Source organism: Gallinula chloropus (assembly GCF_964237585.1).
Source record: "Gallinula chloropus genome assembly, chromosome: 6".
Lineage (NCBI taxonomy): Eukaryota > Metazoa > Chordata > Aves > Gruiformes > Rallidae > Gallinula > Gallinula chloropus.
The window spans coordinates 15,639,581-15,710,297 of record NC_140091.1 but is presented as its reverse complement, the minus strand read 5'-3'; the positions used below and the strand labels follow the sequence as shown (position 1 = coordinate 15,710,297).

General features: G+C 45.8%; 4 protein-coding genes across 4 annotated transcripts in view; all 4 read left to right on the top strand.

The window, feature by feature from the left end:
* Positions 1–7,592, top strand: part of DDAH1 (dimethylarginine dimethylaminohydrolase 1) — a gene marked incomplete at both ends in the record, with an annotated part of 55,968 nt that extends 48,376 nt beyond the window's left edge. Inside the window, 2 exons of the mRNA XM_084266381.1 lie at positions 6,917–7,060; positions 7,476–7,592. Coding sequence (XP_084122507.1) covers positions 6,917–7,060; positions 7,476–7,592 — 261 coding nt within the window. The remainder of the gene's footprint in view (positions 1–6,916; positions 7,061–7,475) is intronic.
* A 7,894-nt stretch (positions 7,593–15,486) lies between these two features.
* Positions 15,487–21,138, top strand: BCL10 (BCL10 immune signaling adaptor; the record flags this gene model as incomplete). Its single annotated transcript, XM_084266264.1, has 3 exons — positions 15,487–15,570; positions 19,416–19,704; positions 20,771–21,138. The coding sequence occupies 3 exons, from the start codon at positions 15,487–15,489 to the stop codon at positions 21,136–21,138; spliced, it is 741 nt and encodes a 246-aa protein (XP_084122390.1).
* A 3,250-nt stretch (positions 21,139–24,388) lies between these two features.
* LOC311193407 (UPF0690 protein C1orf52 homolog B) lies at positions 24,389–26,661 on the top strand (the record flags this gene model as incomplete). Its single annotated transcript, XM_084266222.1, has 3 exons — positions 24,389–24,649; positions 24,800–25,007; positions 26,152–26,661. 3 exons carry the CDS (start codon positions 24,389–24,391, stop codon positions 26,232–26,234), a joined length of 552 nt encoding a protein of 183 aa, XP_084122348.1. The 3' UTR covers positions 26,235–26,661.
* A 17,014-nt stretch (positions 26,662–43,675) lies between these two features.
* Positions 43,676–70,027, top strand: SYDE2 (synapse defective Rho GTPase homolog 2; the record flags this gene model as incomplete). Its single annotated transcript, XM_084266076.1, has 7 exons — positions 43,676–43,787; positions 47,208–47,939; positions 55,408–56,507; positions 58,374–58,500; positions 63,809–63,990; positions 64,835–65,066; positions 69,448–70,027. The coding sequence occupies 7 exons, from the start codon at positions 43,676–43,678 to the stop codon at positions 69,948–69,950; spliced, it is 2,988 nt and encodes a 995-aa protein (XP_084122202.1). The 3' UTR covers positions 69,951–70,027.
* Between the last annotated feature and the right edge of the window lie 690 nt (positions 70,028–70,717).

The following is a 70,717-nucleotide window of genomic DNA, read 5'->3' as shown; positions in this document are numbered from 1 at the left end:
GGTCTGTATCCAGAGCTGTGATCAGAGCAGTGCTTTTAAAGACTTGGGCACAAGGAGTTGTCCTAGCATTGGCAGTTGCCCCCATTCCTGTGATTAAATGCTTTTTGTTTTTATTCTGTTGTACAGCTGAAGTCTCTGCAGTGTGCCAGCTTTAGAAAGCAGAGTAGTTTCCCTGCATGAGAGAAGCTCTTGCCTACATAAAAGCTAAGGGGTTCCCAGCTCTGCTGCAGCCACATCTCCGGAGCACGGGCTCTGAAGGGAAAGCTGCATCTGTCCCGTGTTCTTAGAAAGCAGCCCATACCCTGGGCAGCACGAAATACCTCACCTAAGCCTGCTCTTCCCATTGTCTGTGTAGTGTCTGTCTCTTCTACTAATACACGAGTTTCCATGAAAACATTCTCCTCTTCCTTAAGAATTCATCACTTGTGCCTCTGCTTATTCCCCACATGAAGTCATAATCCTCTATTTACGATATCACAATGGGTTGCTGTGGAAATGATTACTAATATTAATAACCCAAGGAGGATGACATCAGGTGGGGAATTAGCAGAAAGTGCAGATGAATGCTGGCTTTCCTCAGTGCAGCGACAAAGAAAGGTTAGGGACATCCAGAGAACAATTGACAACTTGCCTCTAAAAATGGAAATTAAAATATGAGACGTTGCTGCTCGCAACCGTATAGAGAGAAAGATTAGTCAATTTATACAATTCTGCACACTTTCCCTTAGCTCATATTTGCTTGCCCCAGGTCAGATCCTATGAGATACTGCATACTTTCAGCTCCTGATTTTCCATTACTTTATGAATTGTGGGTGTACAGCATCTCAGAGGACAGAGGTCTTAACTGAGTACCAGATGAATTGCTACTATAAAAAGGCAACTACTTGTGTTTTTCTTTAATTAAAAGTTAGATGTTGTAATAAACATACTGTGTTTAACCGAGTGCTGGTGCTGTTCAGTTTGCATATATGTGGGAGAATCTAGTCTTACAAAAGACTCAAAAATACATATTTATAGAATACAGACTGTTATATTTATACAATATATATCATGTTTTTGTAAGGGCAACAAAAACAAGCCTTTCAGAATCTCTTTGTCATCACCAGTAAGGCTGTCAGCCACAGGAGCTGCATCAGAGGCTGGCTGGGAAGAGGTCATTCAACTTGCGTAAATGGGGACTCATGTTTCTATTCCTTTGCTGCTTTTTTTTCTTTGACTGTTCTCTCCCTGGGTTCCTGTTCTAAAAGGCAGGATGTTCGTCCTCTTGCCTTTTGACAACAACAAACATAAGCTGCTTCCTTTCCCCCTACGCAGGTCGTGGTTTCCCTTTGTAGCGGTCCTTGGGCAGGGCTGGCAGGCAGGTGGCAGCGTGGCTGTGACGCAGGGTGGTTCAGGGGGCAGGTGTGCCTGTGAATGGCACCTGGTACCCGTCACATCTGCCGTGATGCAAAAGGTGTCCTGCGCCAGGAAAAGACAAGGAGTGGGGTGGGAGAGGTTGCTTGAAGAACTCTGCCTCCTGGAAAACATGACAGAGAGGGTGCAGCAGGGAGGAGAAGCCCAAAGCCCAGCTGCTGAGAGCATGGGTGGTAGGTAGAAATTAAAGTAATGCTCTGGCTGTGTATGAGCTAAGAAACTTGGCATAGCAACCATGGCAGACTGGGGCATTGCTGGTGTGGAATAGATGTGCAGTGCAGTTGTTCTGTTGTACTTGTGGGATCCTGTGTTTGCATCTGTAGGCTCTGGTCTGGTCTGTCCTACCCTGTATCTCTGGCAGGCTTTTCAATACCAAGAAACCTTAGATCATTCTCCTGTGCTTTGTGCTGCTCAAAGTAGCTGCCTTGTCCACTTCCCACTGAGCCTATCCGCTGTCATCTCTCCCGCCTGTCAGGGATGTCAAGAGAGATCTTGACATTCAAGCAAGATCACTGGCTTTTCCAGCTCTGCTCTTCTGTCCCCTCTGGCCAGTCTGGCCAGCTCTTTACAGTTTCTGTTGGAACTGCAGCATTTCAAGGAAACTCTGAGATGCTGTCAAGTAGTGTGCCTTGTGTGGCAGGCTGTGTCCCAGCATCCCAGTATGTAGCACCAAGGTGGAGCTCTCCAGCTCCACTCTGTCCTGCGTTTTCTTGTGCTGAACCCTAAGGCTGTTGCTTTTTTCTATTCAGTGCCACTTGTTTCTCCAAATACGAAGAAAACAAGGAAGGAACTTTACAGACAGAGGCAGGGCAATAAAGCAATGAATGAAATTCAGCATAGATCAGTGTAAAGCAGGGACAGGGAGAATGACGATGTGAACATCACATACAAAATAATGTGCTCTGACTGATCATTACCACAGAAATAAGATCCCAGGCTTGTTGAAATTGCCTGCTCAGCTGAAAACCAAATGGAGAACATCATCCTGTTGCTGATTAAAACTGGGGTGCATCTGCACGTTGGCTGTTGTGTGCACCTTGCATGCATGATCCCTTTATTCCAGAAAAAGAGTAGAAGAGGAAAGATTCAGAGAAGTGTGGTAAGGATGGATGCGTATACAGGACAGCTTGCCAACGGAGATAAACTAAAGCTATGACTAGCCTGAAAAAGAGACATCTAAGGTGGGATGAGAGATGCCTATAAAACCAGAAATTATGTAGAAAAGGCAACTGGGGATCAGCTGTTTGGTGCCTCTTCCAGCTCAGGAACGAGAGGAGCTATGAAGGTGAGGGACAAGTCCAAAAGGGCAAGGAAAAAAAATGCTACTTCATACAGTATGTGTCTCAACTCTGAAGCTACCTTGCTAGAGGTTGAAAAACTAACTGGACAGACTCCTAGAGCAGTGCCGTAGGTGGTATTGCTCTCTATGACAGCTGATGAGTTGAGGTTCCCGGGAGCCACATATCAAAACTCAGTTGCCTCCAATCCCTGTCTTAGGATCCAAAAGTGGAATGTTGTCATCTCTGATATGGGGCTGAGGACCACAGCACTGAAAAAAGTCCCTTCCGGGTTCTGCAAGGATTAAAAAATGGCAGGTTTGGTAATTGGCAGTGTTTTCAGTGTAGCAAGCAATAAATGACCTTTCTCAGTCCTCCCTCCAGGTGGCAACTAACTGGCCAGGTGCCTGTCCTCATCTTTTGCTTTAAGTGTGTAAGGGCATAAGCCTGCTGTTTTTCCCAGACAAGTCGTCCTTCCTCCAAGCAGACGAGGTATGCATTGTCCTCCAAGCTCCCAGCCAACCTGGGAAGATGTGACTGCATATTCCTGTGTTCCTCATCGGTGTTAGTTGCCCTGCACTACAAAAGACTTAATTTTCGTTGTTTTCAGGCAAAGTCTTGATATAGCTTAATCTTTTAACTGTCAATCTCTTGGATTAAAATCTTCCCATTTGCTGCGTACTCCAGGGCAAATGTTAATCATCATTGTAAAACAGGCCAAACTTTAATGTGCTTGGAAAGAAGGAAAGGGATGGGATGGAAAAATAATAGCTTAAATAGTTTTAAGTAGATAATTTTCATAATACTGAGATGTGAAGAATTTAGGACAAGGTAGCTGAAATCTGGTGAGGGAATGATCCTGTGGGTGAAGGATTAATGAATACATTTGACTTGGATTTAGGTTTGTTTTTTTCTCATAAATACTGGGGGGCTAGAGGAGCAGGGTCTAATCGAAACAAGAATCAGACCTGACAATCTGTGCTACTGCTGCTCTGTCAACGTGACGTGGGTGTTTCTCGGTGCAGCCCTCATTGCCCTGTTAGCACAGGGAACATCCAGTGTATGTCTGGCTTTGCTTCTGGGGTGTTGGGGAGACAAAGGCGCATCTCAGGTGCGGTGGGTGTGCTCCAGTCTGTCCCGCAGCAGTCTGGATGTCGGTAGGGCCCAGATGCCAACAGGGCTCAGACCGCAGCCTTCCTGATGGAGGCAGGAGATCTGTAACTAGGCTTGGCCTGTTTGAGGTGCATGTAGTCATCTTAACCCTGTCAGTGATAACAGACCCTAAACACACACGCATTTTTCCTCCATGCATAATGCTGCTTCATATTTAGGATTATTTAGCTTATCCATTACCTCAGTTGTCTGAGGACACACTGTAAAAAACTATAGGGAAGGCATTTTAGGCTATGTGAATGACTTCAACATAAGGAAAGCATGACTAAGGGCTGAGAGAATGTGCAATGAAAATTACCCTTTCCAGGCTGAAGAAAATTCCCAGAAAAGCTAGGCATGCGGGAAATGCCTGGCTTTGAACGTAGCTGTTCATATGTTTGTGGGCAGAAAGCCAGCCCTCCGCAAACACATTGTGCGAGTCCTATAGTCTTTGGAAACTTGTTATTTCCCAGAAAAACCCATATTTTTGGTGTGTGTCTGATAGAAAATACAATCAAAAGACCTTGCTTTTATCTCTTTTTCTGCCCTGGAGTCCTGTCTGGCCAGGCACGTCTCCCGAATGACTTTACATAATAGAAATATGGAAAATCCCATGGGTCCTTAAAATAACCTGATTGTGTCGTATTGGTGCATCTCTGCTGTACCCAGAGCCTCCCTGTGCAGCAGGTTTGGGGGGTTATTTCCTGAGTGCTCTCAAGAAAGTGGGTTTGAAATTTTATTTCAAAATATAGGCACAGTTGTAACAGCAATGAAAGCTTGCAAATATGATTTCCTCCTTATCTTAAGAGCTAAGGAAGAGAGTAATCTTGTATTGCCAGACCTCCAGGTACTAATAAATGCTTTCTTGCAGTGTTGAAGCTAGCTGAGATCCTGTTCCCTCTGTCGCAGCTGTGTACTCAAACCTTTGTGCTTTCCCGGTCATTTTTCTCATTTGTTTCTGAATTAATTCAGCCACCACTTGTGGTTTTTAATCTTGGAAACAGTCTTCCTAATGTGCCCTCACCATCATCTCCCAGGCTTCCCGAAGGTGGTTTGTGCTTGGTGACAGCACAGCTAGAGCCCTGCCACTTCTTCATTTCTGGTTGCTGCTGCTCGTTTTGCAGAAGCGAATGGATGGGGTATGTGTCTGTACCCTTCTGCTTAAGAACTCATTTGTATTTTCATATGGAAATGTTTCACAGTGATTCACAATGTATTTCTGATGAATGAGAACAGAATATCTTCAGTATTGGGATTTGGTTTCCTACAAGGACTGGAAAAAGCACAACTGTTTGGGAGCTGAGCAGAAGTCAAGCGTCGTGGCTCTTTCTCTAGTGATACCTGTATTTTACTGTAGTTTTAATAAATGCTTCCTTAATCCGGACTTAAAAAGATTATGTAGGGAAGAAAAGAGAAGCTGCAGGTAGAGGACAAGTCTGCTGGCTCTGGTTACCAGGGGGAAGAGTTGCACTAGACTCAAGCATGTCACCTGCTGCTAGATGTCTGCAAGATCAAGGAAGGCGTAATAAAATACATCTTGGCACTGTAACAGGAACGAAATTGTAAATAGGAAAGTCAGCCATGGTAAGCACAGTAATAAAAACACATCCGGTGGAGTAAAGGTGCAAGGATTCTTCTACAGAAAAACACATTAGCCTTTTATGGAGGTAGATGTGACCTTGGGAACTCAGAAGAGTTTAATAACTTCAGAAGAAACAAGAAATGACAATCTGATAATGCTTCCTCAAGAATGCATGGCATTCTTTGTCGTGAGTTTCATGTTCTCCACAGGATGTGGCTGACTCAGGCTGCAAACTGAATAATGTATCCAGACCTATAAGGGAATTATGTACTGTAGGTGTGTTGGAGCCTGAGTTGCTTTGTTGCTTCCCAGTGTTGTAAATGTTTGTCATAATTCAGTTCTCTACAGTATTGTTAATGAATGAGAAGTGATACAAATGAACGACCTTGCAAATAATGTAATGACGAACTCAACTGTGCCTAAAATCAAAGTCTGCTCTCTGCTATGCAATATAGATCTGTGGGTTTCTCTGAGAAGGGAATTTAGTTGAAAAATTTTGTTTAGAGAATATCGGTTTATTAAGATAATATTAGTGTGAGTGTTTTCAAGCTGAACAAAAGCCTTTTCTTTCTGTGTGCAACTTTGCAATCCGTGGGGACTGGGAGAGAAACCAGAACACTTGCATTCGCTTAGGCTTTCCGTGGGTCCAGTCTTTGATTTAGAGCCTTTTTCACTTCAGTGTTATTCTTGATCTCTGTCAGGGTGAAGCCAACAAAACTGGAACAGTACAATGGGGAGTCAGGCGTGTTGTCTCCAGGCTTTCCCCACTTTTATTAAAGTGTTGATCCTGATCCAAAATACTGGATCCTGGGCTTCTCGTGTGCTGAGAGTCTCTGTAATTCCAACCAGGATCCACATTTGTGTAAGAGCCCTATATTTATAACCCAAACCTCTGAAACCCACCAGCTCTACTGTTGAGAGGAGGTTATTGTGTTGTCCCCTTGGGAACGAGGATTAGCGCGGACGTGCCTTCTGGCTCCCCAGCACAGGTGCTTGGTGAAAGAGTAACTGCTTGGGAAGCAGAAAGGGTTCCTTGAAAAGAATTAACACTGGGCTGATACACAGGCTGGGAACGGTTCCTGTCCTGTTGCTGTTAATTCACGCTTATTTTGTAAATATTGAATGACGGCTGCTTTTTTTGAAGGTGCTGAACACCTATAGTTTCCATCAATGGAAGGGGGAGTTTTGCATACTCAATGTGCATTCCTTATGGAAAAGGCCTCATGGACAATGCATCCTGAAGGCCCTTCTTAATCCCACCAGTTGCAGGAGCCGTTTTACAAAAGTTTTTACTGCTCATTTCAGTTAGGGTGGATAGAGTCTTCCTTGAAGGGCAGAAGATGAAAAGAGATCCCTTTACTTGCTGTAGAAAAATGGCTCTTGGCTAACTTGGCAATCACTCTTAGCTATTTTATGAAGGCTCTGTGCTCCCATTTGTTTGGGGCTGCTAATGTGTTTGGCCTAAATAGCTGTGCTTTGTGTCTCCCTGCAGACCATGCAACAGATGAGCGACCACCGCTACGACAAGCTGACAGTGCCCGATGATGCTGCAGCAAACTGCATCTACCTAAACATTCCCAGCAAAGGCCATGTCCTGCTGCACCGAGCTCCTGAGGAGTACCCGGAGAGCGCGAAGGTGAGAGCTGTGCTTGGGACACCCCTGGCACCTCAGCCTTGCTGGGAAGTCAGTGGGAATTGGAGTCAGGTGCTGTCCAGAATGGGCTGGTGCATCCCATCATGAAATACCAGATGGTGGAAGGCCTGGGCTCTCTTCTCATCTCCATTGCTGAGTTAATTCCTCTCTTCTGCCCTTGGTGTGCTGCTTTGGCATCACTGGAAGTAGCACCAGTTCCCTTCCCCGCAGCAGTGATGTGCACAAGTCCTACATCCAGAAGGCCATGTAAACTGTAAATATTACTGTTGATCACAAGTGATCAGGCAGCTTCACACCTGCTGGTAAATCCATGCATGTTTGTTCTGTAAGTACTGAGAGAAAAGGGAAAACAGCCGTAAAATGTAATGATTTCTGTTCTGTTTTCTTTCCTAAACAGGTTTTTGAAAAACTGAAGGACCACATGCTGATCCCAATAGCCAACACAGAGCTGGAGAAAGTAGATGGGGCACTCACCTGTTGCTCTGTGCTTATTAACAAAAATTCAGAATTATGAGTTTACAGAGTCCCTCCCTTGTAACTGGCAATAATGTTACACACAAGGTAGACGAATCTGTATCCACACTTTTATTGTTTTTATTGACAATCTACTGTACCACTGTGCTACTAACCCTTGTTTACAAACTTTTTGCTTTGTGTATTTTTATTATGTCCTTGTAGATGGTATTTAAGGTGGATGTACGGTTTGTTGGGGGGCACATAACTCTAAACTATGCTAGTCCCATGGGCTAGCAGAAGACAATTACAATGGCTAACCCCTAGCTTTAGTGACTTAACATATCTGTGTGGAAATTTTACGAAAACCAACTAATTCTTAACATTTCGAGCACCTCTGTTGTATTTACACTTTTCCCTTCTGTCATTTTTCTCTTCCTTGCTCTGCCTCTTCTTATTTCCTTCCTTGATCCACTTTACTTTCAGTGATACAAGTTACTGGGGAGACTGAAGAAAACTCAGTGGCCTCATGAACTTGGTATCTTGTGTGTTAGGGAAGCTTTCCATATGCCTGCTGGAACAACAGGCAACGGACTGTCTCACTGCCCTGGCCGTATCGCGATGCTGGCACTGGGCAGAGTTCTGGCTGGAGTCAGTTTCAGGCACCAGGTAGCAACTACAGAAAAAACTTCCTCTGACGGGGAGAGCTCAAAGAGCACTGTCTGACAGCAAAAGGGATAGTAGCACAGCCACACAAGATACGTCCTGACAGTTCAGGTCCTGGTTTGCTGCTTAATGCCGTGACTTTTGATTTGGTGAGAATGGAAGAGGAGTTTTTTAAAAATCCAGATCCCAGGGAGCACCCAGGCTACAAAAATGAAAGGCTGAGAGTCTTTTGGGAAGTTAAGCTGACAAAAGTAATCTAAAATATGGGAGGGGTTAATTCTCTTGGTTTACTGTTTATTTATTTCTGTCTCTGTTTTCTCCTTTTTTGGAGGCCACTTATAGCAAAATTTAAAAGAAAAGGGTGACAGGAGGAGTTGAAGGACAGCTATTCCTGGATTATGCTCATGAATAAGGGAAGCTATTTTTTCCTGAAAGATTGGCATTTGTACTTTATCTGCCCTTGGAGCAGTTTTTCTTGGAACCATAACCATCTTATTTTCATTAATTGCATGAATATTTACTGTGGTATTCAGTTAAAACAAATACAATTTCTGTAGCGAATTCCACGGCATGTTTACCCGCTGAGTCATACTTCTTTTTCACCACAGTAAAGTGAAGCATACCCCCTTGTATTCTCATGCTGCTTCTTAAATCATTTGTAAACTAAAGCTAGAGAAATTCCCAAACAGAGGCAATGGTGGGAACTCTCCAGAGGCTGACACATAGTCTGAACATGTTATCAGCTTCCTAGACATCCCCTCCACCTTTCCTGAACCACTTGTGGCACATTGCCGAGGTACAGTGGGAAGCGAGCAGGGGGCACTCAGGCAGTGTGGTCTGCAGGAAAGCAATCAGCATTAACCAAGCACATGCTTGGATATCCTCTGGAAACCTGCATGCTTTGTTGTGCAGTCATAAGGGAGGAAACACAAGTACTCGTATCCGTAGGTACTCCTCAGTGTATCTCTCACTTCATCTCAGTGGCTAATGAGGAGGAAACCTCCTGGCAGCTACCAGAATACATCTGATGCTTTGTGGGCACACTGTATGTTATGATGACACGAGGCATCATGAGAGAGAGTGCAGAGAGTGCACTGCTAAGTGAATATAATGTATCTGAAGAGAGAGCATGTCCCAAAGGAAGTCTTTAGCCAGCCAAACAGCAGGTGCTGGTTTTATGACATCATGCTGTCCCAAAGGGTTCTCCTCATGTCGCCTCCATTCCTGTGCACCACCATTTAAGTCTGACTCAGGTGATCAGACTCTATGGATGTAAACATTGCAGTGGGGAATCCCTTTTCCCACCTTCCCTTGGTGCTTTTTAAATACCTGACAAAGCATCTTGGATTTTAAAATGACTTGACATTAAACAAAGATTCTGTGCCAAAAAGTGACCCTGTAGTATTTAACTTTTAGAGGCAGGCCATACTCTGTTAAAAACCTGTACAGCCATGGGAGCTGTCATACAAAGCCAGAACAGAATCCCTCTGACCTGTCCGTGCATCTCCTGCCATATCCTTCAGTCCCACTTTCCCCACTCTCGTTGGGAGCCAGAGCACCCAGCTACACTGGGACAGTGTTAGGCTGTGGGAGTTCTATTAAATTTCTCGGTCTTTCTGTGGGGTTTGTTTTTTCCTTCCACCCTCTCACCTTTCATCTGTCTCTCTCTTCTGCAGACTCATTTCTAATTTAAGGCATGATGAGCACTTTTCTCTTTTAACCCCCTTTCTGTTGCTTCAGTTCTACTTTATTCTTCTCTTTCTGCACTCTTCCCTCTCTGTTGTCACTCCAAAGTATCCCTAAACCCATTCCTTCCCTGAGTAGGTGCCAGGAGGGAGGAGAAACTGGGGGGGGGGGGGGGGGTATGCTTTGGCTCTGAGCAGCTTCCTTGGAGCTGGAAGGATGACTGTCAACAGGAGCTACAGAGCCAGAGTGAGGAAGGTGACTCCTCTTCTTTAGGATCACTCCAGAAAAGAGAAGTATTTGTGGTGGACATTTCTGACATCTTGTGTCCCTGAAAGCAATAGAAAGGTGACACTGAATTCCCCTGGCTCCCTAAAGGAGGAAGAGGGGCAATCACATCTCTGTGGACACAGGAGTTGGGTTTTTACCTATTGCCATTAGACTTCCTTGCCTTCAGGGCAGTGTTGTGGTATACTGAAAGCCAGGGAATGGCTGAGGGACCTGGGCTCCCTCAGGGGATGATTTCAAGTTGTGTTCCAACTTCAGGCACAGAATTTAGGTGCTCTTAATCTCACTTGCTTTGTCTCTGTAGGTGTCATAGTCTCCTAGCATAGATGCTCAAAATTACATTTTAGCCCAATGCCAAAAGTTACCTAAGCTGGTCAGTGAGATTGCTCTCACCTCTCTCTGCTTCTAGAATTACTCTTTATTGTGGCATTATAAAGCAAAAACATTAAGGGCACTTCAGTTTGTGCATTTGCAGTATGGTACTAAGACATAAAGTCATGCCAAATGCTTCTTGTTCCTGCTGTTTGCTATTTTTTTCTGTTGCCCAAATGAAGAATTCAGTTGTGAGGACATTGCTGCTGTGATACGTATGCATCTAACGGCATCCTGTACATCTTGTCACCAGAACGTTCCTCAGATGCCTGGTATAAATCATCATCCTTGACTAATATAAATAATAAAATGAAATCCCAAGCCAAAAAAAGGAGATGAGACACTGAGCACTAATAGCTGCCCACATAAAGCACTTGTCACACAGCCTGACAGTTGTTATCATCGCAGGCCAGTGCAGTTCTTGTGGTTAACAGCTCAGCAGTGGGGCTTGAATTACTCATCAAGCAGGTTGCTTTGTTTGCTTGGGCTTTTTTCCTGTGAGCAATCAGTTTAGCCTGGCTCAAATGAAAGAGATACAGTGTGTGTTATAGACCTTTCACGGATGTTCTCTTTGCCAAGAGTTTAGGAAGAGCTGTGATCCGTGGGTTTCTCTCTTCACCAGAATGTGAATGCAGTGTCTCTCTCTGCAATGAAAATGTGAATGCATACTGTAACTTATAAGCTAAACTTGAATTCTTCCATTCCTGTGTTGTCTTTTCCATGCTATACACTGCTTGTCAGTCTTGGATAGATGCCGTGGTATGAAGCTATGCTCTGATTTTCCTGGTGATTTCCATGTGATAGGTACAGAGCTCATAAGCAACACTATGTCCAGTTTTAAAAACAAAAAGTCAGTGCACAGGATGCTGTTTGTCTGCAGCAAATCGAGGATGAGTTACGGAAAAACGTGAGCTTTATTTCACTCAGCTTCTTAGATGCTATATCAGTGAAGTCAGAGCCAAATTACTCTGATATAAAACATCAACATTCACATGGAACCATTTGGGGAAAATAATTTACTAATTAAGATTCTCTATTTTTGCTTTTATCAATAAGGAAGCTGAACAGATAAGACCGATTAAAGAACGGTATTTGTGAAGTGATTGTGAACATGTATTTTCAGAAAAGTTCTAACTGGACGTATGATGTAACTTGTATAGAGTTGCATGTGAATCGTGTTAGTCACTGTTTTACATTGTATTGTTCTGCAGTGCACAAATATGACTACTGAACACAGAAGCGTTACATTTCATTAAACTTAAAATCTCAACGCAGTATGTAGTGCCCCACTTTTTGTGCCAAAACCATCAATACATTCCATAATCTAATAGAGGTTTGCACTTTGATTTATTTCTTTTGTGACTCTTGCAATTTCAATACTACATATCCCCATCATGAAGGAATAAAGTGTCAGTTGTACTGTGCACCCTGTAGTTTTTGCCTCTTGTTTTGAAACTGAAAGCGTATGCGTTTGATGTGGTGCTGTTTCACACTACCTTTTCATTTGGGAGCTTGTTAAGTGCCTAGAAATAAAGCCAGTTACAGACACTAGTGCTCAAGCCTTTAAGCCTGTTAGAGGAAATCTTGACTCTTTAGAAGCAAATCGTGATTTTAGACTCTCCATTTAAGAATAATGTATAGAAAGAATGATGTATAGAAAGGGGGTATTGCCTCAGTGTTCTAGACACTACATTTATGTGACCACATTTTTTTGCTGTCCAAGATACCTAAACTGATGTCAACATAGTATAGTAATTTCTTTGTAGCTCCTGTGTTTACTGTAAGTTCCAAGCGGTGAAGCTACAAAGGTTTAGTGGTGTGACCGACGTGGCTGAGTTACTCAGGTAGCTCTTGTGCCTCTCCTCCCCCAGATGCCGAGAGGTGACTGCATTGCAGACGTCCCTTTGTGGTAACGTGACAGGTGGTCGCATGTTTTACATCTAAATGCTGCTTGGCGTGTGCTACAAAAGGTGCGTGTGGGGCTGAGCCCAGCTTGCACCCTCGTGCTGTATTATCAGTAGGTTATGATACTCGGATTAGCGACCTCGGCAGACAAAGCAAACTGCTCCAGGCTCGGTGGACACATCTTAAGTGCTCGTGGGCTTTCAGTGCCACCTGGTGGCAACCCAGCTTCCAGTTCTTCAAGGCCTCAATATTGCTCCAACGTTTTAAGTCCAGCATCAATTATCAGTACTGTAGTATAAAAACCCCAAACCGCATTATACCATCCCTTCCAAACTGTCCAGTTTCTCTAGTAATAGGACTTTAACTAAACCCTATTCCAGTGCTGGTCTTGCTGAAGAAACAGGAAAGCTTTCACTAGGGCTGATTAGTACAGACCTTGTACTAATTGAACTACACTGGTTAAAAGCATCATTTTGTACTGTTATAGCTGAATCAGTGCTATGTCTAATGTAGATATATTTAGCTTAGTGCAACTAATACAGTGAACAGCTGCATTCACATGCATCTTTGTCTCCTGTGGATATGGCTACACAGTTGGTACCAATTTACTTGGATTTGTTTCTACATGGCAGTAATTAAAAATAACAAAAGCTACACAAGCCACCCCCACTGCCACATTAAGAAGTTCCTCACAGAATAGCAGAAGCTTCAAAAGCAAAAGCATAACAGTCATTTAAAAAGGAGTGCCCTCTGCAAAACGTAGCTGTAGGGTAGAGGCCCCTGCCCTGCAGTAAGGACAGGCTGCCTGAAGAGGGGTTTCCATGCAGGAGGAGGGAGGAAGAGGAGACAACCTGGAGCCAGTCACAGCTCTGAAAAGTGGACTGACCTCTTCTGACAAACTGTGACTGTTCTATTTTCTAGGACCAATATTGTGAAAGATTTGAACAGTGCTAGGTTATAAGTAGTTTCCCAAAATTCTTTGGCTCAGAAATCTATTCTAGAGGGATACTACATATGTACAGCCTCATAAAACCAATGCAGTGTCCAAAATCTCCCCAGCGCCCTTAAAGAAATTATCTCTAACTCATTCATCATTGAGGCTGACTTCTTAATGCTGAACTGATGCTAACCTCCTGAAATGAATTTCACACTGAAAATAGCCTTCTTCCAGCCGCCTGGACCATTAAGTCCTGTTAGGGTTTGTTGGTATTAAGTCTGCTAAAATATATTCTATTCTTGTATTCTGTAACCACAAGCAACCTAGTCTGGTGGAGGGTGTCCCTGCCTATGGCAGGGGGTTGGAACTAGATGGTCTTTGAAGGTCCCTTCCGACCCAAACCGTTCTGTGATTCTATGCTCTTTTCCTAATTGCTGAAGTTAATTAATTACAGTTTGTCTCATACATGGCTCAGGAGTCCAGAAGCCTAACCCTCCAGGCATTGCATGGCTTTATTTTCACCTTTCACTGAGAAAGTTTATTAACAAATACTCTAAATCCAGAATACACGATAGCTGTTTTTGTCAGTGTTATTGTACAGAGCCAGTGAAGTTTACAATATAATTTGCCTCGAAGAGGAAGACTTAAAAGGCATTTGGTTTAATGAACAAGGGTGGGAGCCAGGAACTGTGGAGATGCCTGGCTCTGTCTCAGAAGTGCCACATCAGCTCACTGGAAGCACCAGAGGATCTAAAACCTTTCAACCTATTTGGGTGCCTAGGACCTAACTAGGTAGGTACTACTAGGGAGCAACATAGGCACTTGGACTTGAAAAAAAGACTACAGCAAAGGTAGGCTTCTTGCGGTGGGAGTTTAGGTTCTGACCTGTGTGCTGCCAAATTACCCGCGATCGGGCTGCAGGACTGGACGTTGAGGGCAGATGGGAAGTTTTCACTGGGCAGCAGCATCCTTCCCAGCAGTGGCCGGGAGCAGAGCTGGCTAGGCGTTTCCTGGCAACCAGTCTGGGGACTGGCTGTGATTTTAACACCCAGGAAATCAGCCCAGATAAGCACAGTGACTGCTCCTTTATTTTTTACATGCTGTCCCACGCGTTTGTTGAGAAGCTGGGAGCGCTAGCACCGTACAGAGGTATCGCTGCGGTTCACGTTTGGAGTACATGGCAGTAGCGTGGCACACCAGGCAGAGGGACTTCGCAGGGTATTTGCAGAACCGGGAGTTTTCCTGCCTGAGAGCCAGACCCGGCATTGATTGCTTCCGCTTCCATACGCTTTCCTCTTCAACTGCTGGAAGCCAAGTCTTCAAGACGGCAGCGATAACCCGAAGCTGAACTTGGACAAGGGAAAAAATTACGTTTCGTCTTCGGTGCTTTAAGTGGCCCCGCGGGCGAGACCGGGACCGGGACCGGGGCGTCTCCCGGCGAGGCAGCAGCACCGGTGGGGCTGCGCGGGGTCACACGGGAGCTACGGGCTGCTCCGTTGCCTACCGCCTGGCGCGTTCCCGGGCCGCAGCACCCCGGAAGAGAGCCCTTTACAGCAGAGGGGTCCGACCGCTGCCAGCGCCCGAGCCTCGCTGGGAACCCCGCCGTCCTCGGCGGTACGAGCCGCCCGCCCCGCTGCACCCCGCCAGCCGCTGCTCTCGGAGCCGCTGCGCAAGCGGGGCGCGCCCCGGGGAAGCCGCAGGCTCCTACCCCCGAGCGCTCCCCAAGCCCCGTTCCAGCGGGAGCGCTCAGTGACCCGCGGGCTGCTGGCACGGAGGACAGGCGCAGCGGACCGCCGTTCCGGGCAAGGGCAGGGCCTAATCTGCGACGGGAGCCGCTCTCCGCACCTCTGCGCGGCAGGCGGGACCCCGCTGCCAGCCCCAGCGGTTCGCCGCGGGCCGGACCCCCGCCCGCCCTGGCCCAGGGCGGCTCCCGGCCCCGCAGCTGAAGCTGCCGTCGGAGCGAGGTGCACGCGCGCAGCCCGAGGGCCCGGTGGGAGCGGGGCGGGAGCGGGGCGGGGCCGGGCCTGCGCGGGCGGGACCCGGGCCGGAAACGCTGCCCGGAGCGGGTTTTCCCAGCGGCGGCGCCGGTGGAGGGCTTCCCGCTATGGAGGGCCCGGGTTCGGCCCCAAGCTTGGGGTTTGTGGGGCGGCTGCTGACGGAGGACGAGATGGCTGAGGTGAAGAAGGATGTAAGTGGTGGGGGGGCTAAGAGGCCGGGCTGCCCGGGGCGCGCAGCGGCGGGGTGGGGCTCGGGCCCGGGCGGGGGAAGCGGAAGCCCTGTCGGAGCGGCCGTCCGAGGGGCGAAGACCGGTGGGAGGGCAGCAGCGGCCGGCCGGGCTGCGGCCCCGCAGTGCCGCCCGGAATTTCTCGCCGCCTTCTCGGAGGACACCGGCGGGGGCGGGCGGGTGGCGCGCGGCGAGGCGGGGGCGGCGGGCCCGGCCCCGGGGTCCGCGAACGGGGCTGCGCCCCGGGACGTCCCGCTCGCCGGTAGCGGCAGCCCGCGGCTCGGGCCTCCGGAGGGCCCCCGCTCCCCCCCCCCTCGGTATATGGCGGGTAACGGCCCGACGGAGCTTAACCACGGGCCGGGCGTTCACCTGCGAGTTCCGTTTTTCCTCTCGCCCTCCCCGAAGCCGCCCACTGCTCTGCCGCCTGTGAGCAGCCGGGGTTTGGCGTTCATCCTGCCCGCGCTGCCGCAGCGAGCGAGCGGAGCCGGGGCGCGGGCGGTGAGTGACGGCAGCCGGGGTGAGCCGCCGATGCGTGTGCGTCTCCCGGTGTCGGCGGGGCTCTGGCACAGCGTGAATACTTCGCTGCAGCGCTGACTTTTCTTGAGGCTTTTCGTTCTGTAGCTCCCTGATTATTTCCCCCACCCCGCATTCGCTGATGGCTGGAATCTGAGGAAAGACTTCATCCGGATTCACTCTGGTTTTACTGATCTCTTTGCTAGACTGGGAAGCCAGAGATATGCAAAGTCAGCCTCAAAGCAATATTGGCTAATTGAAAAACAAAATCGCAGTTCATCAGTTATTAATTAGCCACCTATGCTTCTGATTGTAATTTACAGTGTCTTGTGTTTGACTTATTTGGGGGGTTATGTGCCTTCAGAGTGCAATAAAGGATGTTTGGAGTTGGGTTTTGGATTCTTACTAGCTTTATGCGTACATTGTTTTCTTTAAAGGCTTTGTCATTGTTTTGTGAGGCACATCTTCTGAGGTATTACTTCTCTGGAACCAAAGGGTGATACCACAGCTAGCGTCCGCTGGTTACACCAAAAAAAAAAAGCTAAGAGCTATTTATACCAGTGCATGTGTGTGGCAAGATATCTGTGTTAATCTGTGTTGGTGACTGAGTTCGTCACAGAACTGCATGTGTGTAGCTTCAGCCATTAACCTTTTAGGATCTCCCATAGTAACTGGAGGGCTTGATGGAAACCTGGTGTATGGGAAGAAATAGCGTTAGTTTTATCATCTAAATGCAGTCGAATAAATCTGACTTCAGAGCTTCGTCTCTCAGATTTTAAACGTTGCTGCCTCACGATACAGAGTGCTGGTTCAGTGTAAACTCCCTGAGCTGTTTCAAAGCTGTTTGAAGAACTTTGATAGGATCACTTCAGAGGAAGGTGCTGCCTTCCCAGAAGCTCTGTGTGTGTTATGTCACACAATACCTCAGAAAGCTAACTTGCAAGGATGATTTTGTCTGGGCAAACTTGTCCTGAGGCAGAATTATAAAGAGGTCATGTCCAAGAGTTGGGAAGGAGGCAGTGAACTGTCCAAAATTATAAATGTAGTCAAAACCATATTTAAAGCATCCATTTAGTGCCTTTACTCTTTCTGTCCCAAATAAACTGAGGATAATGCAGAGGGGAAACAGGGACTGATACACTTTGTACAGGGAAAGACTTATTCCGGGAAGATGGTAGTCAAAACACAGTGGTCTTTCTATTCAGTAACACGGGGTCTTCTGGTGTTGCAATGCTGACGGACACGTTTCAGAGCTTGTTGATTGATCCTCCGGGTGGGAGGATGAGATTTCCATGAGAACTGAAGAAATATGTGTTGCCCACTGCGCTCATACCATTCAGGTGTGAGCTTGTTGCCACGGGACACTTGAGACGTGTTCCTAAAGTGATGGAACCTGTGCTGGTGCCCTGTTCTGCTCTTACAGTAGTTACTGCGCTGCCAGTAGTGTCAGCACTGCTGCACATTAAATTGGACCAGCATTTTGCTGCTTGAAATAATATGTCCTACAGCACAGAAATCTAACTTTTCCTTTGCTTCTATTTACTAAGCCAGTAAGTGGCTGTAAGGCAAACAGTTTCAGATTGTCAAGTGCTGCTATTATGGAAACTAAATGAAAAAAGCAGGAGGATGTTTTAAAACTTTCTTCAGGAAGGAAGTTTTGTTTCTTTCCAACTCTTCAGATGCCTTTTATGTAAAGCTAGTTTTCCTTCTGTCTCTTTTGTCTTTTTCTTTTCTCTTTATTTTTGAATTGAATGTGACCGGGGGCGGTAGTTTTTTCACATCAGTAATATTCAGCTGGTAGGTGTCTGACTTGTGTAATTCTGCACACTGAAAAATGAAGGCGGAAGAAACTGCCTATTTTGCAGCATTACATAAAAACGAGAGCTTGTTTTTCAGGCACAGGGGTGTCATTTGTGGCTCTCATTCATAGAGTAGTAGATACTGAAACCAGAGAGTTGTGCATTAATTCTGTTTTGCTGTTGGTATCGGGCAGGCTTGTTAATGTGCAGACTGAAATAAGATCAATATTGTTTACATGTTGGTGCTGTCTGTGCCTGTATGTACCCTCTGAGCGAGGTGGAGAAAGATTGTTCGGGGCGTTTTTTGATGACTATAAAAATAGGACACTTGATCTTCTAAGGAGGAAATCGAAGTGGTGACACAGCAGTCTTTAGTTCTGACATTGCTCCTATAAAATTACCTCCGAAATGAATTGGTAGTTGGGTTAGAATTAAATAGGGTTACAAAAGAGAGCATGTTTCCCCAGAAAGATGACCTGTAATGAAAAGTGATGCGATACTCGGCTTTATAGCTACCAAAGACACAAAGTGGCACTGCTGCTGAAGTGCTTGAGGCAGATGTGTCTGCTTCATCATAACTGATGTTAGTTGAGCCTGTGTTAGGCTCTTTAGAGGATGATGGATCCCATGGGCAGATTATTCCACCTCTCTGCTGGTTATACAGGAGATGTAAGCAACCAGTTTACACCTGAAAGCCGAAGTTATGCAGCAGAGGGTAGGGTCATTTTGCATTTGCCAAAGTCATCAGAGTTGCACTAATATTCGGTGGTCTCTGCAGCATGAGGTGCGCAGGTTGCTTCAGGTGTTTAATGTAAAATCTTAAACCAAAAAAAGGCAGTCTGATGAAGAGGAAAACCAGCTAGTAAAGTTGTCGAGAGTAGGTACATCTGTGGAGCAAAGTTAATGTATTTTGGGTGTCAGTACTTTGTTGAACTGTTGTAAATAGTGGTGTTTACTCAACAAACCTTTCAAACAGTGAGTATATTCATGCCATTGCTCTGAGACTGCTTTTATTCAGTGTGCAATTTCAGTATTTTGGCGTTGTGCCTTGTGGACACACATAGTATGGAAAAGTGGCAATTGGGTAGTCAGTGAGAATGAGTGTGTCTGCAGACAAAGTGAGAGGTGCTGTTGTGTTTTGTTGGAATAATTTCTTTTCTGAATAATCACCGAGTAAGCATAAAATGTGATAATCACAGACTTGATGTAATTAATGTTTTCAATAAACATTCACCTTGTTACTAAATGTGCTAAAACTTCAGAGTTCACATAAAGAAAACTAACAAAAGAGATAAGTAAATCAGATAATGTTTTTTAAAAATCTATTTTTTTTTATTCCAAGAAAAAAATAATCTTTGCTAGGTAATGCAGTGGCAGCTTTAAAAATTGCTTTGTTAACCTGCTTCGTTAAATTGCTTCATTCATATAGGTTTCAAATGCAGGCTTCTAAATAAACTGAAAGATTGGCTAATATTTGTTTGTTTGGGTTTTTTTTAGGCTATAGAAAGGATGCGTCCTTACCTGTGTGATAAAATCATAGCTGAGAGACACTTCGATTACCTGCGTTCAAAGAAAATACTCACCAGAGAGGACACGGAAGAAATTTCTTCTCGGTCTTCCAGCAGGAAAAAAACTGGGAAGCTATTGGACTACTTAGCAGAAAACCCAAAGGGACTAGATGCTTTGATTGAGTCTATCCGACGTGAAAGAACACAAAACTTCCTGTTACAAAAGATAACTGACGTAGTGCTGAAAGTCAAAAATGAAAAGCTCGAAGCTCTCAAAGGTAAGAACTTTTTCTAAGGCATAAGTTTTATTTTGAGGGTCTGCAAAATTGAAGTCTCAGCTACTCTTTAAATCATGTTTCTTAGTACAGGGGTTTTTTTTGTGGTTTATTGGGTGGGTTGTGGTGGTGGTGTTGTCCCTCTGGTGTTTGGAACAATGTTCTTGGAAATGTTACCTAGCATGTTTGTATCCTGGCTTTGCCTTTTGACTTAAGTGATCACATCAATCATAAGTTGCAAACGGACCCATTGTGTGTTGTTATCATGGATAAGTCTGTCTTCACAGTTCAGCTTTGCTTTTGTGGCATTCTACTTCAGAACTCAAAATAGGTGGTTATCTTCCATCTTGCATTTCTCTTGCAGCTGTTTGCTGCTGTGGCAGGATGCTCAGATTTTGTTAAACTTTGCATCTCAGCAGAACATAAGCCAGAAAATGCAGCCGGAGTGGAATTCTCCTGTGTGCTTTTGATACCAAAACTTAAAATTAGACTCTGTAAACATACGCGTGTGTTGCATCATACAGGTAGAGTGTTTTTGTTGGCACACAGAGCCTGAAGTGACAATATTTTAAGGAAGATAAAGTATAAACTTTCTAAACCAACAACCTTGGTTCCCCTTCCACACCCATCAAAGAGAAATGAAGAAGTACATTTTAACCCTAGAGATGAAAGGCCTGAAGTTTTCTCTGGCTTCGTATAACACAGCCTTCAAATGCAGTCCCCTTCGGAGTGGAACCGTATAGCTGAAGCTTTCAAAATTGTGAAGAACACTGTGAAAATCTGCCAAAGGAAAGCTCAAAGGGCTGAACTGACTTCTCAAATGCATCTTAAATTATGGTACATCTTTTGTCAAATAGTAGCTGATACAAAGAAATCATTCATGTTGTCCTCGATAACCTGCATGTATTTCTTAATTTGTCGTGAATGTTGGGATGTCACAGGTGAGATGAAGGGGTTAGTCTGTTAGAAATATACTTGATCTTTGATGATCTTACTGGTATTAAATCAGAGCGTGGTTTTAAGAGTGGATCATAGTGTAATTAAATCTAATCTCTGTTTTTTGTTTTAGGTCTAAGCTGCAGCACCTGTATGACCTCACTGTATGGAGGAACAAATAATCTTTCTAGATCATTTTCTGATGAATCTAATTTTTTTGATAAAATGAAAGACAAAGAATCTACTCAGATACATCATCCAGAGGAAGATTATAGCACGGCCCCATTTGTGTCTGCTGTCTCTCTTCATTCAATGAATTTACCAATTGCAGAGATGGGAAATACAGAGTATGCGGTTTTCTCAGCCTCTCTTCCAGGGCCTGGAGACCCTGGTGCGCCCCCCCTCCCTGCAGAGCTCCAGGCAGAGGGGCAAGAACCGTGTACTAGCTCAAGTGACAATTGCTTTTTGCCTTTGAGGTCACGTTCCCTTCACCCCCAGTGAACGCTGTTAATCCAAATGGTACTGAAACTTTGTGATGTCTTTACAAAAAGGTAAAAAAGGGGTTTTCCAAAATGCAAAATCAGAGGAAACTATGCTAGTCTCTGTTTTTAAGGATTTATTTTTTGGTGACTGGGTGACTGGAGCTGCTTGATTTTGTTCTTCAGGGAGCTTTTTTCAGAAGATTGTGGTATTACACTGTCAAAGGTTTGGTTTTCAAACCAGCGTATTTAAGATTTCACACTTAGTTGCAGATACTGAAGTTGCAGAACAAATGTGGGTTTCTTTCTACCTACAGAAACTAACAAATCTGTTTTCTTAAAGTTTCTGTGATGAGTGAATTGGGAAAGATGGTTAGGAAAAGTATTGAGTATTGAAAAATAACTTCCTGCACTAAAAGCTTAAACTCACTTACCGAAAAGCTTAAACATGTTTACCAAATTAAGTGCTTCTCTGTAAGATAAATTATGCCCTCGGTATATGTGTGTGCAGATCCATTTGAAAAGGAAAAAAAAAAAAAAGGAATGTGGCCAAATCTGTAGCTACACTTACTTGCAGCAAGTTTTTAATCCTTTGAACTTTGGTCTCTGTTCTACCAGTAAATCAAAAGGCACTCAGTACCCCCATGATTTGCATTAACAAATATACTTCCACAAGTCTTAGCATATTGGTCTTGTATATTTGTTAGAGGGTTCTTGATTTGAGATGCACTTTAAATAGATATTCTCATTAGTATTGGAAAAGGAATGTAAACTGCTGTAGCTGCATCCTGTGGGCTGGATGAAAAGTGTTACTGTATAATGCTGTTTTGGAGCAAAGTTTGTATGTTTTGTCCCAGTAGGTAAGTAGAGGAGGAGTCCTGTAGCAAGAAAGTAACCATAACTGCAGGACTCTGATATGTTGCACTTCAGATACCTGTCTGGCTGTTCTGAAGAGTGGGTGTACATTTTGAATTGTTCAGAGTCAAATACATTTAAAACTAGTTCAACATGGGAAGGTTCTCATTTCTTGATGCAATGTAACATGCTCTGTTTCTCTTGTTCTCTACTCTTGAGTTGTAATCTACCTTTTACCAAGTTGGCCTATAATGACTTTAAAATTACTAGGCAAAGACAGACTTACTTGGAAATGCGTGCAGTTTTATCTGTAGTACTACACTTTAAAGCAATGTGCTGTTTTCAGTATATCAAAGGGTAGCTTTGTATTTAAGGCTTTAAATTATTTTGGCTCTCGTGCAGTGCTGTAGCCATGTAATTCCATTCAAGTCCAAACCCAGGTAATAACCCTAAACTCTGTTCTCCTTTTGTGGAGACAGGCTGTCAGCAGGACCTCAGTAGAGTCCCTAAATCTTTTTCATGCTTACTCTGGTTTTGGAAGTAGGTTTAAATAAACTGCAATGTTCAACTACACTCCATACTTGATATATGAATAGCCCCCATTCAATAAAGATGGGGGATTCTCCTTAGGGTTTGTAAAACCCCTTGGTTTTCTTGTGTACATCGTGATCATAGACTGCCAGGACAGTGCCAATGCTTTTCAACAAACCTGGGTGGTTCATAAGACACTCTAGAAGTTTAGTGCCTAAATATGGTAGCAAGATTTTGTGCTCTAACATGAAATTAAGAGTAGTTGTCAATCCTTCTCTCCCATTAACTGGAACAATAGTTGGATGGACTCGGGATGTCTCAATACCAATGTGTCTGAATGCCCACTGTAACCACCCAAAGAGCTGTGTTTAGGTTTGGGTCCCTTCTTGGACGCCTGTAAATGGAGGAGAGCGAGCAAGCTTGGTCTGAATGGAGGAAGAGCATCAGCTGTGAGAGAAGACAGCCTTGCAGTCTCCAATCTGAAGGCGTGAGGTGTCCTGCCTGCCCCAGAGCTCCACACAGCGTGCAGGAAGGCTGCCTCTGCAGGATCACTGCTGCAGCGGAGCCTCTTAACCTGAGACTTCACATGAATGTATTATCTTACCAAATGTTTATAACGTGCTTTTTTTTTTGTAATTTGGAATGTTTTTATCACAACTTTTGGAATAAATTCTTTTGTATAATTGCCTGTTTTCCTGCCCACCTCTCTCCTTACTAAAATGTAAGGTTGTAAGAGCAGCTCGTGGATGCGTAGTTTTGGTTTTGTGTGTGTAGGAGGCTTTTGTTCTCGTGTTACAGAGGTTTGTCTCTGGTGGAAAGACTGACAGTGTGAAACACCTGTGCCTGTAGGATTGTGTTCAAGAGTAACGTTTAGGGAGAATGTGCATGTGAAATTAAGTCCTTGTCTGCTTAACCACAGCTTCTGTGGTTCATGAATAGGATTGCTAACCTCATTCTTGGGTTTGGTGGGGTTGGTTTTTTATATGACTCAATCTTAAAGATGTGCGAAGTCTTGCTTCCAGCCATGCATATATTGACTTTGTTCTTAAATTGAGATTTTTATTAATAGCAAGGGAGAAACCAAACCTTTGAGTGCTGAGGAGCATGACTCAAAAAAGGATCTGCAAGTGTTGTAGGGGCGGTGGAGGGGCAATGCAGCGTTTGTTTTCGTCATGCTTTGTGTATAGGGCTTCTTTCAAAATAACAATTACAGTATTGATTATGGGAGATAAGCTGGACACGGGTTACTATCCTTACAGTAAAGGAATTGATTGTATTAAAACTAAATCCCCTTCCTTGGACCATATCCTGCTTCTGTGGCAATAGAAGTATCCTGAGCAGCCCAGGTATTTAGCTGATGCTGAAACAGATCCGTGGGCCTTGTTGCTAAGGGCAGTGTGGCACAAGCTTTTCCCAACAGCTCTGGGCAGTTATCTTGGTGCAGATCGCTGAAGTTGACTGGGCCAGGCTGTGCTCGAAGCTTTATCTGCCCCGTGTTAGCGTGAACATTAAGGAAAACCTGTTTTGTCTCTGCTTAGGCCTGCAGGTGTGAAAAAGGAGAAATGGAGGTCGCCTTGGTTTCACGGCTGCTTCTCTGTCTGTCTGTGGGCACCGAGAGGGGAAACAGCCCCCAGTTCCTGGGGTGATCCGGACAGCTCTGCCGCCCCCTCTATCCCCGTGCTGCTGCACCCCCTTCACCATGGACAAACTGGGCCCGCACCCCCACGGACACAGCGGTGGGGTTCGCCTCCCGAGGGCCGGCGGCAGCAGAGGCTGCCGCGGCGCGGCTCCGGCGGCTTCTGGCTCCCGCGAGTGCGGCGGCGAGCCGGAACCCTCGGCGCGGGCCCGGTTTCCGTGCGGGCGGTGTCGCGGCGGCAGGCCCCGCCATGGCGGCGGAGGGAGAGGACCCGCTGGGCTATTTCGCGGCCTACGGCAGCTCCAGCTCCGACTCGGAGGCCGATGAGCCCCAGCCCGACGAGCGCCAGGCGGGGGGCGGCGTGGCGGCGGGGGACAGCCCGGGACGGCGGCCGCGGCTGCCGCCGCCCGATGAGCTCTTCCGTAGGGTGTCGCAGCCGCCCGCCTTCCTCTACAACCCGCTCAACAAGCAGATCGACTGGGAGAGCCGCGTCCTACGGGCGCCCGAGGAGGTGCGGGGGCTGGCGGGGCAGGGAGCCTGGCGTGGGCAGGAGGGGGGGCATGGAGCAGTCCGGGGCGGTCGGGTGGGGCCGGGCCGCGCCGCGCTGCGGTGCCGCGGGCACTGAGGCCCGGTGTGACGGGTGTCCTGCTCTCGCCTGCAGCCCCCTAGGGAGTTCAAGGTGTGGAAGACCAACGCCGTGCCGCCGCCGGAGAGCTACAGCCCGCCCGAGAAGAAGCCCCCGCCGCTCCCTGCTGTCGACATGGCCATAAAGTGGTCCAACATCTACGAGGATAACGGCGACGACGCGCCCCGGCAGGCCGGCAAGGCCAAGTTCCTGCCCGAGGAGGAGCAGGAGCCCGTGGAGTCAGGTGAGGGACTGGCGCTCTGCACGGGCCCGGGTTCGTGCGGGCAGGCGGGGGGGTGCCGGGGGGTCTGTGTCCGCAACCCGCCCTGCCCGGAGACTGCAGGAAGCCGCCAGCCTCAGCGTGGCTGCAGGCCCGGTCGGGCTGAGGTGCCGTGCCCGGGGGTAGCCGGCGCTCGCCAGCAGTCCCTCGCCCCTGCCGTGCCTCTAAGTGGCGGCAGGGGGTGATTAACGAGCCCGTCGTGCTACAGCCATACGAAACCAATCGGGCACGGTACTGCTGAAGGGGAGTGGGAGGTCTGACCTAAGCATCTCTCGGTGCTGCTGGCCTGAGCTAGGTAGGTGTAGGTCAGATTGGTCTTGTAATGCTTGCAAACCTGGGGGCTGAGGGGGGCCTTAAATAAAATGTCCATGTGACAGTACTGAGGAACATGCTGACTGTCCTCTTGGCTTCTAATCAGGGTGCAAGCTGTAATGGCAGCCTGAAGTAAAGAATCAGTTGGCAGAAGGGAGGAATTTCCAATTTTTTCTTTTTTTAAGTGCTGAAGAAAGAGAATAGCCAGTTACAACCAAGAGAACCAAACCAGAAGAAATTCTGGGCTGTTAGAACATATGACAATGTTTTGGTTAACCAGTAAAGCTGTCAAGCAAACCTTTTCCAAAAGACAGTGTTTTGTGCTGTCTTGCTTCTTCCCCAGTGGCAGTTTTTCTGTCTCTGCCTTGCTCCATTTCTCCCATGTGCTTTTTTTTTATAACCTCTACACATTCCTCTTAAGTCAGCCTTCATCCAAAGACTGAGAAGATAAACTGTTAATTGACTTTGATATGTCCTGCTTATAAAATGTGACTTTTCTGGCTTCTTGTCTTATCTATTCAAATAATTATTATTTTCTTTTAGAACAAGCACTGTGCAGTAGCATAAAAAGACCTCTTCTTAGTTATCTTCAGTGGTCTGTGGTAGTTACAACGAGCAATCATTCCTCTTCTATTCACCGTATTGTCCGCATCCCAAAAATGAGGTTGTTAGTTAATAGTACTGTCTTTTTTCTGGGCATCTCAGGTGTGGTTCAGTCAGCTCTGAGATGAGGATAGTGTTTAAGACAAAGATACCCTCTTTGCTGACTTTGATTAACTCGGTGTTTTATTTAAAGATGATGAAAAAGATGACGAACCAGCTTCTGCTAAGAAACGTAAACGAGACTCTGGGGAGCAGACAAAGAAGAAGAAGTCGTAAGCAGGGCGTGCTGGATTTAACCATAATGAGAATTTCAATGGACTTGGATTCCTTTGCTGGAATGGGAAACAAATCTATGTTTACTGAATTTCTCTCTCCTGTTGGGTAGGGAATTTTATTTCTGTAGTATGCTTGCCTTTTGGAAAGCACAAATTTAAGTGGACAGTGTCGTGATAGAAACTCGTCTACTGAACAAAATCTGAACCTGTTTATTTAAAAGAGCATTTTAGGAGAAGGATCCGTTGTGGTGGATACTGGTGCTCATGCAGGTTACGGGGCTTCATGGTATTTTGCTTATCAAGGAACCTGGTAACGTGAGCTTCTCTGGACTGACTTTTCCATTGTGTCAAAACCTTTTATAAAGGAGTACATACTAAAGTTTCTTTAAATGCTGTCCTGTGATATGTTTGCATAATGTTGTTTTGAAATGTACGTAAAGACTGCAAATAGGTCACTGGAATAAAGCTACATTTGAAAACATCTGCGGTATGGTACTGATTGCATTGCATGCTTGGTGAATAGGAGGGATGAATTCCGTACTGTGTGCTTTTCAGTGGTGTGTTTCTTATGACACAACAGATTCCTCAGGGATTTGTTTGTAATAAATACATGGCTGCAAACTCAGACCTAATAATCAAGTTTAATGTCTGATACTTGGTTTTGATGTTGTGTGATCTGCATCAGAGAAACATGAGACCAATTGATGCAGGAAGACCTGAAGCATTTAACATGTCTCTCCTAAAACTGAAAATAGAATCCATGTGGAAAAAACTACAGCAAAGCTGTGATAGTCTCTTTACTGCCAAATTGTAATTGTTTCTGTACAAACAGCTGATAATCCTTTCCAAGTGCTTGTCAGTGTGTATCGGGTTTGTGATACACTGCTGCATGGGTTTGCGGGTCTGTATATGAAAACACACCAGCAAACTGAGTTGGAGGGAAAGTCTCTCTAGGTTTGCTTTCAGACAAAGTTTCTGTGCCTGTGGGAGATTAGCCCCACTAGTAGAAGTTTATACAGTTAAACTATTAATGGAAACATTCATAATTTTTATTTTCCTTCTGTCTTGGACCAGCTTTAATTTGGCAGAACAGGTTCTGTGTGCACTAATATGTTAATATTTTTTAAAGTGATTTAAAATAAAAGAAAAGTAACCTCAATATATATAAAGCTACATTCATTGTGAGTGGGGATGTGAAGTTAGCAAGGAGTTATGCAGTTCCACCCATGGCAGTATGATAATGCTCTCTCTGGATCTTTTCTACCTGCAGACTCAGTGGCTGCTCCTTGGCAGTTTCACAGGCTGTCGGGCCAAATCCATGATACATTCTACCCCTTCTGTGCTGCAGAAACAGTCCAGTCTGGGAACGATTCAAAACTGGAACTCGTACACAGCTGAGGGCTCCCCGTGCCCCCGCTGCCCTGGCACAAACCCAGATGAATACCCGATGCTGTCGCAGCAGGCTCTGAGGTGAGGGATGGTGTCGGAGGCAAAGCTCAGGAAGCACTGGATCTGTGTGTGGTCCATCTTGGGCTGCGATGGCTGGGCTGGAGCAGGGAGCAGAGCAGACCCGGCCTCCCTCCTGTGCCCTTGATGATGACCCTGTGGAGTTCCTGCTGGGATGGAGAGCCCTGTGCAGCAGGCAAACACAACTGCTTGCTGAGATGAAGCTCTTGCTAGGTGGACAGCCAGTGGAGCGTGAGCATCCACAGTTGGTGAGTTGAGTGGCTGTAACTGCCTGTACTTTCTTTGTTTAGAATGCTGATGTAAATTCTCCCTCATTGTCGTAATAGTGTGTGAAACTTCCACTAAAAGTTACCATCTCATGCAGCACGGTTCTCTTGCAGGACCAGCTGTCTCCGTGCAGGCAACGCAGCCTTACGTCATCTGCTTCAGGCAGTGGGTTGTCACTGCTGCTGGGGTGGCAGGTCTCTACGTCCTGGTCCCCAGAGATCAAAGGTCTCAGTGTGCCTTGCTTACAAAGCAACGAAGGATGGTTTTCTTAAGGCACTGAATGTGAAGTGTGAATGGAAAGGCTCACTCTGACCTGGTGGGGTTTCTTTCTGGATCTGCTGTCCTAATGTAGCCAGGTTAAAGGTGCTAATCTGAAAGACTGCTTATGGTCCTTTTTTAACAGGGTAGGATAGGAATTCTGTACAGGTAGGAAAGTGAGATGTTGGGGCAGTTTCCCAAAGGTCAGTTTGTGTCAGAGCAGTGCGCTGCAGATCGCAGCATCTCTAGCAAGACGCTTGGTCAGAAATCTGCCTCAGCTGACCTGCGTGTAGAGAATGTACTCCAGGGTTAAGTGGGATGAGTGGTGGTGTTTCTTGAAATTTGAAGGATTTTACAGTTCAATGGACTGCCTAATTCTCAAGTCTTAAAATCATTCTGCTTGCCTCTGAAGGCTCCTTGAAGGGTGTTACAGCTGAAGGCCAATGTCACCAACTCTGAAGTAGGACGTGTTCCCACAGCTGCTGTGACCATGGAGGCTTTTGAACTTGTGCTGTTTGCTTTGCCAGTGGAGGGGGCAGCTCAGGAAGTTACCACACTAATCACTCCTTTGGTTTCCAGATCATATTATATATTAATTTCCAGTTGTCTTGGAGTTAACACTGTCTCATACTCGGTTTCCAAGGAGAAACCCAGCATCTGGGAGAAGGATTAATTGTAATATTTACAGGTTGAGGAAATCTTCATTGTAAGCAGCTTGTCTATTCAGGAGAAATGGCCAAAGCTACTGATGCTTCTTTTTTCTTGAGTAAGATATCCAAAACAAGGCTGTGAGGGCCTGTCCAAAGCCAAGTTATATGGGTGTACTGATTCTGCTGCTGGAAGTTTTCTTGGTAGAGCTGCTTCATTTTCAGGAGAGGCTGATGAGAACAGTGCTTTTGAAGCAGCTTGAGATGTCTTGGTAAGACTTGCAACTACAGGAGCATAGCCAGCAGTCCCCAAAAGGGGATTCAAAACTCCATCTCTTTTTTGCATGATTAGAAGTGACACAGATTGTACAAACCAAGAGAGAACGATAATGCTGCAGTGCTCAAAGGAAGCATATCAGGTTAGTGTCAAGAAATCAGTAGTAAGATTTTCTTAATTGTTTTGAAAGTAGAATGAGGAAAGACTGAAGAAGCTGAAGGACAGAGCTCGATGGAACAAGAAACAGACTGGCACGTTTCCCTCAGGTTTGGGCAGCTAACAACAAAAAATTGGCTGCTCTGTGCATCAGGACCTGTAGAATGCATGAGTGAACACTTGCTAAACTTAACCTGATAGCTCAGATGTTCACAAAAATCTCCAACTGGAGAACAGTTTATCCTGGAGTGTCTTTCAAAAGGAGATAATGACAGTGAACATACACCCCCGCTGACAAATGGGGAAGATTGGCTCAGAAAATTAGTCCTCTATTAACTCATCATGGCACTGTTTTTGTGATGAGTCAAATGTGATGATGATAATTATGTGTAGCAGGGAGAAAAGGCAGCAAAAACAAATACAAGTTTGATTTGAGAAAATTCTCTCAAAAATTTGTTGAGAAGAGTGGTGGCTGGGAGGTGGTTAATTTGCAGTGAACACACTGTGTGGCACAATAGCGGTCTGTTTCTTGTTCCATCGAGCTCTGACCTTCAGCTGCTTCAGTCTTTCCTTGGTCCACTTTCAAAACAACTAAGAAAATAGTTCCTGGGATTTCCAAGAGAGGCAGGATGATCTGGAAAAGAAGAATTCAGGTCAGCATAGATGTAGAGCTGCAGGGGGTAATGGCCTTCACAGCATGCAGGCTTGCTCCCAGCAGGGCTAAGCGGAAGGCATCCCTCCCTTAGTCCCTGTCCCTGTGCGATGGCTGGATGCACCCTAATGCCACTGGAGATCTGCTCCACTTACAAACGGGTTGTGATAAGCTTTGGGCCGCCAGTCTGAAAGCGAATTCAAGGGAAACGCAGAGTAATTTATGGGTAACCCAGAGAAAGAATTTTTGATCGCCAGGGAGAAGCAGAAGCCGGGCTGTGCTGGCTGACTCCGGGGGCAGGACAGCTCACCTGCCGGCTTGCTAACCTGGCAAGGGTCTGGGTGGAAAGATGCAGTGCTTCCAGTCACCAGCAGGATACAACCCGGGTTTTCTGGCTTTAAAGGCCCTTGTGCCTGTCTCCGTCTCAGCCTGCTGATTGCTTCCAACCCCCCTTGCCTGCTCTTCACAGATGTTTGTGCTTTTCCTTTGCGTTAAATGCGAGAGCAGCGCAGGACTGTCTTAAAAGCGTGGAAGCCGGTCACAGCTGACGTGTAGGGGTAGATGGCTGTACTGGTTGAAAAGGACCCTGGCAATGCCTGCAGCTGAGCAGCATTTGCTTTCCAGAGAAAATGCTTGAAGGACACCCTCAATTGCTTGTTAGACTGGAAAAATCCGAAAGGTTCACTTCCACATGGCTGGAAAAATCCCTGTGCCCTGCAGCCTGGGCACAGGTGCGGCTGTAGCGGTGCCCTGCGGAGCTGAGCTTGCCGACGGGCTCCCTGCTCTAGCAGGACAGAGTGGACGTGGCCGCCCAGGCTGCTCAGGGGAGATGCTGACTCCTCTCTCTGTACTTCACAGGAGGGCAAATGGTACAGAGGAACAAAACTTCCCCAAAAGAATGCTTGCGTGGGATGTGTCTAGAAAGCCCTTGAGAAAACGAGGCACCTTGCTAAGAAATGCGATGCCATGGCTGCCAAAGGCGTTTTCTGACCAATGTGACGTTTGAAGAAGGATGCAGCAAAACAGAGTGGTTTCATTGAGCAGAAGGCTTCTTGTGGGACATGGGAATCTCAGGGAATGACTCTGTTCCTGAGGCAAGCATGTAGGTAGCTTTCTGAAGGTGGACTGCTTTCTAAAGCTTTACAAGCCATGTAACTGGAAACCAAGAAGGGACAAAGATTCCCATGAACCATTTATTCAAATGCAGAGTATCACAGGGTAAAGGGAGCAACATTGTCCTCAGAGGAGCCCACAGGATTTGTGTCGCTGATAGAAGTGTGCAAAGATCAGTTGGACCTGGGAGGCAGAATCGCACCAGAGGCTGGAATGGGTATGTGCTGCTCGTCCCTTTGAACTGTTTTCTTCAGGGCACTTCTGAAAAAAGCAGGAATTTTCAGGGAAGCCAGGACCTGTGGAGCTGGATTGACAGAAGAATGCAATGAATTCAATGAATGGAGATAAGCATTTTTGGTCCTTATCAAATAATTTTATCAGTGTTCTTCATTTAGAAGATTAAGTGCACTTCATCTTGAGAATGCTTTTGTCCTGGTAGCTTCAAAAATTAAATCACATCTTTGCATTGCTATAGCTGTGAGCAGCAACACAAGGACCCAGTGTTTTGTTGTCTTCAGACAAGGACAATTTAACTCTCTGGAGCACTGTTGACTTCTCACTCCTTTGCTGAACTTCTCCCACCATCTGTTTCTTTCTGTAGGTGGACTGATACGAAAACAAATCCAGGATTAATACAGGGTAACACCAGAAAAATGTAATGGGCAGTTAAACCTAAACCACGGTACTTCTCAGGAGAAGATTAACATATTCTCCTCAAACCAATCCAACCAACCAAACACCACCATCACCACCACCACCACCAGCAGGCTCCCAGTAAAAGTAATTGGGGAGCCTTTCTGTCAGGAAGAAGAACCAGGTCCTCACAGGGTCAGGCCAGAATTTGTTTGCTGCTGGCTCTCGAGCAGTCAAGGACACCTGAGTTTAGATAGTTACAGTCTGTGTCAGGTAAGTCTCCCTCTTTCATCAGCATTGGAATCACTTGATTGTGATTAACTGTTTTGAAGCTAAATGACAAAATTATAGCAAAAGACATAATTTCCAAGGGTCACAAAATTTGTTGGGTCACAAAATTTGTTGGGTCACAAAACCTGCTCCAGGGCACCGTGTCCGAATTTCCTTGGAGCAGAGTTCTGCTGGGGATTACGTTGCTGCTGTGTCGGGGTAGGTCCAGAAAGGATTTAACAGACAGGCCCTGCAGTTTACTCAGAAGTTAAATTAACCTTTAAAACCAACTTTTTCCTCAAGACTCTTCAGAAGGACTGGAAAGAAACTACCATTGCATAAGAAATGGAGGTCCTAAAGATGGAACTGACCCGTTGTATGGGTTTAGACTTTACACTGAAAGAGCTCATTTAATCTTTCATAGGCTTTTGGCAACGTATAAAACTGGAAGTTAATGGTCTTGTTCACTGTGGAAATATCTAATGTGACTTGCTTAAAGGGCAAACGTCACCCGGGGCTGAATATGCTCCGTGGTAGATGGAAATCTCACTTGATGTCCGCTTTGTCAACAGTGGAACAGTAACGCTGGGGCTATGCAGTTGACTTCGAGTGCTCTGAAACTCAGACTTTAGTAAGTGATGTGAAGGGGCTTAAATGAATCAGTCATTTCATGTTGGAAATATTTTGCAGACCCTGATTTTTGTTTTTCCTTCTCATTCTAATAAAGTCCCATCGTTTTTAATAGCATTTCCCAGAACTTACCCTGCAAAATCATCACGGTTGGTATCAGCACTACTTCTCGGGGGAACTCTGCAGGATTTTCTGACAGAGCTGTGTTTATGTCCCTGACATACTTGAGCATTAAGAACCAGAAATAAAAATGTTTGGAAAATTGGCTTTCCTGGTACTTGGGAAATAATCCACTTCAGGAGGCCAGCTCCATCTTGAACATTTGTTTGTTTTATCTCAATTATATTGCGTATGGCTTTTGTTCATTAAATATAGAGGTCTTCTGATTCTATAAGCATAAGTAGGTTTATTGACTTTCCCTGTTAATGCTATAGGGTTGTTGAGAAGCTTTATGTGATATAACCACTGCAGTTCTATTTCTGGTATCATGCTGAAGGATGCTTTTTAATCTGTGGCTGCGTTTACATTGGTGAGCCCAATGTGAACTGGTCTGTGCTGTGGGCCAGCTCTGCTTTGCTCCCGTAGCTCAGTGCCAAGTGCATTAAATGCACTCCTGGAGTCATCCTCTGGTTTGAGTCTCACCTGGTGCCCTCTCAAAACCAGTCTGCTGGGCTGGTAGGGAGAGTTGCTTCAGAAGGAGCCTCTGGGTCCACAATGAACCGCTTCTGCAGTCTCACCCTGTCTCTGCGAGGAGCACTGCATGCACAGACAGGAGTGTCTCTGGGACATGCCTCTTGCCCAAAATATGCTGAGCTGGGAAAAACACAACTATATGCAACCTGGCTTTGAGGTCTCTTGGTAGCATGCCAATATTGCCTTCTAAACTTAGCTTTCCCCTTGTCTTAGATTTTTTTTTTCTATTAATTGATTCTCTTGCTTTTATCTTAAGTACAGCACGTGGTGGTGAATGAGAGCAGGAACAAATGGCAGCACTGATCCTGGCTTATCCACTGCTCCCAGACATGTGATGTTTCTCCTTGAAGATGCTGCATTCATTCCTGCAAGAATCTGTACGTGTGTACAAAGCTCAGCTACAGGCAGCAGAAAGTCTGTGGTATGTGAAGCTGACTGTACATATGAGTTACACTGCCAGGGGCCATCGCATTGAGCCTCTGATTCTTGATGGGGGATGAAGCCCAGAGCAACACAGTAAGGAAAGGGATTTGTGGATTTTTAGTCTTACAAAGAATGGATCTCTTTACCCTCCATATGCTTTCTTCTCAGGAAAACCTACTAGCATCTGCAAGCTTACAAAAACATTTTTCTCTTTTTCCTTCTCCCTCTCCAGCTCCTTCTCCTTCTCCAGCTCCCTCTCCATCTCCATCTCCTTCTCCAGCTCCCTCTGCTTTTTTTCTTTCCATTTCAGTGTAGTTGTCTTAACAGATTAATTTCTCCCTGAGGACATTTGGGCAAGGTGGAGAGAAAGAGATTGATCATTTCCAGATGCTCTTTGTTGACAGGCAAAGAAAAATTTTGCTTCAGGTTAACATTTGTGAATATATATCTTAAAAATATATATTTTTATATGTAAATCTGACACAGAGAGTGCAAGCCAGTATGACAAGCATCTCAAAAGTGCCTGAGATGCAGAGATTTGCATTGTCACAGCTACATTAATAAGCTAGGGCTTGCCCCTGCTGACTGCGCAAAAAGCCCTTGGAGTATCCTTCTCTGTATCCCCCATGAACAAACAGAGGAGACAGATGTATTTTTCAGACAGAAAGAGAGAGGCCATGTTCAACATGCTTCACTGCAGGCAAATAACTCAGCACTGCTTGCTTTGGAGTCGGACAGATTAAAAACACATCATTCACCTCTTATTTGATGCTTTGGGTCCGTTTCCTGATGGGATTCCTCAACATTGCACACTGAGTGCTGGCATGGCATGGCACAGTGGACCAGAACTGGCTTGAATTTGGGTTTCTGGAGAGGACTCTGAATTAGAGAAGCAGGGAGAGCTGATGTCTTATGTGTTGTCTGAGAACAGAGCCAGATGAAGAGAGCGATCCAGCATTCACATCCTGCTCACCATGTGCTCCATCTCAGTTCCCCACAGAACACAAGCAGGACTCCAGTATTGGCAGCTATGGCCACAAGCAATTGATGAGTTACTTTGATCTTGGCTCCTGCCTGGCAGTAGTCTCTAATGACTACGATATGAGGACTTCTCAGTGGTGAAAGCTGAGCATCAACCAGTTCCATATGAGACACTGATACCTGGAAAGAGCAGATTCCTCTTCATTTGCTGCTGATCTCTAAGGTAACAGCAGCTGCTGAGCACATGGAGTAACACAGCTCACGCCTGCCAGCAGCAGAGGAAATGCCTCCTTGGGAAGTGCCCTTCTGAACGACCACTTGTAACTGCTGTTGTCCTTCGCAAATGATGTGTGGAAACAGAAATGCCACTGGGGACCAGGAGTCTTTTGTGAGTCACAGGCTGGTTTCCACAGGGTGTGCAGAGAAGGTGGGGGAAGCCATTTGGACCAGATGCCCATGTTCCCTGTCTGTGCACCTTCCTTTATAGAAAGGAAAAAAGTTGCTGGTCTGGAGCATTAATTAATTTATTGTGTTTCAGAAACAGGCAAAGCAGAGAGGGAAGATGCCTCCAAGCCAAATTTCCAGAGTTTCCTATGGAAGCGGGGGGTTGGTAGGAGGAAGGGGCAGGACTGGAGAAGAAAATTATTACAGGGTTTTGTCCTTAGAGAAAAAAAGTAGGGCACTGGATCCTAAGACAAGGCACCAACAGTTTCTAGGTGTCCAAGCTGGAATATTAACAATGCAGCAGCTTCACTGCCGGGAAATGAACTGTCAGGTTTGGGGCTGTTTGCAGAGCAGCACAGGGCCAGGACCAGGATCTGCTGTTTGCTCGAGGCTGGGGTTTTGTCCCCTGAACACTCGTTAGTGAGCACATGTGAGGATCTGAGGAAACATGCTCCCTGTGTCCCCCGGAGGTGTTCCTCACGCAGCTCGCGGGCTTTGAGCTGCCACTATTTGTGCAGGAAGGGTTCTGCCTGTCACAGCCGCGTGCAACGCGTCAGCTCGGAAGGCTGCAAGCCTGTAACGGGGTCTTAGAGCATAATTAAGCCTGTGATACCTGATGAAATATATGTCTAATGAGAATGTGCTATCTGGGGGACACATCTTCCAACGGGATGGTAAAATGGGCAGCTTTGCAATTCAGCTTGATTTTCCTTTGATCTTGGTCTTAAATATAGGAGCAGCTACATAGTTAAAATCTGTTTTGTTGTGTTTGGTCCGTTGAGTTTTATTTTGAGGAGGAGGGGAATAATTTTAGCTCTTCAGAACTAAAAAATAGATCAAAATCCTGGTGACTGTTCAAGATAAATGAGCAGCCTGGCAATAAAGGGGTTTCTGTCACCTTGGAAACACGGCTTCAAAAAGCCAGCTGGAATAATTTTAGTTTCAGACTTCCTTTTGCCCTTGTCCCTCCCATGCAAATTCTGGTTTTATACTCAGTATATCCTGTGTAGCTATGTTTCTTTTCTATGTAGACAACAGGGGAATTTCCAGACAAAAAGTGGAAGAACACTGAAAATGACCTTGTGTGTGACGTCTCAGAGCCTGAAACCAGAGTTTGGAGAGAGAGAAAGTTAAACCCACCCAAAAATAGATTTTTAAAAACTAGTCATTTTAGATCTTGCAGATAAAAGTTTGATTTTTAATACTTGGGTTTTACATGCTGTTGTGCCTTTTTATGCTGAAGAAGAATATGGCATTTAGCAAACACATTTTATCAAGGAGAAGGAAGGTTTGGCAGGTTAAACTAGGAATAATCTATTTTGAAATATGGATGTAGCCTAGTAAATGTACATGGGCTATCAGAATCCCCACCTTTGCAATATCTGTCTGAACCGTGCTGTGTTGAAGTGCTGCAGGTCTTTGTTGTGGACATTACACAGATTATGCCCTGGCTCGGCTGGAAACTCAAGTAATTAGAGAAGAGATTAGGCTAAAGTAGTGCTTCTATCCACTAAAGAATGTAAATATTTTGAATATTTTCAATAGCTCACACTTCTTAATGACAGATCTCACCTCAAGAGTGCCCTTACTGTGAGGGTTCACTAGAAATAGCCCGAAGCTTTTGTAGCTTTTCCCTATCCTCTTGAAATCAGCTAAGATACATGGACTTCACATTCCCACTCCAAATATGTATTTCAAAGAGAAAAGTAAATTGATTTTCTATTATTTGAAAGGTTAAATTGCATTTAAATATCTATTTTGTTGTCCAAGTAGTAGTACTGGAAACTCACGGGAACCCATACAGGGGTGGCTGACAGGCCTCGTGCCAGTGTCTGCCATCACCTCTGCCTGCTGGGGTGCTACCAGCTGTGTGGTGTGGTGGGCTGGGTGGGAAGAGATGCCCCTGCACCATGCGCTGTAGCCTGGGCAGCCACAGGAGTCTAGCAGGACATTACATTAATACGTCACATGAGGTGTGGTTAGATGGAATAGTTGGCTAACACTTGGGTTAAATACTTGGAAAACCTTCCTAACCACGCAAGTGTTTTGACTGTTGGGATACTAGTAGGACAGGTAATGTGAGGCATTTGAAATGAGATTGGTCTGAACATGAGTGGATGTGGAGGTGTGTGATTAACGGAGCACAAATAGGATCATAAATCTCTATTTTCACCTCTGTTTTCTTGGAGTCTGATGTTTCTCCCAAGGGTTGAATGAATGTTATGAAAGATATTAAAATCAGAAGTTTGACGGTGCCACCTTCCCATCAGCTGCTGCACTCTCCTCATGCCTTGTTATCTGTCACAGGAGCAAGTGCGTGCTGGGAGCGAACATCAGCAGAGGCAGGCAGCAGGTTTGCAAACGAGCGACTTTCCCTGCCAGAGCCAGCAGGATCAAGTACTAGTCTTCTCCTTGCTGCTTTGTTCCTTATGCATCATGAAAGCTCATTGGGTAAAAACATGTGCTCCATAGTGCCTGGCCTAACAGGAAAACTTTTCTCCTGTGAAATAGTTTTATTTCGTTCTACTTGACAGGTGCGCTCCAGAAGATGCAAAAAACCTTCAGGGTTCACCTATGCAGCTTTCACCTATGCAGCTTTCCAGGAATCTTCTGCCTTTCAGTCACTGCTCTGAAGTGGTACTGCTGGGACTTTACAAGCAAGCAAGGTGTGAGCACGCTGAGGCCTGCGTGGACTTTGTTGCTGTAGGTTCTCACTATGAACTGCTCTGATCGCTCCCTTTGGCGCACACGCAATGCAGAGAAAGAGGAGGATGTTTCACAGATGGAACTGCACAGACCTCTCAGCAGCCTGAGGTGATGTGCTGGGTTTCTCTGGCTTTCCTTTATTTCCCTCATTCTTTTGGCTCTGTAACATGCAGGATCACTGTCATGAGATGATCATATATGCACCTGTATAAAGTTGCTTGAGGAATAAAAATAATTAGCTTACATAAATGAGACAAATAGAAGAGATCCTTTCAGCATGTGAAAGCCATTGGCACATTTGCCTACAGAAACAATGTGGCTTAAAATTTAAGATTATAAGAACACATCTTTAAGGCATCCTTGTGATTATTGCCAGTACTTGGAGGACAGCACGCTATATACAGTTCTTAAAAAGGTTCAGTATTCCAATTTAAGAACCTTTCCTGTTCTCTTTTTAAATATCACCTTTCCTTTCACAGCATTTAGAAGTCCTCTATACTTTGCCCTGACACGAAACTCAGAGTTTTGAGGCCGATGATTAAAAAAAGCTCCACAATAATTTGCTATTTCCAATGTAGAAGTGGCAGAAAAGAACTTTAGGAAAGTGGATTCCCCTAAGAACACGTTCATTAAATGTGTTGCCCCATCCTGGCATGCTGTTGACTGTTAAGAGGCCATCAGAAGCTGTTCAAGATACTCTGTAAGAGTGTTGAAATTTTGCAGGATTTTTGATAAACCCAGCACGTGCAGCAGGTTTTAGTACCCTGTGTGTGATGGGCTTTATGGTGGATGTACCCTGCAATGCTCCCAGGCTGTGTCATGCAGCCTGGTGGACCTTGTGGCTCTGCCATCAGGACAGCACTCCTGTACAGTTTTAACAGGGACCGCCACAGGACACAGCCCAAAAACCTTACAGCTCCAGCTAGATAGGGGAAGAGATTCATGGGTGTTTAGTCCAGGTTGGGATGATACAGTCAGATACTGCGAGAGCCTGAGTGACAGCAGAGGCTCTGCGAAGGCATTAGGCCAAGGAAAAGGACAGACCGTGGCGGGACATGGGTGAGAGCTCTGCTTCTTCCAGCTCCCCTGGGACAGAGGTGGCAGAGCCGTATGTGTGGTTCTGGCCTGAGGAGGTAGGACAAAGTAGACAGAGAAATGCTTATTTAGTGATTCCATTTCTGTTGTAGAGGATCTCGTAATGTTTTGGGCATAAAATTGAATCTGTTTTTCTTTGGCTTGAACTCATTACATTCTTTGCTGGTGTTTACTTTCACTTCAAGGTGGGGTGTCACCGATGGCCGATTTTTGTCTCCATGTTAGGAGAAGGTAACGGTGATGACGGTCGTGATTCCGACCGTTTTTGCTGCATGCCTAATGTTTTGGCTTCTTTGTATCCAAAATAGTTTGGTATTTTTAGCATATCTTCAGTAAGGCTGGCATCCTACTATAGCACTGGCATGCAGTCAGACTGCAGCCAGAGGTGGTAATGACAGCCCTGAAGTTCAATGACATGTTTTGGAAAGCTCATAGGGATGTTAGCTTGGGTTCTCGAAAAAGACAGATACCAACTTAAACATAAGTGCGAGATGCTAAAAGGAGCCTGAGTTACTGGCTTAGTGCTGTTTAAACAAAGCACAGAAGGCAGAACTGTGACTGTTCCTGCTGCTTGATTTAGCTGATAGCTCTGAACACAAGCATCTCCATCACACTGCTTGTTTAAGCCTAGGATAACCTTACGCAGCTCTTGAAATTCTCTCCCATTTACCTTTCATTATGGCTTAACAGGACAAGCAGACCATGCTGCTGGCAGTAACGGGCTCGGTGCTTCACATACAGCCAGGGTAGCCACTGTCCTGATGCTGCAGGTCACATCACCAGAGCCCAGGAGGCCCTTGTCCCTGGAGTCAGAGAGGAACTGATGGTGGCAGTGCTTCCCCAAGCTCCGTTATCTCCTTGTGAGAAGGCACCAAGTTTGGCTGGATGCGGCCGAGCAGCAGCACTGTACGTGTGGTGCACTGGGTGCAAGATCTTGACAGTGGTGCCTCTTAAAGCAGTTTTGGATTAAGGAGGTTTCTAGCAAGGATGCCACTCTCAAAGGGCGTCAGTGGTCTGAGCCAAATCCCTGACTGCACTTGAAGCCTCTGAAATCTGCTTTTAAAAGCTGCAACCCCAGCTCCAAGTGGGGTGAGAGACCTGGGAGCAGATGGTGGAGCCATTCTGGTAATGAACACCTTCAGCTTTGTCCAGCCTGTTGTCTAGCAACCTCCTCAGGTTTAGAATACAAATGTTTTATTCTCCCATTGGTTTGTCTTCCTAAGAAGATAACCAGCTGTATTCTGGACCCTCTGGGTCTCTGGGGTGCCTTGGATGGCCAGTTCAAAATAGGGTCTGGGGGTAACAAAGGTATGGATGTCTGCAGTGGTGTCTGTGTCTGAGAGAGATCAGTCACTTGGCAGGCTGGAGATAATGCACGCGGCGATTAGCTGCCTGATAGAGTTTCACGGGACTCTTATTTCAGTCCGTTTCCATCTCAGGAAGGCAGACACTTTCGATAAAAAGAGTGCTCACAGATTTTATTGGGGCATTCAAACGCTCCCAGTTCCCAGCTGTCATCAGCCCCACTTTAGTCACATAGCTGTCACTTTATCCCCCTGCCTGTGACAGGCCTTGAGAGAAGGAAGATACTGATTTGCTAGGCTTCAGTGGAAAGGAGACTCGCTCACGTTTCCAGGCACATCCAGTTTTACTCACACGAACAAGTCCCACTGACATAAAGTGTGCCTTTACACGGTCACATCCCAAATTAATGTGTCATTTTAATTTCAGATACATCTGAGAAGGTGTTATATGCTTCAAGGGATGAATTTTCCAAAGCCAGCCTGGAGCAGTTCAAAACCAGTCCCCAAGTCTGGACAGAAAGGAAAGCCTGTGTACTTGGGAAAGCAGAGCTGCTTTGGCTACCTGTGGGGGATGAGCTCAGAGCTGATCTCAGAGCTTATATCTGACCTGGTCAGCGAGGCTGTAAAGGGTACTTGTCAGTCTTTTATGAACTATTTGTGTAATTTCATCATTTAGCTATGTCAGTGCCCAGCCATTGCCATCTAGGCATTAGCTTCTTCACCAGGGATATTTTTCTCATCAATACATTTATTTTTCCAACTTGGAATTGACTTTTTTTGCTTGTGTAGCCATTTACAGTTCATGTTGTCAACTTGAAAAAGATTAAGTAGTTGGCAAAACCTCAGTCTGTTAATGAAAAAAACTTTAAACAACATTTCTCTTTGTACTTCCAGAAGAAGTCACACTCTTTAACCCCTCCTAAATATTTGCCAGTCTCCTAGTAAGAAGTTTCTTCAACAAGATGCAAGCTCCAGTCCCATCCTCTTGAAACAGCTTTTACTTTCTGTATAAGGCCAGGTAAAAGGATTCACGCTCAGCACTGTGCGCTTCACAGCTCCTGAACAAAACAGGCTGAGCAGAAAATGAGCTCAGCTTTGGTTCATACAGCACTGGCTCAAGTTAGTTCCAGCCAGCTCCTTAATGTTATTCTATCTGCAATATTTTGGGTTGTGGGGTTTGGGTTGGTTTTTTTTTTTTTTAATGTATGTGATCAATGCCAACTCTGTTGGGCAAATACAGGATGCATAGGGAATTAAAAAAAAATCCAGCTGCCAACAAGAAAAAGTGCTTTGTAACCACCGTTTGGAATGGAAACAATTTTCTAAGATACAGATCGAACTGTGTTTATAGACTGTACTACTGGCAGCTTTTCACCCGAATACTTCCTGTGTGCCTACTGCATAGAGGAATAATCTAAAAGCTTAAACCAACATTTAAAGCCATACAGAACATGAAAATACTGTGAAGCAGCACAGAAAGCACAATGATGTTGAATTTTCTTTTGTCTCCATAGCTTATACTCATGGGAAAGGGCAGCTCTGCACACTGAACATCAGCACCCCAGCTCCTTGCAGGATTTGGTCCTTACACTAGCCAGCACATACTTTCTACTGATAACGTTTTAATTGCTGAAAGGAAACATCCAAGTAACAAAAATTTCCAAAAATGCCACCTACATAAGAGTTTCTTGCTTGCTACTGTGCCCGAAATGCTGTTCCCAGCCCAGCCTGCAGGCACTGCAGTGCAGCTGTCGGAGGTGGCAGCATGTTATCCCTGCAGGGGCAGAGACCCCCCAGGCCCCTCGGGACTGGCAGTGAGCATCAGACTGGCCCGGTTACTTGTCTCATCCATCACTTTTCCCAACCAAAAGCAACCTGGAATGGTTTTACATCGTGCTCTGAAACTCACACACAGGTATTTCCCAGTATCTGTATTTAAATGGTTGGAGAAGACAGGATAGCAAATGGCAATTCAGGTTGCTGCAACATGATGTGTGGTAACTACTGTGAACTTTATTTCAGATTAGGAGAAACCATAACTACTTTGCAATGCTTTGGGGTTTTTTGCATTGACTGTTTACAGGCACTGCCAGGTTCTACTCTTGGTGTTTGACATGTAAAGTTTAGAAAAATTAAACTGTTTGTTTTTCAAAAATAATTAGTTTCAATATGATCAAATAACTAAACCCCCTCAGAATGTGAGAAGAGAAGAAATCTATGAATATGTGCCATCTGTCTTCTCCAGAACTGCGGGAGCAGTTTTTTTCCTGCAGCCCAGTATCGGGGGTTCGTAGCGTGCGGAGGCAGCACCATGCTTGGCATGCAGGATGCATCGCTGCCTGCATCGCTGCCTGCGCTGGGGAGCGACGACACCCAACCCACCCCTGGGTACAACAGCTCCTTTGCTTGTGCCCTGCACAAGACAGGTGTGTACAGACCCATGCAGATGTTAACCAATGAATCACAGAATCACAGACGCTTAGGAGCTGGAAGGGGCATCAAGAGATCATCTAGTCCCATCCCCTGCCAGAGCAGGATCACCCAGACTAAATCACACAGGAACGCATCCAGACAAGGTTGAATGTGTCCGGAGGAGACTCCACAACCTCTCTGGGCAGCCTGTCCCAGTGCTCCATCACCCTCACAGTGAAAATGTTCCTCCTTACATTCACATGGAACTTCCTATGCTCCAGCCTGCACCCGCTGCCTCTTGTCCTGTCGCTGGCCACCGCTGAGAAGACCCTGGCTCCATCCTCCTGACTCACCCTTTACATATTTATGACACAGGCTACAGGCCTGCCAGGGAGAACTGCCCCACGCACGGCCTGAGCCCTGAGGGGAAACAAGCCCACAGCCCACACACAGCTGCTTCTCTGGAGAACCCCAAAAGCAATCTGCATGTTGTCACCCCCGGCCTTCGCCGGGAAAGGTGATGCGGCTGATGGAGAAGATGGTACGCCGAGGTGTTGTGAGACAGGCTCGGTACCCACGGGGAGCTGTGCCCGAGCGGGACGGTCCCGGGGCCGGGGCGGCGGGCTGACTGTCCCCCCCGCGGTGCCTCGGGCAGGCACGGGCGGTCCCGCTCGCCCTACACCGCAGGCACAGATTCCCCCGAAGCGAGGAGGCCCCGTACCCAGCACACGCAACCGCGCCTCCCCGCCCCACGGCGCGACCCGGGCCCGTGCGGAGCGGCGGGCACGGCCCCCGGGGCGGGGCGGCGCGAGCCGGCATGCGCACTGCGGGGCGCCCTCTCACCCCGCTCAGCTATGCCAAGTATGTGCGCGGCGGAGCCGGGGCCGGGCGCGCGGAGCCACGCCGCCATGGGGCAGCGCGGCCCAGGGCTGCCGCCGCCGCGTAGGGGGGCCGCGGGCTCCCGCGGGCCGGGGGGCAGCGCCCGCTGAAGGCGGCCGGGAGGCAGCATCAGGCATGGCCGATCCGCTCCGCAGGACGCTCTCCAAGCTGCGGGGCAGGAGGTCCCAGCGAGGGGCGGCGGAGGCGGGCGCCGGGCATCGCCACGGAGGGGTCTGTGCCCCGCAGGGTAAGTGCAGGCGCGGCGGGACGGGGCTCGGCCGCGGGGCTCCGGCCGCCCACCGGCCCACGGCTGCCCTTCCACCTGCCGGGCGCGCGCGGCAGGAGGCCGGGTACCCTCCGGGCCGGGGGAGCGAGGGGTCCCGTGGGCGCCGGGGGTGCGCCGTGCGCGTTCTCCCAGGGATGGGCGCCGGCTCCCCGTGAGACTTCGCGCAGGGTTGTGCCTCTTTTATCTCTGTTGAGGCGCCTGTCCCGTGCAGCAGCAGCGGATCCGCTTCCAGGCGGAACTTTTTACAACTCTCTCTGCCCCTCGCAGCGGCGGGGGCAGCTCCGCGGGGGCAGCTCGGCGGGGCTCCGCAGCGCGCTGTGCCAGCCGCTCGCTCGCGTGTTGCCGGGAGGTCGGAGTTCCCACCACGGGATGTGCGGGGCTGCCCGCGCCGGCTTTTACTCCGTGCCGCGGCAGGAGGGGCTGCACTGGGGCGCCGTGAGCGGCTTGGTTCGGGGCGCGGCGGCCGGCAGGCTCCCCCCGCTCCGGGCTTTGCGGTCGCAGGGAAGGGCTCGGCGCCGCTTCGCCCCCCGTGCGCTGCCCTAGGGCCGTCCTCCGTGTTGAACACCCAGCTCTATTTTCGTTGATGAGTGCCAGCTCGCACAAGCTGTAAGGAACCAACGCGGAGCCCCGACACCGACAAGGGGTTCGGTGGGGGTGCCGGCGATACGCAGGCTGTTTGCTCGTGTGTGGAAAAGGTTTTTTGTTTGTCTTATAGTTCTTGGGTAACCTTCGGATTTGTTGTGAGCGGGGATCAGGCACTTCAGCAAATCTAAATTTAGGTGCCCGATCGATCCCCGGCGGTAACGGCCTCGCATCCGCGGTCGCCCCGCTGCTCGGCAGTGACGGGTTCCTCCTCTAAAATCAGAGGTTCTGGAGTTCGGACCACGGCTTTGTGCGAACCTCCGCGCGTTTTCTTACCGTACGGCTGCCTGTGTGGTTCTCTGCCTTTTGTTTGCTTGCTTGGATTTTTTAATGATGCACCGAAAGCTCATAGATAGATTTTTAGCCTTGCAGTTGCTCCGTTTAAATACAGAGCTGTTACATTTCTTAGTTTTACCAGGAAACTTAACGAAACGAATGTGCTTAAACGGCTGCTGTTGGGAGCAGAAGAACCGTGGATTGTTTTGAGCCATATATGGAGAGACTGGAAAAAGCTGTTCCCCCCTTCCTCACTCCCCAAAGCCGTGCACAGAATCACGTTGGAATATTTTATCAGCCTACGTAATAGCAGAGTGTCAGCTCTGACCTCGGTTGAGCTGAAACATTGAGGCTTCTGAGCACGTATGTGTTGTTACCGTAACATCTTAAATTTTAAGTAGTGATAGAGGTGTTTGGGGTTTTTTTTGAGATCAGGTAGGAGGTGAAGGGAATACCTGACTTAATTTTATTGAGCACCGTATTGAAGCCTTTTTGGGAAGGATCTGTTGTCTTATATTTGAGTGTAGGTTTGATATCTATTTTTAGAATACATTAAAACTTTCAGAGTACTAGTTGAGAGTAAATGGTGTTCTCCTGAATGAACCTTTGCTCTGGAACCAACAGTAGATGCCAGCCCTGTGCCCCTCTGAAAGCTTTGTATGTTATTTAAAACAGTCATTACTGTAGCAGCTAACGACGTTGGAAACTTGCTCTGTGGGATGGAAGCCCCGGTTGTGCAGATACTTGCATGTGAAACAGCTTGTTACGAAAATAAACACAGGCACAAGGGCTCTCAGGAGCTGGGCCAGGTTCGAATAAAGGGAAGGCAGTGCTTGCAAATACCGCTGCCAGTTGCAAAAACTGCATCTGGAAGGGTTGAGTGTGAGCGTGTGATTTGCATGAGGTTCAGTGAACACTTAGTAGCTGACCCCGGGCAGCACGTTGGCTGATTTGGAGACGAGGAAGGTGTAGTTCTGAATACGTGTGGTTGGCAGTGTGCCTCCGCAAGCTGCGAGCTTATCAGAGTGCGCCAGAGCTACTTGATCATTAATGTTTCTGCAGTAAGCTTGTGCAGACGGTTTGTCACCTAGATGCCTGGATGGGTGTTGGAAACAAAGTTGAGTTTGCTCTGCGCGTTTGCTGCTGGCGGGGCAGAGGGGCAGCCGGAGGCTGATGCCAGGCGCGTGGCTGGGTGCATGTTTGGGCACACCGTACTTCTTAGGAAGCAGATCTTCTGGGAAGTGTAGGCTGTCTTAACCACTGTGAAGGGCCCACGTTCCTGCAGCGTAGCGGAAAGTAACAGATGCTTTTGTGTGTGGAGCGCTCGGCTGCTCCAACAGTTTATGTCACCGGAGCAGGTCCTTGGGCTGTCTGTGTGCAAGCCAAGGGCTCTGAGGGAGCTGTCCCTGGGAGGAGAGTGCCTGCCCAAGAAACCCCTGATCCAAATTGGTTTCTTGGAAATGTAGTTGCAGTCCTATGCCCCTTTCAGATCGGTTCCCGTCCTTTTGGTTAGGTCTGTCTTGAAGTAGTAGTGAAATTATGTCAGGGGGAGCCTTTACAGAGGCACACTTGTGTTTCCAGGCTGTGGGTGGGGGAAGGAATATGGTGGTTGTCAAATCACCGGAACTTTGCCAGAGATCGGCGTCCTCAGCCCTGCTTTTGTGTTTTCCCCAGATTCTGTTAACTGACTGACTTAGTCCCCAGCATAGCAGGGCACTTCAGCAGAGGCTTGCACAGGCTTCACAACATGCGTGGTTTATTTTGTTAATTCTTTGAACCAAGCTAGTTCTTCAGGTCACAAACCACATTCATATCACAGTTCAGCTGAACAAGCAAACCTCCTTTAAAAAAAAAAATCACCAAATGATGAATCTTTTATCAAACATAAGGGTGGTGGTTCAGATCTTACCTCCTCGGTCATTAACATAGAAACCTAAAACGGATGAAACTAGTAAGGACAGTCCTTTTCTGGACTGTTTTCTGCAAGACATCTCCTTGCCTTTGTTTTGTATCTAAATCTAGAGGTGGGTCTGTGCAGTGTGTTTAGCCATTTAAGCTAAACGTTATACTAAAACCAGGGGCTGTTTCTTCACTGGCATAAGCAAAATCTGGCAATACTACATAGCAACTTTCCAAACTGATTGTACCTGAACTTAGCTGAACAAAACCCAGCTATTTCTGCCTGGGTGTGTGTGACCTTTCAGAGGGGCTATCTCACTGCCATTTATCTAAATTACATGGTGTTAAAAATACAGCCAAGCAAGCCAGACTCTTTATTAATTAAGTGCATGTTCTGCTTTGACAGGCTGAAATCTAATTTTATGATCGCATCAACTTATCTTTTGCCCTTTCGGATAAGGTCTCATGGGAATGTCATATGACAGCATAGTTTTCATCTGTTGAAACCAAAATGACATTCTTCAACATTTGTCTTTCTCTTTTTGCCTTTCTTTCTGGGAACAGATTTAATAGAAAATGTTTACATAGCTTCAAGAAGCAGGAAGGAGCCCACGTCTCCCCTGGCCAGCGAGGTCCCTGAGCACAGGCCGCGTATGAACAGCATTACTGTTTCCAAGAAACGCAGCTGGCTGCAGCAGAGCACGCACCGATCTCCCCCTCCTCGGGAAGAAGAAAACACCTGTAAGGAAACACATGGGGCTGTTATCCTGGTACCCAAGTCTCCCATCCCGCAGCCTGAACCTGCAGTGCCATGGGCACCTTCCACATCACCGGTGGGGTGGGAGCACCCTGCACGCAGCTTTGCTTCCGCCGGTGCCTCGCCAAGCACCGCGAGCCCGGCCGTGCCACGGAGCACTGCTTTGGATGTCGGTGAGGATAACGATGCAGATGATGAAGGAGAAATATGGTACAACCCGATCCCTGAAGATGATGAGCCTGACTTGCCGAGGGTCCGCCCTTCTGCTGTGAATAGCCTTGTTGCTGCGGGGTCTCTGATGGTTCGGTACAACCCCCCGGCTATGGGTGACTTGGGGATGGCCCCAGGTCCCCATGAGGGTCCCTCACGCTCCATGGAGAGTGTGGGGGACAGTCAGGTGCTTCAACCCAGCGAAGCGAGCCAGGCTGATGCCGTGCATCCTGGGGAGCACATGCAGCAGCACCGGCAGAGATTTGCCTGCAAGGCTCCCGCTCTGTCAGCAGTGGAGGATCATCCTGTCTCTAAGTGCCCTTCAACAGGTAAGGGGGTTCAGGAACGTAAGTGTGACATCCTCTGTCTTCATTTAGAGGAATAATAAACTGTTCTTGGATCTCTCGCTTTGCTCTCCCCTCCTTTTATCTTTATTAAGCAAATTTGCAGTGCAAATACATGTCAAGTTTTTAAAAAATGACTTGAATTGTGAGTCTGCCCAATTAAATGTGGAGCTGTAGAGCAGTTTCTCAATCAGTTTGTTCATGGCATGTCCAGGTGTGGATCTCCTCCCTGCTCTTTGGCCCCCACCTCACTGAAGACAAAGGTTTTACAGAACCAGCTTGCTAAAGCCTGGTAATGTGAGGACACGCTGGGTTTCTTTTCTGTTAGCCAGCATCTAACCCTGGACCTGGATTCCAGCCTCCAGCCTGCTTGTTATCTGCCCAAGTTTCTTGTCTGGGAGTCTTTAACACTTTTCAGAAGACCATTTAAACACTATTCATCATGCTGCTTTCTGTAACTGCTGTCTTGTTGACTGTCTCTAATCTAGCAGACTGGAGCGGAGTGGTTTTCAAGTTCAGAAGCCAGCCTCTTTGTTCGTTGTTATCTTTGGCTGACTGGTTGATAGTTGCATTTTCATAATTCCATTAGTATGTGAATTCAGCATCTTAAAGATTTTCCCACTCCATCAAAAAAACCAAAGCCACACTAAGCAAAAGAATCAGGAAAAACCCAACAGCCCTTTACAAGCAGGCATTATTTTTAGTTACCGATTTGTTTTATATTGTCTTGACCCTAACTCCATCCTGTTGAGGGTTAGAAGTTACCATGGAGTCCAGGAGATGTGGAGTTCCGGGTTCTGCTCTTTGGCGAATGCTCACACTTTCTTTGTGCTGATGAGCCTGTATTTCTGCCCTGCTCAGCAGAGAGGACCTGGAACACTGGTGTTGGAGCCCAGGTCTGCATTACCCTTTGAGGAGTTTCCTCCCTCCCAGCCAGGTTGACCCCATCCAGCCTTGCTGTCCTGGCAGGCTTCTGTCCCTGTGTCCCTGCGTCCTGGGAGCTGCTGTGCCCGGATTCCCAGGGCGGAGATTGCTTCTGGGAACAGGGCTTGTTTTCAAAGGCACCAAAGCAACTGCTGTAAACAGCAGGAGGAAACACAGCCAGTCTTCTCTTCTGGGAGCTCACATTTTTGTGGAAATGCTGCAGATACAAGTGTATTTTTAGTTGCAAAGTGTGTTAAAGTTAATGGGTGTTTATGTGGAAATCGCTGACTTTCTAGCTGCATCCAATACTTGACCAATTATGTTGGTTTGCAAGATGGATGAAATACCGTGTCTTAGGTAGGCTCTTTGGGGGTTTTATGGATCTTTTTTGTTTTGGTTTTTTTTGGGTTTTTTGTTTTTTGTTGGATGTTGAGGTGCTTTGGAGAGGTCGGTAAGCACAGTTTGTTTGGGAAAGCAGTGTGCATCCTGCAAGCTGTTTCACTCCCATTTAGGTGGTTAATCTCATACTATATAGGTGACTATTTCTTTTTTTAAAAAAATCACTTTATGCAAGAAGAAGAAAGTCAAAATCAGTTTTATACTGAAGAAGTATTTATTTCTGAAAGCAAAATTTCCCATTTTAAGTGTCTTGTGAAACTAGGAGAAAAGTGTTATGAATTTCCACTGATTGGTTTGTTATGCCTGGAGTTAATTAAGCTGCTTTAAATGCAGCTCTCCTTTTGCATGTATTGAGTAGTGATCACATTGAATAGATTAATTGATGATGAAGTGGATCCCTGCTGCTCAGTAATTGGCTTTATTATGGAGAAGTGGCTTACTTCTTCTCTTTAATCCAGTTAAGGTGTCTACAGTTATTTCAAGTCAAATTTAAAATGACAGCTCATACATATGAGATTACTTCATGAAGGGCAGTATGACCAATCTTCGTTTGTATTAGGACCTTGTTTGAATTACACAACAGCAATGAAATTGATGTGGATGTTTGTGGGGAGCTGTGTAGGTCAAGCAGTAACTCCTGACAAAGATGCAGTTACTGCTTTGGGGAAGAGCCTGCTTAGCCTCTGTACTGATGTGTTATGTATGTCAGTATTGCTTAGCATTAGGGTCCAAAGTATTAGATTTGGAGAAGCATGGACAGAAAACAATGGGGCACTATAAAAGCCAACAAAATAGATAGTAATAAATGTCATCTGCTGCTTTCTTCTTTGGATAATGTCATCAGTGTTACCTTTAAAATTGCAAACATTGCTGCCTTGTTTGGATTTCCAACTTTGTAGAGAGAAAATGGCTGTGAATTTTTTCTTTTTGTTGCGTTTTTTTTTAGTCTTTATTAGACAGAAGATTAAGAAAAAAGTCTGAATGGGAGAATTCAGTTACTGTCTTTCCAAACAGCAGCATACTGATAACCTTGGCAGGAAATATCTATAAAGTGGATCATAGTTTTAAAGGTGCTAATTTGCCCCGTAGTCTTAATTTATACTGGTAGTTCCTGGTGTTAATCTGGTTACTTTCTGCAGTAAATGCCATTTATGTTAATAGGATTTGTCAGGTAATTCCTTAGTGAATAATTCTAGCCCTGATGGCTTTTAAAAAGGAACTGATTAAAAAGAAGGCATCCCTCTTGCAGAGCTTGGGAAAATAATTCACATATTTGTTTGACAAGTACACAAAAGGTGAGACTTGAAGATAAGTTGGTTCCAAATTGGTAATGTAGAAACATAGTGCCAACTCGTGCTCCGAGGACTGTGGGAGAAGAATTTCAGTGGAAAGGACCCTTGAGGCTGTTCTGAATTTGATGTCTCCTTGCCCAGGCAGAATGGATGTGATTGGAAAATAGAGATATCTCAGTACATAACAGTGATGAGTTCTTCATACTGCATATGTAGTTTTTTTGCATTAATAAAATTAAATAAGATTTTTTTACAGTTGTTAAGGGTTGAACTCTGTGTTTTCAGAGGCATGTATCACCTGCAAAATACTGCAGAAAAAAAATCCCATTATAATGTCAGCCTCTGAGATCCATGTAGATTGTGGAGCTCTGAAGAATTTGTAATATTTTTGCTTTTAGGGAGGATTATTGTTGGGATTAGCATCCACCTAATCACCAGAGTCATCTTGCAAATGTGTCTGTATCTTGGAGACATCCTGATAGGACTTGCACGTTGTGGCTTGCCAGGATCTGGACTGTGCATTTGCAGCATCATTAATGTTTGAAATAGCTGCAGCAGACTTGTATTTGTACACACTGAGCTCCTGAGTCTGCCCAGAGATGTAAAGCTGCATGTGCTTGTTCTCTGTGATGAGGTACCGCTGCTGAAGATGCTCTGAGGATCACTGCTGGGATGAAGAGCAGGCAGTGGTTGGCCCTTCATCTCTTGGCATGCGTGAGCCTCCGGAGGTGACACTGTAATCACTTCCCGTTTTAATTAGTGGGCTATTTAAAGCTGTTAATTTTACATCTTTTGTAAACGATCCCTGGGTGGATGAGGTTCTCGCAGCTTAATTAATGTCAGTGTATGTAGTGGTTGAAGAAAACAGGCTACCATTGCAGTGTTTGTAGAGGCTTTTTTCTTTACCCTTTTAGTAATTTCTTCATCTCTTGACCCTGGAGCATTATGTGGGATGGAATTCAGAGGCCTCGGAGGCTGCATTGGTCAAAATAGTAGTTTTTATAGGGGTAAAAAGACTTTTTTCCTTTTTTTTTTTACAGATTCAAGGGGGAGATTTTTCCAGTTATTTAGATATTGAAGGTGTTATATAAGTGTAATTCCATTCTATCCCAATTTTAAAAGCTTTTTCTTTAGTTGCTTTTTTAAGGATTTTTTTTTTCCCCATTTGGTGGTGTGGATAAAGGTGATGCCTTCCTTGTATCTGTTTGAAGTTGAGTTTGATATAGCATGAATCTTCTCTTGATGGCGTTTACAGTTCTACTCTGAAGTTTTCTATCAGAACGGTTCTGGAACTACCTGAGGATGAGAAGTCGTAATGGGCCTGTGCCTGGTGATGTTCACAGCCTCTGGCACTGCTGGAGCTGTGCTGTTTCTGTCAGCGGAGAGTCCAGATCATTATTTCTGGTGGCATCCAGCACAGAAAAGCAGTGGCCCTTTGTCACTCGCCCAGTGTTGCTACCAGAACAATTTTGAGATATTTGGGCTTTTCTGCTTTGATTTGCTGCTTTTTCATTTTTAATGCATTTTCCCAAAAAGTCACTGGGATGATTTAAAAATAATAAAAGAAAATGAATGAAAAGTCTGGGCAGGAGAAGACTTTGCTTCTGAAAGTTACAAGTGCTCAGTATAAGCTGTATTTTTTTTTTCTCTTTTTAAAATGAAATGGCTTAGAGCTTCAACACTAATGCCATTATTTTACAGAAATGCTTTCAGTGTTAGGTGCAATGTACCTGTTAATTATGTCTGGAGAATGTTAGGAAAAACTAAATTGCATACCAGCTTTGTTTGGTCAGATCTCATCATTTCCATTAACTATGAGAGTGGCTGATACTTCAGTGGCTTGCTGTCAGAAGGAACTGATAGTTTTCTGACTTACTCACTGACCTCAACTCATAGTCCCCAAAATAAGTTACAGGTTTTATGAGGAAGTCTGAAATAACTTAGAAACCCTGCCTTAAGCAGCGAGGAATGTTGCATGTAGAACAGGGTAGTCAGACATGCCTGTGAAGTAGCACTCGTTGCTGGCAGTCAGTATGGGGGCAACGCATGTGCCCAAGCACATGTAAACAGTGTGAAGCAGGGTCAGACAAGCATTTTTACTGTGCTAAATCATTGCTGGTGTCTGGTGGGGGCTGCATTGTAAGTGCTGAAGATAGTTGGGGTCCTCTCTTGCCTTGGTGATGAGAACTCACGTGTGTCCCTGGGGACATTGTTCTGGTGATTGCTTGCTCTCACTGTAGACATAAATACATTTTATGGGTATGTAGTCAGCTGCATCACATAAAACTTGCCATCCTCCTGCTGCCTTGGTAGGACAGCTACCTCTGTTTCCTCTCCTCCTGCCGTCCTTCTGTAAGGGTCAGTTTGAAGCGTCACTGCTGAGGTGGGACACGGAATGGCAGCAAGTGGGGACGGGTCAGTGAGGAGGTGGTGTCACTGGTCTGTGCTACAGCTCCTTTTGCTGCTCGGACAGAGCTGCGCTGTGTGTGCTCTGTCAGACTGTGCGCATTCCTCAGGACACTGCTGGCTGTGGTGGAATGGCTGAGGCTCCATGCTGATGGGAGTGCTGCCCTGCTTGATGCTCAACTGCTTTCTCCCTTCAGCCACATACTTTTTGTTGAACCCTTCGGTGCTGAACGCCACAGAAGTTGGACACACAAAAGTAAGAGCGTTAGATTGACTCTTCGCCTCTAATGAGCTGGGAGGAAATTAATTTGCTGGCCTGCTTTTCCAAGGCTGTGCCAGAGGCTTTTGCCAGAACGGGAAGATGAATGTTAGCGGCTGCGGTATGGCACTGATGGCTGCAGCGCGCTCCGGGCCAGCCCACCAGTGGGACCGCGCGGTGATTTGCAGTACAAGGGAAGGCTTTGTCTGCTTTTATCAAATGCCACATTTCTAACTAGCTGCTTGCCAGAAAAGCACAGCAGGCATGCTGGAAACAGCCCTTCCCGCAAGGGGACTACTTCATGAGATGCCGGGCTAAATGAATTTTCCTCTGTTGCTCTGGAAAACAGATTCTATGCATCATTCTTCGTAACTGAAACTGAAAAGATAACTCTTTTAAGCAACTCTTTGCAAAAGTTATTAGAGCCAAATTTTTGTTGGGGCTAAAGCTAGTCTTTGTAAGGGCTTTTTTTTTTTTGGGGGGGGGGGGGGAACCCCCAACCAAACAACACCACAAATTATTTTAGTCAAAGATCATCTGAATTAACAAAGTGAAATATAAAAAGTAAGTTATAGTTAAATTGTACAAATTCATTTGGTTGAAAAGGGGGCTTGTAAGAATCATTAGCTGTATGGTGATTTGGACTTGAAGTGGTTAGTTTTGAATTAAAGCAGTAAGACCTTGAGAAATCTGTAAAAGAAACCACTGCAAAGTATGATTTGCCAAGAATCTTGTGAAAACACCATTTTCTTTTATGTGCTGTAAATAGACTCTCCCTTTCCCTGGCTTGCAAGGGGAGGTGACAGGTGGATATAGGTGTTTGAGTCTCCGTGAGCTGTTCGGGCTAATTGCACCATGCAGGGTTGGCATGCTTAGGGGAGCCCTGGTACCCTAGTCTGCAAAGGCAAGGTTGAGTGAATCCTGTTGGGAGCTGGTAAAATTTGCAAAGTAGTGCAGTTATGGCAAGATCCACTGCTGGTCTCTCGAGGGATAGAAAAGTGGTAAGTGAAAGTGCTCATGTAATTTTATTTATGATATCTGTCATACTGGCCTGAGTTTCCCTCTTACATGCTTTATTAACTGGTGTTAATTTGTTGCCTTTCCCGCAGTCATTACTGCCTCATGCTGGTGAAAGCAAGAAAAGCTGGAGCTATAACTTGGTATTTGTATATTGAGTATTGGAGCATGAGATGAACCGCAGGTTCCTGACTGTGTGGGGTATTGGCTTATGTCCCACTGTGTTCCTAATTAGTTGTCTCCTACTGCTAAATTGAGGGAGTTTGGGGTTTTCTTCTTTTTCCCTCTTTAGCATCAGTGCCTGCTGTTAGATTTTTTCTTTTTTTTTTTTTTTGGTACCTTGAAAGGCAGGTGATTTCCCAAGAGGATGTCACTTGGAAACCATATAACTAACTCTGTTGTGGGATGGTTGTGTCAGGAAAGATGGCAAGTTGCTGGCAGGGATGAGGCAGTGCAGGATGCAGCTTTAGGAAGGAATGAATCCTTGTTGCGTTCCTTCTCCCTCCATCCTGTGGCAGAGAGGAGGAGCTGAGCAAAACAGAAGAGGAGGTGTGAGAGTCTGCCTGTGTTTATACCACAGGGGTGTGGGGCTCTTTGGGGTAAGGGAGGAAGATGCACAAGAGTATATTCGTATTCTTCACTAGAGGCAAGTGTGTTTCCTTTAGACTGAAGAGGAGTGGGCAATACTGACGTTTTGACTGCATAGCTAACTGCTTCATAGAGAAGGGTGTGTTTGCCCTATTCCAGTGTTTTCCCACTTAAGACTGGTTTCGTTCCACCAGTGCCACAGGAATGCAGCCGTGCTGCTCGTATGGGGGTATGGCCCAAGTAGATGGAGCTGAATGCAGTGGGCGAGGTGGCTCGTGTGTTTATATGCAGTTTCTGGCCCTTTCATCTCCGTAAAGCAGAACAAATCTGGCTTTTGACTATGAACTGCCAAATCTGGCTGAACAAGCCAGCAGAGCTCAACTTTCTGAATGCTCCTGAGCATCTGACTGATGAATGAACGATGGCTGTCTGAATGAATTGCCTTTATCAAGTTATAACACATCAACATGTTTTCCCTTACTTCAACATGTATTTTTTCATTGCTGTGAGCGGCAGTTACTGAGCAGTTTGAAAATGATCACTCCTTCTCTGTTCTTTTCTTCTAAAGGGTCTGGAGCTGTACTTGCACACAAGGCTGAGGTACCCTCAACAGAGGTTTCTCCTCCAAGTCCCAGTCCTCTGAAAAAAAGTGGATCAATCAACTGGCCGTTCCCTGATAGAATTAAATCCCCCAGGACTGTGAGAAAGCTTTCCATGAAAATGAAAAAGCTGCCGGAGCTGAGCAGGAAACTGAGTGTCAAGGGAACTTCAAGCCATACTAGTTCAGACAACCCTCCTTCCCTGCCGAAAGGTAGCTGCCGGGATACAAGCCATACAGTGTCTTTGCCATCTTCTGGAAACTCAAGCACCACTGCCAGCAGGAATGTGATAAGTCGTTATCATCTGGATAGCAGTGTGTCATCACAGCACACCTACAAAAAGAAAAGCTCAAGGAGCTCCAAATCCTTCAACAAAGGTGGTTACCTCAGTGATGGCGACTCTCCTGAACTTATAACAAAATCCAGTAAACATGGACAAGAAACTAAGTGTGGGAAAGGAAAGGAGAGCCTCCCAGGTAACAGTGGTAAAACTGAAATTGATATTGATGCTTTCAGACACTATAACTTTTCTGATCAACCCAAGTGCTCTCAGTACATCTCTGGACTCATGAGCATTCACTTCTACGGTGCTGAAGACTTAAAGCCGCCAAGAATAGACTCGAAAGATGTCTTTTGTGCAATACAGGTTGACTCAGTAAATAAAGCAAGAACAGCCCTGCTTACGTGTAGGACAACGTTTCTAGATATGGACCATACGTTCAACATAGAAATTGAAAACGCTCAGCACTTAAAGCTGGTGGTGTTCAGCTGGGAACCCACCCCCCGGAAAAACCGGGTGTGTTGTCATGGAACTGTGGCTCTTCCCACTCTCTTCCGAGTGACAAAGACACATCAGCTGGCTGTCAAACTGGAACCGAGGGGGCTTATTTATGTCAAGCTGTCACTCATGGAGCAGTGGGAGAACTCCCTTGATGGTCTCGATGCAGATCGGGAGCCCGTGATGTTTGGGGTAGATGCTCGGAAGGTTGTAGAGAAGGAAAATGCAGGCTTGATGGTGCCACTTCTGATGCAGAAATGCATTCTGGAGATTGAGAAGAGAGGCTGTCAGGTACTGTGCATGTTTTAATCTGTTCTGTTAGTACCTGTGTGTTGGGATAGCTGCTCTTGCAGAGCATGAGCAGTGATGGGGGGGGAAGGGAGATTAAAAACACCTGTAGACATCACTTTGCTGCTGCTGCTGTGTCTTCATCTTAATACAGTTTACTGGTCAGTGTAACCTAATGGACAAAAATATGTATGAGAGAGGTATGGAAATGAATCCCCAGTTGCAGAAGCTCAGAAGCCTGTTAGGAAGAAAGACACACGGTCCTAAGGTCAGATGTTCTGCTTGGCAACGATTTTGAAGCTGGTGGGAGGACTCTTGCAGGCAGTTGCACAGCATGTGTGAGCCCTCGGTTTATTGTACACCTGTTCTTGCTCAGGTGGAGTCATCACACCTACCTCTGTTACTGTGTTAAATTGCCGACAGGTTGGGTGTAGTTCCAGGAGTTACAAGATTAACTATGCTATTTATAATGTAGGTCATAAAATATAGACAGAAAGGGTTACTTCTGTGTAATTGCTTTGCTGGAAGTCACTACTGACGATAACTCTGATCCTTATTGTGAATGCTGCTCCTCATGTTATGTGAATCAGTGGAAAAGAGAAGTTTAATTCTCTCCGATGTATGTGCTGCATGGTTTCAGCGTTTTATTTTGGGCTTATTAGCACCTAGTCATGCAAATAATATTGAGTAATCAAGGCAACACTGGTAATGAGGCGATTGGGATCTGAATTGTCTGAATGTACCTGGTGCTTTTGAGCATGAAATCTAATTTGTGTATTTGCACAGGGAGAACAAAAAATGCAAAATATACTGTTAACTTCTTGTTTTAACCATATGCTTGTCTCATGTTTTGGACTTTCCTATAGACTGTAGGCTACTGGCATGGTGTGACATCTCCACCTCAATTTCAGATGTGACATTAGACAACTTTAGGGTGAAAAGAAATTGTCTTAGGCAAATACTACTATTTATTTGGTCTTGAGAAAGAGGGAGTCCAAATTCCATTGGGTAACTTTCCATTTATTTAAACAGGAATTAATATATGGCCACTCAGATACTCTTGTTTGCAAACCTAGATTGCATGGTCTAAGTTGGTGGGGTGTTATGTCTTTCTGAGTCCATGGCAGTTTTGGACAAGGTACTTGATGTTCAGTATGCTTGCCTTATTATAAAGTTTCTTAAAATAAATTCACATATTTAATATTTAATTCCTTAAAATCGTAGGTGTGTTTTGTATAAATGGTGTTGCTGAAAATGAAAAGTAAATAATAACAAAATGTAACACTTGGGTGTGTGACAGGACATGATTGAACTGGCGGTTTGGTCCAGGAGTGGTGTGGGTTTCATTGCTATCGCCTTGAGCATGACAAACATCACCTGTTTTGCATAGAACTTCTCATACAATTTGAAACACCTGTTGTCCTTAAAACAGCATCATAGAGATACCATAATGGAGTCTTCATAATTCTTCTGAAACCCTGGTTACCAACATCGAATACAATTTAAGCTTTGTTTGCTATGTAGCTTATTCTGTGTTTCTTTGTTTCCTAAGTTTGTGTAAAGACAAAGTACTAAATGATTCTGGTTAAAAGCTCAGGGTCTGTCAATAAAGCACTGCTCAGCATGGTCACTGTTATGGAAAACGTGAGCATTACTCACTTATGGCATAACTGTGTCTCTTGTGTGTCGCTTGATAACACCCATTATTATCTGATGTGAATGGCTTGTGCTGTTTGAGTTTCTTTAACATTTCCAAACAGTTCTTTTTGTGGCCCTTATCAAAAAACCAAAACATGTGACAAAACGTTGTCTATTGTTAGTCCTCTGTACAGGAAAGTAACTGATGTGTGGCTGTTGTTCTGCTTCTAGGTGGTGGGCCTGTATCGCCTGTGTGGCTCGGCCGCGGTTAAGAAAGAGCTTCGAGAGGCGTTTGAGAGGGACAGCAAGGCTGTTACTCTCTGTGAAAGCCGGTACCCAGATATTAATGTCATAACAGGTAATAATAATACATCAACTTGCTCTTTTTTTTTAATACAGAGTAGTGCCTTGTTTGTCAGGGACCCATTAAAAGTTGAAGTTATGCTTGGGACTGGTTTTCTGTTGTCATGTAAGATGCTGCTGCCTTGTGTTGCTAAAGCTGAGGAGGAGGAGTGCGGTATACCTGGGATGTGTTGATGTGATGCAGCAGTGATTTGGAGAGAAGGGGGCACAGAAGGAAGCACTTTCGGGAGTGGCTCCAGCAGTGACAGAGGGGATCTGAAAGGAGCCGAGGTTGCTGGTCAGGTTGAACCTCTGCTGTTGGGTTTGGAGTTGAACTTGGAAACTTTGGCTGTGATCAGAGACGTGCTGGTTGCGCTACAGCATGCGATCCAGGGGTCACCTTGGATCAGCCCCTTGTGCTCCCTGTGTGTGGGTGGTAGAAGGATTTTTCAAAACACTTCCAGTCGTTTTGTGTGGGCTGCTCCTCAGAGTTGCAGGAAAGGGCCTTCATTTGATCATCTGCTGCTTTTAAAACTTAATCAAATGGCAAGTTTCTCTGGCTCACAGGAGAGACCCTTTACTTGCTGTCGTGTAGCAAGCTCATGGCAGAGGCTGGGAGGACTGGGAGTACGGGCGCAGGAGGTCGTTGTCTGCATCAGCTCTTTAGGTGAGGGTTTACACCGCAGAGCTGAAGCAAGTAGTTCATGGGTTTTGTTTGTTTGTTTGCTTAAAAGTGGAACAGTTTTATAACTATTGATACTTGTTATATAAACCAAGGTTGATCTAATTTCAGGCATCACTGAGTACACCAATTGCTGCAGGAAATTAGGCAGGAACATTAATTTCCGACGTATCCAGGGATGGAAAATGCGGCAGCGGTAGTCTGGGTACAAATGTTCTGTGCCAGAGCAGTCTCTGGAACACCGACCGTCCAGCTGTACTGGACAGTTGTACCATTTAGTGGGTTATTTCATCTCAGTGTGTTGGGAATGAATTCTGTTCGTTACACTTTATAATCCCACGCAGCGGGATCAGAAGGTGTTACTCGGTGGCATTTACTGGTATAAATAAACCTTTTGGTTCCAAATGCCCAGCCATCAGTTCACCTTACCTGCCTCGCTGTTGGGTTTAGATTGCTCACGAGTACCAGTGTTCCCAGCAGCAGAAACTTGAGTTTGTTCCCCTCTGATGGGATACACCCGTTATAAAGAGGAGGTGTACAGTAAAGCTAAATAGTAGAAAAGGACTTCTAAGTGAGACAGTTTTCTTCTCTTTGCAAATAAATTAATGAGGAAAAAGTTGTGATAATTTCGAAGATCTGATTGTTTCATGATATTACTGAAGTCCTGTTTTCTTCCTGAATTTGTAAATCAACTTAGAAGCAGCGGATGGGGGATAACCCCTCAGTTGCTTTCTACCAAACAATGGAAACTGTCTGATATTGACTCATAAGCAGACAATTGGCAGACTGTGATTTGGTCAATGTAAAACTAAGGGAAAACTTTGCTGGGTTTTTTTTTTTTAAATCTGTAATAATAAAAATGGCATTGCAGTCACATGGGACAAGCAATCATTACAAGGGAACAGTGTTTGCAGAAACAGTTCAGAAGTGTCATGGGAAAGGCTATAGGAACTTGATTCTCATCCATATGCAAAAGAACCTGTAACATTTCATAAGCATTTTGATTTTTCCTGAGTACATTGTTCATCCAGAGCCACCCAGACATTGCTGAACTCCAGGAGGGCTTGGTACTGATGCAGAACCCTAGAAGGGCAGTGGTGCAGGCTGACTGATCTTTCCACCACGATGCAGTGGTTAAATAGAAAAGTGTACCTCCATTTTTCAGGGTACATTGCTGCAGCCTCATTGGTGGTGGCGAACTGCAGGTGACCGAGCAGGTCATGCAGGGCAGTTGGTCCTTTTATGGTTTGTACTACCAAAGTGTAACTTTCCTGCATCCAGAATTTATATTGTAAGTGTGAAAAGACTACACAAAGCCTTCATGTTTTCTCTTATGGAAAGACTGCTGAGTGTGCTTTTGTGTATGTTTCATAGCAGGGGCTTGCTTACATGCTGGCTTCCTTACAAGGGGCAACACAGTTTTAAGAAAGTACGTTAAAAAGTAATTCCTTCCCCTGGTTCCCTTGCAGGTTTGCTGTATGATAGCTGTTAGAGCTGTGTCGAAAGGATGCGGTGTGGGGTCCCATGTGAGTTGGGGGAGCGGGAGGGAAGGGCTGGTCTGGACTGGCAGGGGATCCTGCAGTTTTTGCTGACAGCCCGGCAGTACCCACTGTGCTTACTGCTAGGAATAGAAGAGCCCACAAAACCTCCCTAACACAGAGCTACGTTGAGAGGCAATGTTTCCCCAGAGGTGTTATGCTGTATTCGCAGCGCTGCGGCTGCTGCACGTGATTTGTGCTTTTGTGAGCCAGAAAACGTGTTCCACAAAACAGGAATCCTCAGCATAAATCTTGGCTGATCTGGCAACAAGTGCAGCCTTCTGTCCTCTCCGAAATTTGTGTGGGGCTGCTCTTCCAGAAGATTAAAAAGTTGGTTGGTGGGGTTTTGTTTTTCTTTTGCGGCTCTGCAGAGACTGAAGAGTGAATATTTAGTGATCAGATCTTGACTGAGAAATGCTGTCAGGATTAGTGCGGGCTTGCACACAGCTGAGCATGCTCATGGCTTGGTCTGAAGTGTGCAGCCAGTTTTGGGAACTGACCAGGAGCTGCCTTGCATCCACGTGAATTCCTATCTCCACGTAAAGCGTGCAATACTGTTAACAGCTCAGTGGGTCAGAAAAATGAGGAGTTAATGAAGTGGATGGCGGCTTCTGCTCACTGTCTAAATTTGTTGTGTGTGGCTGTGTCAAGGGGAATGTGCTAGTGGGCTGGCAGCAGCGGGAAGCGTGGATTCGTGGGGAAAAACAACAGTGGTTTCTTAGAGGGCTAATTTAACTGAGTGAATGGCAAAAGGATTTAGAAAGTTCTGGGGGGATTCATGGCTCCCCAACTATCCTGTTAGAGGGCCAAATAGGAGAAAGCCCTTTGGCAGGTGGTGGTCCTGTGACTCCGGAAGCTCTTTCAGGATTTCCTACTAAATGGTTATTAATAGATGGTTGTGAGGTGTTTCAACAGTATAAGCTGATTTGATTATGACATACCATTTCCTACTGTAAGCTGATTCACATTTCAGCCTCCCCCCTCTGAATAAAAGCACAGCTGAAACAAAGACCCTGGTAAGTCAGCATCTCTCGATAGTGCTTTGAGGATGGAAAAATAGCCCAAAGTGTGTTTGTGCAGCACCGGCCTCTGCCACATTTGTCTCATAAATATTTCAGCCAGCTAATCCATATGTGGAATGTGGCCCTCTAAAATGAGGGGAAGGTGGGGAGGGAGGAGTATGAGTAAGTTCTTAAACAAAAATTAGCTAGTTGAGTGGAACACTAACAAAAGCAACAGTACTCTTCTTAAAACAAACAAAACCACCCAAACCACCAGAGGGAATATGTTTTCAGGAAAATGCAAACAACCATCCCTGTATTTTTGTGTCCCTGATGGGAGGTTCCAGTTTTAAGTGCTGGGCAGGCTGTTAGGCGCTCTGCGGTGGTCTGCAGAGGCACAAGCTTTGTCTGGCTGCCCTGTGCAGAGAGATGGTCCAGTGGCTCCAGGGATGCTGCTGCTTCAGCTCACGCTGCTCTGTAGCATGGCTTGAGTAGCTGACTTACTGCTGCATGCAGTAATTTGATTTTTTTTTTTTAAACAAAATTGTTTGTACAGGTAGAAGCCAACTTTCACTTGCCTTCTGCGTGTGAACATGACTCTGATTGGGGGAAATGTTGACTTTCATTCCTTGTGGTTTTTTAGAAATTACCTCATAGCAATGACTGCTGCTATACAGTTAAATTGACAGGTTATAAAGACTGAGTTTGTAAAAGCTGTTGCTTTGTTAAATAGCACAGTGTGATTGTATTTACCCCGATGTGGGATTTTACAAGGCAATGAGTAGGTGCTAAAAAAACCCTTCTACTTTTCCAACATTGCCTTGTTGAAGGACAGGCTGCTTTGTTAATTACAGTACCTGTTTTCAAAAAGCTTTTCTTTCAATCTACCATTTCTTCTTAAAGTGTTTGGGTTCAGTTGGGATCTAGCTAAAATAGGTAGGTGTTTGTGGCTCAGAATGCATTTTTTTTTTTTAAGGAAAGTAAAAGCTGCTGGGAGGCAGGCTCTGCTTGTTTGGTCTGAGTCAGTTACACTAGATACGTTGCTCCTGGATGGCATCCTGTTTGTGTCCTTTCCAGAGGGTGCCATTGGAAGTCTTTAAGCTTTGGGTCTTTTGTTGTTCCTAGAATCACTGAAACACTGTCCAAAACTGGGGCATTGGCCATCCTTTGCTGCTAGCTTACTGCAACACAAATGCTCAATTCCTTGTTTGTTTGCATCCGTGGAAGGATGCAGCGTGAAAGGACTTTAATGAAGTGCTTGCCTGGTGGTCACATCCCCTGGGGAGACCCTCCCCTCCATCACATCCCCAGCATCCAAGTGACACAGTCTGTCTCCGCATCCGGGTGGGCTTAGTGTGGGGCTGTTGTGGCCAGGGTCTCCTCTGGCTGGGAATTGCATTGATCACAGCAGAAGCGAACAGTGTGCTGGGGAATACAGGGTGCCCAGAGGCACAGGGGTAGTTTGTGTTTTCCTGTTCAGGAGATCTGTTTGGTTTGTGAAAATATACTGTGTACTTTGCCAAATGTCATGCTGGGATTTTTGTTTATAATGTTATAGCTGAAAATAAACAGCAGGAAAATTAATTGCTGGTTGTATATAAAGTGGGAAGTGTCATCAGGCTGCAGATTTTGGTGTTTGCAGGAGCAACTTTCCTTGGACGGGAGGCGGATTGCTAAGAGCCCCTTCCTTGCCTCTCCCTTGCCCCAACCAGGAGGGGGACCTGGAGAGATGCTAACCTTGTTCTGGGGTACCCCCCTCTGCAGCCCCTGTATGCACCCCTCTTCTTGGGGTGCAGCACACCTTCCTCCCTTGGTTTCACTTCTTAGTTCCTGATAAATAACTTTGCCTTGCTTGGTGAAGCAGCTGGGACTGTGGGGACAAAGGCACTAGGTGCCCCTGGCCCCATGGGGATATTGCATAAGCACCTCTTAGCTCGTGCAGTGGGGATCCCTCATGTACCCCTGATTCACTCAGCTCTCTTGCTGTCATCCACCCATCCCTCACTCCCAAGCATGAGGCCAATGTGCCGTAGTGCTCCCAAAAATTGCTGGAAAGTGAATCTGCAGCTTGTTAAAGCAACTGTCCTTGTGTCTCTTGTGAAGGCGTCCTAAAGGACTACCTGCGAGAGCTGCCCTCTCCCCTCATAACCAAGCAGCTCTATGAAGCGGTGTTGGATGCCATGGTGAAAAATCCCTTGAAAATGACAGCAGGTGGCTGTGAGAATGACCCAGGTGACTCTGAGCACACAGTGGCCCTCCTGGATTGCCTGCCAGATGTTGAGAAGGTGAGTGGTGTTAGCAGGCTCGGGTACATTGCATGGTTCAGAAAGGAAAGGAACATCTTCACACTGGATATAAAAATGTGTCAAAACACATGCACCTCTGTCCTGACTTTGTGGGCTGCCTGGGGCTTCTGATGTTCCACACCTTTGAAAATACTTCCATGCTGGGATTAATGGGAGGGTCTGCATTGCTGGATTTATCCTAGTTTGCATTTTATGTTGTCTCTGTAAAACTGAATGAAAAGCTGCGATCGCTACTTTTACACTGTTCCTGTGCAGTGTCCTGCTCCGTTTCTGTGGAGCCCTTTGATCTCTTTGCCATAATTGCACGGGCAAATGTGTTCCTCTTTCCTAATGTGTAGCACAGCCTTCACTTCCCATGCTGTGCAGTGTAATAGTGCTGTGCACCGTTACCCGACAGCTTCATCTCTGTAGAAAACCACCACCAGCCCATTTCTGGGTGGAGAGAGCGATCGAGTGGCCTGCACAGTGCCTGGAAGCTTGTTCCCATGCTTAGGTCATATTGAGGGTTTATTTTCTGATGTGCCTGGATCATGGGTACTTCTACAGCTTCTCTTCCCTCCCTGATGTCCCTCTTCCACTGAGGGAAAACTCATCCGTGTAAAACTGAGGTCAGGTAAGAAGCAAGCTGAATTTACCAGAAAGTCTGCTCTGTGGCAGTCTGATTCTGCTTTTCTAATCAGCACTTAAATGTCCAATTGGTGGGTGTTGGTAGAAAATCAGTAGCTGTCAGCCTTGGTCCTGCCCCTCTGGAGCAGTGATGTTAGGGTGTCAGCACCACCTTTGTCCTGTGTCTTCTTTCCTGAGCAGTGTTGTGTTCTTTCAGGCTACCCTGAAGATGCTGTTGGATCACCTGAAGCTGGTGGCTTCTTACCACGAAGTAAATAAGATGACATGCCAGAATTTAGCTGTGTGTTTTGGGCCCGTGTTACTGAGCCAGCGGCAAGAGACCACCAACCATAACAACAGAGTCTTCACAGACTCAGAAGAGCTTGCTAGTGCCCTGGACTTCAAAAAACACATAGAGGTTCTTCACTACTTGCTCCAGCTGTGGCCAGGTATAGTTTCCTCAGTCTAATCAAGGGAAAATGCTCAAGCTGTTACTCCCTGCCTGTACTGTATGGCAGCGTATGTTAATTTACAGGGTAACTGAGCAGCTTTGGAATTCTCAGATCACAAGGTACTATGGTGTCATCTGTTAATCTAAAGAAATCATCCCAATTTTATAATCTACTCTTTGTATTCGGTCACTGTTCTAATTGCTTTCTTACCAGATGGCAGAGTTTGAGTGTAATATAAGAAGTGGAAGAGTGCTCTAGGTGAGTGGAAACACTAGAAAAAACAAACCCGGTGACAGTAAGGTTTCCACATCTGAATTAGGATGCTTTGAGGGTCGAGTTTTCTTAATATTTCTTTTTTTTTTTTTTTTTTCTCCTCTCCCCCTTTCTGCTCTCCTGCTTTAGCCATTGTGGACTGTCTGTGTATGGAATACGTTTGTTTCTGAGGTACCCAAAGGGTTACTTTATTTCTGCCCTTGTAATTTGGCAGGGTTGGGAATATCCTTACAGTAAGAGCAGTGCAACTTCTAGTTGTTTTTGCAGAGCTTTGTATAAGGATAAATGTTTTCAAAACAAAACAACAAACCCCCCCAAACCAAACAAGAAACCCAAACCAAAACACGTGAAGTAGTTTGGAAGTGGAAACTAGGAGCTAAAGAGGTCATAATGCTTTTGCACAGTTTGGGGTCAATTCTCAGTAAGAAGGGAGGTGAAATTCTAATCTTCCTAATAAGCTACAACAGTAAATGTAACACTTTCTGCAAAGATCTGCCTTTCAAATGCAAAATGATTACACAGTGTTCATGTTTGCCTTGGCATTGAGAGGGGTGTAAGGCAGTGGGAATAGCCAGGATGGCATCTGTTTCAGCCTGCTGAACCACAGCTTTCTCCTGCACAAGCACTGCCTGAAGTCAGCAACGTCAAAGGTACTGCAGCTTTTCAGGTAAACAGGAGAGTGTGAGGGTAATACTGTGGAGCAAGGTAGGTTTGGGTCTGATGGGTTTAGTGTTGTTTTCAGACAGTGTTTGGCCAAGCAGTTGTTGAAAGCTGCCTAACCATGCCGAAGGTGGGTCCCATGTGCTGTTGTATCTTACGTTCTCATGGTGGTCCAGCCAACGGTGTGGAGAATAACCTGAGTAATATCTACTTCTCATATTTGAGTAGTGTAAGCCTTTTAATTCGCGAGGCTAAGAGAAGATTCAGCTTATTACATGGCTGCTTAATTCTTTCCTTTTAGAACAGGGATGGCTCCTAGGAAATGGATGAATTTCTGCACCAGTTGAAGCATGCAATGGAATTGCAGTTTATCTAAATGAGTAGTATATCTGGGGTTGGTTTTATTTTATTTTTTCTTGAAGGGGTTTACTTTTCATAGAAAACTTGGGGTTATTTGGGAAATGTGGCCAGGTCAGGCCCTTCATGGCTCTTGATACTGAGTTACAGGTCCTGTGGGTGCGTTTGAGCCAGCCAGGTTGGCACTGCTACTCTGTGATCAGGATACAAAGAATTCCCCAACTCATTTCAAGAGTGTTTGGGGAGAAAGCTTTATTTCTTCTTTTCCCATCATTTCCCCTCTTTGGAAACATTATAAAGAGAAATTGCCATTCACAGCTAGGTGGTTCTTGACGCAGTTTATTCTGGAGGGCCCAGCAGGGGCTCCTGACATGTAGGCATGATCTAGCAAAGACCTGTATCTGGTAGGTTTTATACGATTCTGGATTTGTTGTCGATTCCTAGACATGAGGTATAAATGAACGTGCACTAGCTGACAAAGCACAGGATAGGCAGGTGAGTGTGTAGTCTTTGTAATCAAACTACATAAGATGTATGAGCTTGCTGCTAATGAAAGGGGGTTTTATGGTTACAAAACCAGTATAGGAATCTGTACTGTATTGCTATTATGCAGGTCATCTTCAACAGTGTCTGCTGTACTAAACCAGTAATACTTGTTAAAGTTTTTTTTTAATGTGGAAATTTCTTATAAATTTAAAAGATGAGGTTTTCTTGGGAATCTTTTTTGTTTCAGTTTTTGATTTAATTGTCAGAGAGAGAATTTTCAGGGAAGGTTTAATCCTTTCTTGGGTAAAACTGTGAGGTATCAGGACAAGTGGAGCAAATGCAAAAGAAGAGAGCTGACTCTTAAGCTCACTTGACCAGCAGCATTTGATTTCTGACACTGAGGTCTTCCAAATGTTTGAATACTTCTTGTGGTACATCAGATATTGGTTAGTATGTAGAATATTCTGGGTGAGACAGTGATTTCAACTATCATGTGCTTCTACTTCATTCCTCGTATATCAGTTTCCCCCTGGGGAGTATTACTAGGCTCCCTCCTGCAGGGAGGAGTACAACTAATGCAATGGAGGAAAAGAATCCCAACAACTATCATTGGATGTTGTCTAATCCTGTGCCCTGTCCCTGGAGCTCTGTTTTTTAATAGTGTGCTCATGTGAGATGTTGGTAGCCACTCTGCTCTGGTTTAGCCGAGCGGGTCTTCAGGCAGCTGAGTTGCAGGTGCCAAAAGGATTTTGCTGGCTAGACAGCTTGGAGCTGCTCATGAGTGTTGTGAATGGCTGCATTTTTCCTTTTTTTTCCATACTATGTTGACCTGATATGGCCATACCTTAGAGTCACCTCCTGTGACAGTGGACCCTGTACCTGTAACAAGGACATACTGACCATGCTCAGGGTCAGCGCTGCCAGAAAACTATTGGCTCTGCTCACTGCAACCCTATAGAAACCTCTGTCTGGAAATTAGAGTAACAGGAGAGTTAATTTGACATACAGTGCAGCTTCATGATGCATTTGACGCAGTGGAGGGCATTTCTGCTCCCTTGTCAGCTGCTGGTGGGCAGCACTAAAGTTACTGACCACCAAAAATAGAAAGATGCTTTTCAGTTAGGTCTGTGAGCCAGCACAGGAGAGATGGGAATCGTGTGTAGAAGAGTGAGATAAAGAGCTGTTTGGGCAGCAAATACTGCGCAGGAGCAGAGAGAGCTTATGGTGGGGCTGCAGTAGGAAACCAGAGCAGGTGGGTGCAGGAGGAGGGTAAGCGGCTTCCTTGAAGCCAAACGCTGGCCCTTGGCTTACAAGAACTGTGTGGGACACTGTGCTAAAGGGAGGTAAAACACGGATGTGGAAATGTGAGGAGGCGAAGGCCATGCAGTGTAAACAGCAGCTGGGCCCGGCGGAAGGATCGCAGTCTAGTCCCTTACATTTAATCTCCTGCAGATTGAGACAGCTTGATAATCAACATGTTGTGCAATACTTCAATTTCCGTATTTTTCCAACCGAAAACAAATAGTCCTTGTTTGGTTAGGCCATGTTATACTGGCAAGTTATTGTTAACCCATGGCCCTTCGTCTTAATGGAGCATAGTCTGAACAGAAGGGCTTTTGTTCCAGTGAGCGGGGGGGAAGCGGTGATCGTTATTGCATGTTACTGTGTGAGATGTAAAGTAAAACTAAAATCCCCTAGAGAGAGACCTGTAGCATGGACCCAGCAAGAGAGAGGAGCATTGGGCGTACCTCAGGACCAAGCCGTTGTGCTTGTGTGTGAGGAGAGGGAGAGACTGTGATCCGCACAGGTCTCTGCACACCAGTGGTGACTGGGAATAGAAAGTCTCTGCTTCCAGTTACAAGAGGTAATGGGTTCTTTAAAACGAAGTTTTGCAGCTCAGGCGTTTTATAGGCACGAGTCAGTGAAAACATGTCTGCTGTTTACCATAGGAAGCCGGTAACAGCGGAGGAGACTTAGTAACTAACGCTGTGTAATCCCGAGCTCAGGTAACATGACCGTCAAACCTGTTTGAGTGTGTCTGACTTGGGGTTGTGGCTGCTTAGAAAAACAGCGTGTAATGCAGATGAGCTTCTTTTTATAGTGCAGAACACGAGGGCAAGAGAGAAGCACAAAAGTTCAGCTCTCGCTGTGTCTTGAGCTTCTCTAGGTGTTTCTCTGTGGTGGTATTTTTGTTGTTTTAACCTCTTTTGCTGTGCCTGCTTTCTGTTACCCTTAGCCTGGGCGAAGCGTGTGAGCTGAGCTGTTTGCTTGTCTTTGACCCAGAGCCGGATGGTGATTACCTCACGCAATGAATTTAATTGGTGCTCTGGGAGTTTCTACTTTTAGATAGGCTTCTCTTCGTTGCAGTTTGAGTCTGGCATGAATCTTCAAAACTGAGCTTTTACAGTAGTTTTTCTAATTATTTTACATTGAACAGCAGCAGAAAACACTGTAGTGGAATGTGTTGGCTGTAAGCTTGCATGTATTCATGCATGCAGTTAGTGTGTGCAGTTGAGGGAAGAGAGTGGGCATCTGTCGTGAACTTTTCTTGTTGCAGTACAGAGTCAGCCCTGACTCTGGTTTAACCTCTCTTCTCTTGCAGTACATCACTCGCCTGCCAGAGAACCAGCACATTTGAATGCGTTTCCCGAGCACCCATCCTCCCTGAATTACCTGAGACCCAAGAGGCAGAGACCTCAGATGCTGAATCTGAGTGGTAGTGAAATGTCTGGGGTGCTCAGACCAAGGCCAGCGGGTCTGGACAGCCCATCAAGCAACCGCTACGCTGGAGACTGGAGTAGTTGTGGGGAGAACTACTTCTTAAACCCAAAAGACTGCCTGAGTGAAGCGGACTACGATGATGTCCCTTCAGAAGACACAGAGAGCGGGGATGACAGCAGCAAAGCTGAGGAGTCGGATGCCCCGGTAAGGCACCCGCAACCCGTCCCCGGAGAGCGTGCGTTTCAGAGCTATCTGACAATGCAAGCAATAGACTCCGCCGTGGATCACAGAGCGAACCTCAAAGACCTTCAGGAAAGTATTGATACTCTCATAGGAAACTTGGAAAGGGAACTCAACAAAAACAAGCTAAATATGAGTTGTTGAATCCTGCCCTGCATGATGCCGCTTCCTACTGCCTCTGTGCCTCTCACTGGGCTGCCCAGTGCTGCCTGAGGAGTGGTGGTGCCCTTGAACACCTTGCAGTGAGCCATTGGCTGCCTTTCCTTAAGGAATTTTAAGCCATTCTGTTATGCTTCTGCCTTTTTGTTAGAAGAAGGTGTTGTCCTGATTCTGGTGTTGGAGACAACCTTTAGAGACTGTGAGGTGATTCCACATAGTGGCATTTCTCCCTAAAAATATTCTGTGCTTAGGTGGTCTGGGCAATACCTGGCAGAAGATAAAGCAGCATCTCTGCTGTCGGCGGCTGCAGAACTCGTTCCTGAATCCTAGTTCCGGTACAGATGTTCCTCTTGGAAGAGGATGGATGAACGCTGCTGGGTCTGAGTTTTGCAGCATGGACTTCAGATAGACTTCTTTCACTATATATGCAATGGCTGCTATGAAAAATGCTTTATGTATATATAATATTTATATATAAAGTTTTAATTGTACAAATATTAATGTATTCCTGTATTAACACTTTTCAATAATTATTTAAACAAGCAAAAATTAAATATTTTTCTAACCTTATTTGTATATATCTATGTATAAACATGCATGTGTCTGTAGCCACCTTTTCGGAAGGGGACATCTCCAAACTATGAAACATCCCCGTTTCTAGGAGGACATGTTCAGTGATGCCAGGATGAAGTTACCCCTTGGGTAACACCGTGTTTGGTTGATGCACAGAAACATGGCCAAATAGAAGGCAG